The following is a 72,089-nucleotide window of genomic DNA, read 5'->3' as shown; positions in this document are numbered from 1 at the left end:
CTTTCTTTTCCGCTGCGAACGCATATTGCTTGAATATTCATGATGAGTGAAATGTGTTATTTTGAATGACCAGGTGTATTGTTGGTTTTTGAAAGTTTTAAGTTTCGAAAACGTCGATGTGACGCCCTTTTCTTTATATGCGTGCTTATTTACTCTGATTATATGTTAAATAATTTGGGGTAGAAAAAGGGGTGTTACAAAAGTGGTATCAGAGCATGGTCGACCAGTTGGTCAATAGTAGTAGGTTTTCCGTGGTATTTGATTTGTGTATCTGACACGATCGATAGTGTTTGTTTGATGTTTCCGGTTGTTAGGACAATGGTTGCAGGCAGGAATGACGATGCCATTGCTGAGGCGCTGAGGATGCTGGCGGAATCCATGGGTCAGATCCATCAAGCGAATGCCCATCAAGCGAATGCAAATGCCGGTAACCAAAAGGGAGATGATGATGTGTTCCGTGCTTTGGGGAGATTCCAGCGGAACAATCCTCCTATCTTTGAGGGTGAGCATGCACCTGAGAAAGCTCAAGCTTGGCTGAAAGCAATTGAGAAGATCTTCAGAGTCATGAACTGTACTGATGCTCAGAAAGTGCAGTTTGGTACCCATATGCTTGAGAAGGAAGCTGAAGATTGGTGGAATAACACTCTTCAGAGATTCGAAGAAGACAACATTGAAGTTACTTGGACTCTTTTACGTGATACCTTCTTGGAGAACTATTTCCCAGAAGATTGTCGTGGGAAGAAAGAGGTGGAGTTCCTTGAATTGAAGCAAGGAAATGGTACCGTTGCTGATTATGCTGCTAGATTTCAGGAGCTTATCAAGTATTGTCCTCATTACAATACTGCTAATGCTGAGAGATCTAAATGTTTGAAGTTTGTGAATGGCTTGAGACATGATATCAAGAAGGCCATTGGTTACCAACAGATTACTCGTTTTACAGAATTGGTTAACAAGAGCCGGATTTATGACGAGGATAGTAGGGAGAGTGCTTCTGTCTACAAGAGTCTGAAGAGGAAAAACCAAGATCGGGTGAAACCATATGATGACAAGAGGAGACAATCTAGTGTTGGCAAGAAGCCAAGTGGGGGAGTATCTTCTATTCCACTTAAGTGCTTCAAATATGGTGTGGAAGGCCATCGTGCTACGGAGTGTAGCAGAGATTCTGGGAAATGTTTCAATTGTGGCAGGATGGGTCACAGAGCAAACCAGTGTAGGGCGAACGTAACTTGTTTCAACTGTGGGGAGAAAGGTCACATTAGTTCGCAATGTGATAAGCCGAAGAAGGAGCAAGTGAAGGGAAAGGTGTTTGCATTGTCTGGTGCGGAGACCACTACCGATGATAGACTAATCCAAGGTATATGCTTTATTAATGGTACACCTTTGATTGCCATTATTGATACCGGTGCAACACATTCTTTCATTTCTTTGGACTGTGCTAAGAGGCTGAATCTCATATTATTTGATATGCGTAGGAGTATGATTATTGATACACCTGCTATGGGTTTTGTTTCTACTTCCTATGTGTGTTTGAATTGTCCGTTGAGTATATTTGGTAGGGATTTTGGAATTGATTTATTTTGTCTTCCGTTAGAGCAACTCGACGTGATTTTGGGTATGAATTGGTTAAAAGTTAATCGGGTGTATATCAACTGTTTCGAGAAGACGGTTAATTCTCCAGAGGTTGATGCTAAGGAAGATTGGTGTGTGTCTGCTAAGCAAGTTGATGAATCGGTGCAAGATGGTGCCGAGTTGTTTATGTTGTTGGCAACTTTGGATATTCGGGAGAAAAGGACGATTGAAGAACTGCCAATAGTTTGTGAATTTGCGGAGGTATTTCCGGAAAATATAAGTGATTTACCGCCGGAACGAGAGGTCGAGTTTTCGATTGATTTAGTTCCTGGAACTAGTCCTGTATCAATGGCTCCCTATCGGATGTCCGCTTCTGAGTTGAAAGAGTTGAAGAGTCAACTTGAAGACTTACTCGAGAAGAAGTTTATTCGTCCTAGTGTGTCGCCGTGGGGTGCACCTGTGCTATTGGTCAAGAAGAAAGAAGGTTCTATGAGATTATGTGTTGATTATAGACAACTGAATAAAGTGACGATTAAGAACAAGTATCCACTTCCGAGGATTGACGATCTGATGGATCAGCTGGTTGGAGCTTGTGTGTTAGCAAAATTGATTTGAGGTCTGGGTATCATCAGATTCGTGTAAAGGCTGAGGATATTCAGAAGACTGCTTTTAGGACAAGGTACGGTAACTACGAGTACTCCGTGATGCCTTTTGGGGTGACGAATGCACCTGGTGTATTTATGGAGTATATGAATAGAATCTTTCATGATTATCTGGATAAGTTTGTAGTTGTGTTCATTGATGATATATTGATTTATTCCAAGGGCGAAGAGGATCATGTAGAGCATTTGAAGGTTGTGTTATCGGTGTTGAAAGAGAGGAAGTTGTTTGCTAAACTCTCTAAATGTGAATTTTGGTTGAGTGAAGTAAGTTTTCTTGGACATGTGATTCCGAGCGGTGGGATTTCTGTGGATCCTACGAAGATCGAAGCTGTATCTCAGTGGGAAGCTCCTAAGTCTGTTGCTGAGATTCGAAGTTTCCTTGGTTTGGCTGGTTATTATAGGAAGTTCATTGAGGGATTTTCTAAGTTGTCGTTACCGTTGACGCAGTTGACTAGGAAGGGTCAAGCTTTCATTTGGACTTCGCAGTGTGAAGCGAATTTTCAAGAACTTAAGAGAAGATTGACTACGGCTCCTATTTTGATTTTACCGGATCCGTTAGAAACCTTAGTTGTGTATTGTGATGCTTCTTTGTTGGGTCTGGGAGGTGTTCTGATGCAAAAAGGGCAAGTGGTAGCTTATGCTTCAAGGCAACTCAAAGTTCATGAGAAGAATTATCCGACGCATGATTTAGAGTTGGCCGCCGTTGTGTCTGTGTTGAAGCTTTGGAGACATTACTTGTTTGGATCGAGGTTCGATGTGTTTAGTGATCACAAGAGTTTGAAGTACTTGTTCGATCAGAAAGAATTGAATATGAGACAAAGGAGATGGTTGGAATTCTTGAAGGATTATGATTTTGGTTTGAATTATCATCCTGGGAAAGCGAATGTTGTAGCCGACGCATTGAGTAGGAAGTCATTGCATATGTCTATGTTGATGATGCGAGAGTTTGAATTGTTGGAGCAATTTAGGGATTTGAGTTTGGTTTGTGAACCGACGTCTTCGTGTGTTAAGCTTGGGATGTTGAAGCTTACGTGTGACATTCTTGACGAGATTAGAGAAGGTCAGAGGTCAGATTTGAAGTTAGTCGATGTTATGACATTGATTAACCAAGGTAAAGGTGGTGACTTTCGGATTGATGAGAATGGTATCATCAGGTGTCGTGATCGAGTGTGTGTTCCGGATGGTATGGATTTGAGAAAGAAGATTCTTGAGGAAGGGAATAGAAGTGGTCTGAGTATTCATCCTGGTGCTACTAAGATGTATCAAGACTTGAGGAAGATGTTTTGGTGGCAAGGTATGAAGAAGGATGTAGCGGAATTTGTGTATTCATGTTTGACTTGTCAAAAGTCAAAGATTGAACATCAAAAGCCGTCTGGTTTGATGCAATCGTTATCTATTCCCGAGTGGAAGTGGGATAGTATCTCTATGGATTTTGTTTCGGGCTTACCAAGAACATCGAGTAATTGTGAGGCGATTTGGGTCGTTGTGGACAGACTGACGAAGTGTGCTCATTTTATTCCGATGAGGATGGATTATTCGATGGAGAGACTTGCTAAGTTGTACGTCGAGAGAATTGTGTGTTTGCATGGTATACCGTCGAGTATTGTTTCGGATAGAGATCCGAGGTTCACTTCGAGATTTTGGGAAGGTTTGCAAAGTGCTTTGGGTACGAAGTTGCGTTTGAGTTCAGCATATCATCCGCAAACTGATGGTCAAACGGAGAGGACTATTCAGTCACTTGAAGATCTTTTGAGGTCCTGTGTTTTGGAACAAGGAGGAAATTGGGATAGTTTCTTGCCTTTAATCGAGTTTACATATAATAACAGTTTCCATTCAAGTATTGGAATGGCACCGTTTGAGGCCCTTTATGGCAGAAGGTGTAGAACTCCTTTATGTTGGTACGAATCGGGAGAGAGTGTTGTGGTTGGACCCGAGTTGATTCAAGAGACTACAGATAAGATTAAGATGATTCAAGGGAAGATGAAGGCTTCTCAGAGTCGTCAAAAGAGTTATCATGATAAGAGGAGGAAAGCTCTTGAGTTTGAGAAGGACGAGCATGTGTTTCTTCGAGTTACACCAATAACGGGTGTTGGTAGAGCTTTGAAGTCGCGTAAGTTGACGCCGCGTTTCATTGGTCCTTATCAGATTTCCGAGAGGATAGGTGAAGTGGCATATCGGATTGCATTATCACCATCACTTTCTAATCTTCATGATGTATTCCATGTGTCTCAATTGAGGAAGTACATTGCGGATCCATCGCATGTTGTTCCATTAGATGATGTGCAAGTACGGGATAATTTGACGGTTGATACATCACCTGTGCGGATTGAAGATCGAGAAGTGAAGAAGCTTCGTGGTAAGGAGATTGCTTTGGTAAAAGTGATATGGGGCGGAGTCGCCAATGGAAATATTACGTGGGAACTCGAGGATAAGATGAGGGAATCATATCCGGAGTTGTTCGTTTGAGGTAAATTTTCGAGGACGAAAATCTTTTAAGTGGGGGAGAGTTGTAACAACCCATTTTTTTAGTATTGAATTATTATACTATTATTATTATAATTTTAATTTAATTATTTGGAGTGTTAAGTAATTAAGTGGTTATGAGGTAGTATAATAATTGATTATATTAATTGAATTAGTATGTTAATTAATTAATTAGTTGATATGAGATATAATAATTATATTAATTAACTTGGTTGCATAGTGAGTGGTTAATTATTTAAATTTAAATAGAGGTATTTAAATATTAGGTATTATTGGGCCTAGTGATTAAATTAGATGATTTAAGCCCAACTAGAATACTATTATAAATAGTAAGAGTGAAGGAAGTGAGAATTAGAATTCACTTGAGCACTGAAGGCAATAGAGAAAGAGGAGAGGAAAAGCGAGAGGAGTCAAGGTTTCCATCAAATTGACAAGGTAAGGGGGGAAATTCTTATTATTATGGGATAGTGTGATTGGGTCAATGGGTAGGAACATGTTTTAGGTTGAAATCCTTAATTGGCATGGTTTGGAATTATTAGGTCTTGATAAATACTCTTGAATTGTGATAATTAAATTATGCTAAAACTGTGAATGAATATATATTTGGATGAGTCATAATTTTCTGAACGTGTAGCTTTTTACGGAATCGAAATCGGAGGTCCGGAAGTCCTCCAACGATGAAAAATGCGGGGAAATCTGCATTCTGTTTCGTGTTAGCGCAAGAACAACTTTCTGTTTTGCGTTAACCGGTTAACCCAGAGAGTTAACCGGTTAACACTGTTATAATATTTAAAAAATTGCATTCTGTCTTGCGTTAACTGGTTAACCCAGGGCGTTAACCGGTTAACACTGTTATAAATTGCCAAGAAGCGCATTCTGTTTTGCGTTAACCGATTAACCCAGGGCGTTAACCGGTTAACACTGTTGCGATATTGAAAAATTGATATTTAAATGTTGTGTGCGTTTTGGAATGAAATTTATGTGTACATGTTTGATGATTGGCCTATATTGGTGAATAAAATATTGTATGAATGTGTATGTATACCATTATTGGATTGTAAATGAATTTTGGTTATGGATGTGTATATGTAATCATAGATGATATGTGGTGATGAATGTGTATACGTACCAATTGTGAGTCTTGGTGGTATGTGGTATGTTAAGATGATATAGATCTTAATTGCATATGTGTTGGTATGTGTGCATTCATTCATAGCATGGTTGACTTCATTGTGGAAGTGGTGAAACTGTGGGTTCACATGAGCAGACGTTGATTCTTAGTTGGAATCAGGCGTAGTATTAAGCGGTGATCCTTCATTGGAAACAGACGTAGCAGACGTTAATCCTTAATGGGGATTAGGCGTAGTTTTAAGCGGTGATCCTTCATTGGAAACAGACGTAGGGCTTTGGTCTTGTCCGGATCGGAAGCGTGGCTTGGATTCTAGATATTGAATCGGAAAGCGGTGAAAGTTTGAGTTCACATTGAGGTACCACATGCATGGAGTCACATTGTCTTGCATGGAGTCATCTATAATTATGTGATCATTGAATGCATGTATTGATGTGAATGTGATGTACGGTTGAAATATGTGAGATGATTGTTGGTTAATATGATTGACGTGATTATACCAAGTGTGATGAATTCTTAAATTGTTGTTTAATTCATTGTGCCTTATTATGCTATTTCATAATGATTGGAATTCTCACCCTTTCTGTTTGAATGTTACCTTTACATGGGTATCGTGCAAACACTACAGAGTAGTATTGCTGGAGTAGGTGGACGGTAGCTCGCTCAAGAATAGCTGGAGAGTTTCCGTATTTAGTTTGAATTAGGTAATGAGTCAATGCTCTGGTCGTGTAACACTGGGTAAATTAGTGGTATTGAACTCATATCTTATTTTGATATGCTTTATGTCATTAATTGTTTGACTTTATTTGAAGTGATTATTGAGAGATGATCATGGTATGGGACATGAATCATTTTATGAAATACATGAGTATTCTTTATTTTCCGCTGCGAACGCATATTGCTTGAATATTCATGATGAGTGAAATGTGTTATTTTGAATGACCAGGTGTATTGTTGGTTTTTGAAAGTTTTAAGTTTCGGAAACGTCGATGTGACGCCCTTTTCTTTATATGCGTGCTTATTTACTCTGATTATATGTTAAATAATTTGGGGTAGAAAAAGGGGTGTTACAACCTACGCTGGTCTTATTCTACTTGAGCAGGTTGCTCTTCCACAACTACTTATGTTTCCTGCTCTAATTCCTCCACAGGTGTATCAATGCTTTGTGATTCTTGAATTTCTTCAAGCTCTACTTTACTCCCACTGATTCCTTTGGAAATAAAATCCTTTTCTAGGAAAACTCCAATTCGAGCGACAAACACTTTTCCCTCAGAAGGATTGTAGAAGTAATACCCTCTTGTTTCTTTAGGACACCCCACAAATAAGCATTTGTTAGGTTTGGGCTCAAGCTTAATTGAAAATTTTCGTTTCACATAAACTTCGCAACCCCAAATCTTCATGTAAGACATATGTGGTTTCTTACCACTCCATATCTCATATGGTGTCTTCTCAACCTTTTTGGATGGAACACAGTTAAGTGTGTAAGCTGTTGTCAATAGTGCATGTCCCCAAAAGGAGTTTGGAAGATCGGCGTGACTCATCATGGATCGGACCATGTCTAAAAAGGTTTGATTTCTTCTATCAGATACACCGTTCCATTGGGATGTTCCAAGAGGAGTAAGTTGGGATAGGATCCCACACTCTTCCAGATGGTCATCAAACTCTAGGCTTAAATACTCACCACCTCGATCTGATCGAAGAGTTTTAATATTCTTACCTAGTTGGTTTTGTACTTCACTCTTGAATTCTTTGAACTTTTCAAAGGACTCTGATTTGTGTTTCATTAAATACACATAATCATATCTACTGAGATCATCAGTAAATGTGATGAAGTACTGAAAACCTCCTATGGCTGGTATGTTCAGTGGTCCACATACATCAGTATGTATGAGGGCCAAAAGATCATTAGCTCTTTCACCTTTTCCTGTGAATGGAGACTTTGTCATCTTTCCAACTAAACAAGATTTGCATGTCTCATATGATTCATAATCAAAAGAGTCCAAGAGTCCATCTTTATGGAGTTTAGAAACACGTTTCTCATTTATGTGGCCTAATCGACAATGCCAAAGGTAAGTTGGATTTAACTCATTAGGTTTCATCCTTTTAGTATTAATGTTATAAATATGCATTTCAAGATCAAGGACATATAGTCCATTGTTCATTTGTGCAGTAGCATAGAATATATCATTCAAATAAATTAAGCAACAATTGTTCTTTATTATAAATGAAAAACCAAACTTGTCCAAACAAGAAACGAAAATAATATTCCTGCTAATTTCAGGTACATAATAACAGTTCTCTAACTCAATTATTAAACCACTAGGTAAATTCAATACATAAGTTTCTATGGCTAAAGCAGCAACCTTTGCTCCATTCTTCTTATCTTCCAGGTACTTTGGTTAGTTTCTCTTCCAGTGTCTGATCTTACCGCAATGGAAGCAGGTGCCTTCCTTTGCTATGCCTCCACTAGGCTTCAAAGCAGGAGTAGCGGGTCTGGGTTTGGAAACTTCCTTGCCTTTCCCTTTATCAGCCTGCTTGGTGGGTCTTTTGTTCTGTCTCTTTCCATTTCCGATCATCAGAATGGACTTCCCTTTTAACTTCAGATTCTGCTCAGCAGTTCTTAACATGGCTAGCAGTTCAGGAAGAGATTTGTCCATATCATTCATATTGAAAATAAGGATAAATTGACTGAATCTATCTGGAAACGATTGCAAGATCAAATCAATCTCAAGTTCCTTTCCGAGGGGAAAACCCAACCTCTCAAGGTTCTCCACATACCCAATCATCTTGAGCAGATGGGGACCTACAGGGGCTCCCTCAGCTAACTTGCCTTGAAAAAGGGCTTTTGAAAATTCAAACCTTTCATGCCTTTCCTGCTATTGATAGAGCATCTTCAGGTGTTCGATCATATCGAACGCTGCCATGTTCTCATGTTGCTTTTGCAACTCTAAGTTCATAGTAGCTAGCATGAGGCAAGCAGTTTCATTGGCATCATCTACATGCTTCTTATAAGCATCTCTTTCTGCCTTAGGTGCAGAACTAGGAGGTTCCTCTTCAGGAACAGGTTTTTCCAAGACATACAACTTTCTATCATGTTTGAGGATAATCCTCAGATTTCGGTGTCAATCCAGAAAAATTGTCCCAGACAATTTTTCCTTATTAAAGATTGATCGCAAAATATTGTTAGAGGTGTTTGTTGTCATGGTAGTCTACATAATATCAATAACATATTTAATTAGGCCTTGAATTAAATATGCTCCCACTATTTTACTCAAAACAAATGACCCTCACCATTTCATTCGGAAAATCCCGTTGGAAGATTTTCTAGTGGGCCGAGATCCACATTTCACTTTGTTTTAAGTTTGCGTAGGAGGATTACACAAAACTAGGTTATTTAGGTAGGAACTCCTTCCAATTGTATCTAATACAACTCTCAAATATTTTAGTTTGGTGAATAACTCCTTATTCCAATCCATCATATGGATCATTTCCAACTATTGCTTCTAAACATATATAATCTTATTATAATTTGTATAGTTAAGTTTGACCCATTGTTTTAGCAATTGGATATTACAATTATCCAATCGCACCTTACTAATATAGAACATGCACCTCGCGTAGGCGAAACCTACATTATTCGATACTAGTCTTGATGAGTGCTAAAACTTGGAAAGCATAAACTTAATATTTAATTTGAGGGAATTTGCAATTATTCTGATCTTACCGGCTTATTTATCATATAAATCGTCCCTCACATGCATCAACATACATTCACATGCATTAACATACATAATGAAACAGTTATGGCCCCTAGCGCAATTGTTCTCCCAAGCCAATGAGAGAACCTAAGCTAACCTAATAACGATCTAAGCTTCTCCAAGCAAGTTCTTCAAGGTTGTCCTCCTTTGATATTGTATTCTTCTCTTTCTTCATAACATTACATTACATAAAAGAAACTTGTTTTACATACGAGGGAGTGAGATGAGAAAAGAAGTTACATTAAGAGATTAAAAGAGAGGCACGATACGCGGGTCGTATTTTAAAATCTCAAAACAAAATAAAGGAAAACTAAGGCCATAATCGATCACCACAAGACAATAATAATAAACACATTATTATTATTAATTTAAATTCTGTTAATTTATTAAAACCAAATTAAATTTCGGCGACCGATCACACTACGCAGAGTTAGCCGGGGGTTCCGACGTCGTTTTTCGCATCAACACTTGATACTTTAAAGCACAACTCTTGCGCAGTCACAACCCTAATCGCATAACTCTTTGACAGCACAACCCTTACACCGTCATGAACCCCAATGCACCAATTTTAGACCGTCAAACACACCTCAATTGTTAATTCAGTATGATTGATCAACACGTCATTGCTTCACCATACTAATGTCGGATCAAGAAGCAAATGACCATTGATCGCTATCGCAACCTGAAAAATACAGTGCGCGAAAAAAAACAACCGGCGAAAGAAAAAGACAGAAGAGTCGCCACCGTGCGTTATTTATCCCAAAGGAGGGAAAGGAAACGCTCGAAGTAAACCTGAAAAAGGAAAGGACAAGACGGGGTCTCGCAACCAAATCTTGGGTTCGGGAGTCGGTTATGCGAAGGGAAGGTATTAGCACCCCTACGCATCCGTAGTACTCTACGGGATCCATCTTTGTAGTTTTCGTCTAAAGGGTGTGGGTTTATCTTGTGCTGTTTGCCAAAAAAAAGGGTTAAATGAAAATGACTCGCGCGGATGTCGCATCCACTGCATACGTATCTCATATGAATATGAGAATCAGAGTCTTCGTAGCTCGGCTAACCTATGGGTTGGGGGGATGTGTGCTCGCTAAGACATCGCGTCTTATGCCTACGTATCTCATCTGGCCTGAGAATCAGAGCAAAACGTAGTTCAGCTAACTACGGGGTTATGCATTGGGTTTTGGACGAACGACGTCACTACGCAATCTACCGGATGCTCGACCTTTGGAGACTTACTCGCCTGTAGTAGAAGGAGTTAACGTGTTGCTTTGGGTTTTAGGGTTTGGGATGCTCGAGGGAAAAAAGGCAGTCCTTGATGAAGGAACCGCGCTACCTGCAGGGATACGAACACAAAACACAAAACATGTATCTTGAGGTAAACACAAAACATTGCCTCCTATCGAGGTCTTCCAGCTAGGAAAGCAGTAAAATGCGGGAAAAATGTAAAAGTACCACGCGGATAAAGATCCGAAGTAACAACAATTAGAGGAATGGGAAACCCTGAGATCCTTCCAAGCTAATGCCATCAAAGAAAAGTGAGTCAGTACGGGTAATCGGAATGAACCTCCAGGGGTTATCCCACAAATAAAGTGGGAAACCACGCAAGTTATCCCTGCAAAAGTCATGTGAGCCCTCACAAAAACTCAACAAAAGGGTTAGTGAAACACCATAAGCATTTTTTTCATGAATAACAGTATGGTTTCAGAAACCTCAAACCCTGTGGCATACACTCAAAAATTAAACGGTTAAACATTCAAGGCATTGTTTATATATTCATATACATATTAAACCCATGGGCAAAGGTAATGGGAATAATGGCAAACCTGATTGGAGAGCTTGATTGAAATTGAGTTGCACCCGTGAGGTTTACAAAACAATCTTCAGGGTTTATGTGAGGCAGAGGTGATTCTGTGTAGTTAAGTTCCCTTCGGGGTTTGGAGGCTGCTCTGAACTCCGTTAGGTCTTCTCTCACTATCTTTTTCCTCAGGGTTTTGTTCCAAGGAAACCTCAGAGTATTTTGCTTCTCTTCAAAATCCCCCTTTTGTTCTATGTTCTCTCAAGTGAAGCATTGGTATTTATAGACTGAATTTCATGGTTTTGTGGGCTCAAATGAGAGAGACCCAAGTCCAAAAATTTTTATTATATTTTATTTATTTAATTATTTAATTAATTAATTAATTAATTTTTTTTTTTTTGTAAAAAATTATTATTATTATTTATTTTTTTTTCATTTTTTTTTTTTTTTTGCAATATGAAATGCTAAATGAATGCATGAATGAGGAGGGCAAATTTTTGGGTGTTACAGCTGCCCCTATTCAATCATCAGTTAAACCGAGTAGGATGAAAGCGAACAGCTTATCAGACAAACGGGGTGAGCTGTGATTGAATACCAAAGATAGACCGAAAATTTGCGCTTCGAGAACACCACAAAAACGCGGAAATACACCGCGCTGTTTATTTTTCTTCCGATCCTCTGGCTTAATCTGGAGTTTCGATCCTCTGGCTGAACCTATACTCAATTTAGTCCTCTGGTCGGATATTAATTTTGATCCTCGGGCTGGATACGATTTTGATCTTCTGGCTAGATCTTCTTCGATCTTCTGGCTAGATCTCCTCCATTTCGATTCTCTGGCTGAATCTATTTCCTTTGATTCTCTGGCTGAATCTACTTCGATCTTCTGGCTAGATCTGAATTGTTTCGATTCTCTGGCTGAATCTATTTCCGGTCTTCGGGCTAGACCTGACTTCGATCTTCTGGCTAGATCTTCTTCGATCTTCTGGCTAGATCTGAATTGTTTCGATTCTCTGACTGAATCTATTTCGATCTTCTGGCTAGATCTGGATTGTTTTGATGATAAATTCCCGTCATTATGATCCCGCATCTGAGGCATGCGCTGGTTGACCCTCTTTTGAAATCTACACCCAACCTTCATATTAGATATGCAGCTTCGAGCATATTTCACTTTTGGGCTTCGTACATATTCTTCGGGCTAGAACATGTTGTAACGACTCCTCAATTAGACTTGCTGGGGAAATAAAGCTTGTAGGCGACTTCACTGGGGAATCTTCAAATTGAGCCTCAGGCTGACTCTTGGGGAAACGATTCTCAGGCTGAATCTTCAAAAATGACCCTCATGCTGGATCACGGGAAAACGATTCTCAGGCTGAATCTTCAAAAAGTGACCCTCATGCTGGATCACGGGAAAACGATTCTCAGGCTGAATCTTCAAAATGACCCTCAGGCTGGATCACTCATGCTTGATCCTCTGGCTGGATCTCATGACCTTGGTTGTAAAGTAATTCTTCAGTCTGCTTGGAAGAACCTGTTTATCAGCTTATGTGTATGCTTGATATGACATGCATGCAAATGCAAATGTTATGCATGGTGTAAAAAGAAATCTGCTTGGGGAAGCAAACTCCGGTAGGGAACAGATCGCTGTATCAATCCTTGAATGCTCTGTGGGGAATGATCCGTCTGCCGGGACCAATGAGCCACCAAAAATAAATTGGCTGCTTGAAAAGTTGACCTTGCGGGGGGAGTATCAGCTATGGAAACTTGGTTCGGCGAGGCTCTGTGAGGAGAGTCTGTGGGGAAAACACTTCCTGAGGAAATGTCGTAGGAAACGACCTTTGCTGGGGATATGAACTTGCTAATCGTCCTCAAGCTGGGGATTAGAACAAATCTGTTAGAAATAATGTTGGGGATGAGATGAACACTGGGAACACCACCCTCTCGTCCGTTGGGTATGCAACCACTCCGTTGTTGCTAGGAAGATACAGTCTGACACTGTCAACTCCGTTGGGAATATATAGTCTGGATACTGTCAACTCTACTGGGGATAGACAGTCTGGATACTGTCAACTCTGTTGGGGAACATGCTCTGCTGAGGAGAGACTTTGTCAACTGCTTGGGGATGAGGATTCATGACTTGGCATCCGGTTCCTGTGACCTGCAACCAAAAATACACGTATGCCTCGGGGGACTTACTCGGTTTGAATTCACCGTTCGGGATTAAGCACATTCAAAGCAATTTTAAATGTTTTCCTGTGCAAATCATCTGCAAAAGTCACCATTATGTTCATATGCAATATGTTTTATCAAAAATTCGGACATTTTTGCAAACAAACTGATAAATGAAAAATAAAGAGGCTCTTTAACTGAATTATTCGACTCTTACTGGGGAGAAAATTTGTGCCAGGAATAGGCGAGGGTATCAGGAAGCTGATCCCTGAAAAGAGGTGATCGCTATAAAAAGAGAACTATCCTAATGGCAAATGTGGAAACGGGGTCCCACTGAGTTTCGACTCTGCTATGGCTCGTATGTCCTCAAGACGCTCTGCTCATCTTGCTTTCTGAAGTGGATGATTAGTCGATCTTTAACCTTCGAAGATTGCCGGATTAAATGAAACGGTGATATAACACTGATGAACTCAGATCACAGTCATTCGCTTATTCCCTAACTTTTGCCTGGATCGCCCCCTTTTTCGGGTTTTCAATCCACCGGGATACCCATTTTTGCCTGAGCCGCCCTTTTGGGTTTTCGACTCACCGGGTGTACTCTTTTTTTATATCCCTAATTTTTGCCCGAACCTCTTTATTCTTTTTTTTGGTTCGTCGGGATGCCCCTTTTTTGCCTGGACTATTCTTTTTACTGTCCAGCGGGTCTATTTTATGCGAAGTATTTTTTTTAACCGCGTCTGAGTTAATAGGGGACGGGAATCCTTCGCCCTCCATGGTTGTTAGCGTCAAAGCTCCGCCATAGAAAATCCTTTTAACCACGTGCGGACCCTCCTAGTTCGGTGTCCATTTGCCCCTGTGATCTGTGTTGGGAGGAAGAAATATTTTGAGTACCAATTCACCGACTCGATACTCCCGAGGGCGCACTTTCTGACCAAATGCTTTCTTCATTCGTCTCTGACCGAGATACGTCAATTCTGGGTACGTAGTTCCAGCATAGCACCATTTCCCGTTGGTTTGATTGATGACCAAAGTTGAGTCCCCGTATACATCCAGGGATTTAATCTGTATTTTGACGGCTTCCTCAAGTCTTAGGATACAAGCTTCGTATTCGGCTTCATTGTTGGTGCAGGGAAAAGTTATTCTGGCACCAAATGGCATACGAACCCCCTTCCGGTGTGATCAACACTACACCAACTCCGCGACCATTGACGTGGACTGCCCCATCAAACATCATAACCCAATTGGATTCAGGGTCAGGCCCCTCCTCCGGGAGTGGTTCCTCGCAATCTTTCGATTTGAGAAACATGATGTCCTCATCAGGAAAGTCAAACCTCATAGGTTGGTAATCATCAATCGGTTGCTCTGCAAGATAGTCTGACAAGACACTTCCCTTGATGGCTTTTTGTGAAGTGTATTGGACGTCGTACTCTGTCGGTATCATTTGTCGCCTAGTAACCTTTCCGGTAAGTGCTGGCTTTTCAAAAATATACTTGACTGGATCCATTTTTGATATCAATAGAGTCGTGTGAGTCAACATATACTGTCTTAGTCGGCGAGCAGCCCATGCCAAAGCGCGACAAGTTTTCTCGAGCAATGAGTATCTTTGTTCACAGTCGGTAAACTTCTGCTAAGGTAGTATATTGCATGCTCTTTTCGACCTGACTCGTCATGCTGACCGAGCACACAACCTATTGACCTTTCTAACACAGTCAAGTACATGATCAACGGTCTTTCCTCTCGGCCTGTAGACTGGCCCCGATCTTGATCTCTTTCTTGTCGTCTTCGGTACCGATGTTGACGGTCTCAATCACCTCCTGATAAGGTGTAATAGCTCGGTCCTCCTGTTTCAATAATCTGGCTAACCCTTCAGGCAATTCACAAACTTCCTCAGCCCCTTCTTCGGCTTGATAGATAGGATTGTCGAAGTCATACTTGGCCATAGCAGTGTCGTTAGCAGTGAGATCCGAGTGGTCGGCTCTGCATGATGGAGGATCATGCTTTACCTTAGAATGAGAGAGATGTTTTTTGAAAGATAGGAAAAACGAAAAAAGAAACATTGCCATTTTTTTTGTAAAAAGTAAAAAAAACTGAAAGAAAGAGAACACAAAATTGTTTGCAAAAGCCGTCTTTTATTGATGATAAAAATAATTGCGAAATGTAACTAAATGGATGGCCCTACAGATGAGTCATTACACCTTGGGCAAAGTGTAAGACTTTATTATGCATGTAATAAAAGGAAAACAATAAAAATCACTCTTTCAGCAGAGTAACCCGAACGGTTTTTCAGACGACCAATTGTCGAGCTTTTCTTCCGGGACACACGGGCGAATCCAGCTATCTAAGTCACAGTCGATGTCAGCCTTGTCTTCATCTGCAACATTGACGATGTGGGGAGAAAGCAAATCCCCGCTGGAGAGAGTACCGGTTTCATTCTTCTGAGATCCCGGAGCATACCCCAATCCAAACTTGTCTTCTTTGATGACTGGCTCCACAAATTTGCCCCAGCCTTGGGCATTACCAGCTTCAACCACTTCGACAACATTAATCCCCTGCCCGCCGTGAGCCGACATCGGGTTCTGGATAACATTAGGCACCGGAGCAAAATTGATAGCCTGGGCATCTCTCAAATCTTGTACCTTTAACTGGAGAGCCTTGCAATTATCTGTAGTATGGCCAGGTGCGTTGGAGTGAAAAGCACATCTGGAGTTGACATCATAACCTCTAGGCAAATTATTGGGATCGATTGGTGGGGCCAGAGTTCTCAATGTAACCAGATTCATGTCAATCAGCTTGGGAAGTAATACTGAATAAGGCATTGGGATTGGCTCGATGACCCGGTCCGTCTGCCTTGGACGTTGTTGATAGTGTCTCTGCTGACCCGGATTACCTCCTTGTTGTTGATTGTTGTACCTGGGTTGTTGTTGCGGATGATATTGCGGTTGAGGAACAGATGTTGGAATGGTGACTGCGGCCACTTGATCTTGATAATAATTAGGGCGTCCTCTACCCCTGCCTCTGCCGGCATACACATCGCTTGTCTCACCTTCTTTTCTTCGCTGACCGTTACCAGCAAACGGTCTCTTGGGACCTGATGAGTTGGAAGCACTATTGTCTTGAATTCGGCCCATCTTCAACAGACTCTCGATTCTTTCTCCAGCAATTACTATCTCTGCAAAGCTGATTGACGGGCAAGCAGCCAATCTCTCAATATAATTGCCTTGAAGAGTGTTCATGAACATGTCCGCCATCTCCCTTTCAGACATAGGGGGTTGGACGGACGCAGAAATCTGTCTCCAACGCTGAGCATACTCTCCCTTGGCAGTCTGAGACATACCTTGCAACAAGGTCCGATTTGGAGCCATGTCCAAGTTGTATTGATATTGCTTGACAAAAGCCTCTGCCAAGTCTTTCCAGCTCTTGATGGTAGTACGAGACAAATGAGAATACCATTCACGAGAAACTCCAGTTAGACTGTCTTCAAAATAGTACATCCACAGCTTTTCATCTTCCGTGTGAGCTCCCAAACTTCCCAGATAAGATTGGAGATGAGTGCGTGGGCAAGAAGCCCCGTTGTATTTCTCAAAAGTAGGGGGTTTGAACTTGTGAGGAATCCTTACTCCCTGAACCAGACCAAGATTTGTGACATCAAAACCTAAGGAATTTTGAGACTCCAAAGATTTGAGCTTCTCAGCAAGCTCATCCATACGGCGAGTGGTCTCGAGGGCTTCGTCGTGCAAAGGAAATTGATCATATTGATAATCTTCAGTAACGGGGTGCCCGTTAATCCGAATTCCTTGATTCACATTGTACCTTCCGCCAATACCATTTCCAACATTCCCTGTGTTGCCAACATTACCCGGGTTTCCATCAGCATTTGCGTTACCCGCGTTACCAGTGTTCACAAGGTTATCAGCGTTCCCAGGGTTACCAGGGTTTCCCTCAACATTTGGTATCTCCAAATCTGGATTGGGTCTCGGTTGCTCAACCAATTCCCTCAGCTTCGCTTGGCCTTCTGCCATACCAGTCATCAATGTCATGAACTGATCCATCCTTTCACGCATATTAGCCAGCTCTTTCTGTACTTGGTCCATCGCTAGTCGTGGACGGTTTTCCTTTGTCGGGTATCTGTGAACTTGCTTGGGACCAATAACTGCCTGATACAGGGAACAAACATTAGACACTGCGGTAACACCTGCAAAACAGACAAGGGTTAATATGCATGGTATGCGATGCACTGCTTGTTCAGTTTTAAGGCACCCCCGTTTTGAAAGGGAATACCCTGCAAATGAATAAGCATGAGATGTTGGATGCAAATATGCAAATGATGTTATGCAATGCAAAGGCATGTCAATCAGAATTGATGGATCCGCTTAAACATCTGTCAGGTTGCACTGTCTCGAGAGAAATTAAGAGCACACCAAACAAAGGTCATGGGATGGATCATGTTATCCTTAATATCAACCACCCATTTTGGTGGATTATGGTTTACACCTTATCAACACCCGAGTTTCATTGATATTAAGGATACCTGATCGGATTAACCATGAATCAAGGGTTTGTTGCAAGTCACGAGCATGGAGTTTAGGTTAAGAACCACCCAAAAGGAGTGTACTAAGGTTTAAACCTGCCAAACATGTTCTACAAAAGGTTCCCATAGTCATAATCCCATCTTTCGGATATTATCAGAGGAACGACTACTCGTATTCCAACAATATTCTCAAGAGAGACTCTTATGAGTGTAGTATCGCGTAACAATCGTATCAAATCTCACACTTGAACGACTTTCGCACTACGTCCTACGAATAAGCCAAGATGGGTTTGGTAAACTAAGGTCCTTGGCTTCTTAGGTCTATATTGGAACAAGTAATGTCTAACCACAACTTACTTATGTGACATTATTGATCTCAACATGACCTCCACCAAGTGAATGGGCTTGCAAGTCAACTCGCTAAGGAATACTCCACACAAGTTGACAGGATTATGCCATTCTCCTATCTTAAGTGCACTCGAGTTCGGGTATAGAACTCATCTCACAAAGATCACCAAGCAGCCATAGCCAACCAACAGATACAACAATGATATGTACACAATGTAATAAGGTAAAGCAGGTAAATAAATAACTGTACAAAAGCATGAACACCCAATAAACAAACAAACTACAAAAGCTAGGAGGGACTCGCTTAGGGAAGATGGACCAGCAAGAGGTCAACTTCTATATGTCCCCAGCAGAGTCGCCAGCTGTCGCAACCTGAAAAATACAGTGCGCGAAAAAAAACAACCGGCGAAAGAAAAAGACAGAAGAGTCGCCACTGTGCGTTATTTATCCCAAAGGAGGGAAAGGAAATGCTCGAAGTAAACCTGAAAAAGGAAAGGACAAGACGGGGTCTCGCAACCAAATCTTGGGTTCGAGAGTCGGTTATGCGAAGGGAAGGTATTAGCACCCCTACGCATCCGTAGTACTCTACGGGATCCACCTTTGTAGTTTTCGTCTAAAGGGTGTGGGTTTATCTTGTGTTGTTTGCCAAAAAAAAGGGTTAAATGAAAATGACTCGCGCGGATGTCGCATCCACTGCATACGTATCTCATCTGAATATGAGAATCAGAGTCTTCGTAGCTCGGCTGACCTATGGGTTGGGGGGATGTGTGCTCGCTAAGACATCGCGTCTTATGCCTACGTATCTCATCTGGCCTGAGAATCAGAGCAAAACGTAGTTCGGCTAACTACGGGGTTATGGATTGGGTTTTGGACGAACGACGTCACTACGCAATCTACCGGATGCTCGACCTTTGGAGACTTACTCGCCTGTAGTAGAAGGAGTTAACGTGTTGCTTTGGGTTTTAGGGTTTGGGATGCTCGAGGGAAAAAAGGCAGTCCTTGATGAAGGAACCGCGCTACCTGCAGGGATACGAACACAAAACACAAAACATGTATCTTGAGGTAAACACAAAACATTGCCTCCTATCGAGGTCTTCCAGCTAGGAAAGCAGTAAAATGCGGGAAAAATGTAAAAGTACCACGCGGATAAAGATCCGAAGTAACAACAATTAGAGGAATGGGAAACCCTGAGATCCTTCCAAGCTAATGCCATCAAAGAAAAGTGAGTCAGTACGGGTAATCGGAATGAACCTCCAGGGGTTATCCCACAAATAAAGTGGGAAACCACGCAAGTTATCCCTGCAAAAGTCATGTGAGCCCTCACAAAAACTCAACAAAAGGGTTAGTGAAACACCATAAGCATTTTTTTCATGAATAACAGTATGGTTTCAGAAACCTCAAACCCTGTGGCATACACTCAAAAATTAAACGGTTAAACATTCAAGGCATTGTTTATATATTCATATACATATTAAACCCATGGGCAAAGGTAATGGGAATAATGGCAAACCTGATTGGAGAGCTTGATTGAAATTGAGTTGCACCCGTGAGGTTTACAAAACAATCTTCAGGGTTTATGTGAGGCAGAGGTGATTCTGTGTAGTTAAGTTCCCTTCGGGGTTTGGAGGCTGCTCTGAACTCCGTTAGGTCTTCTCTCACTATCTTTTTCCTCAGGGTTTTGTTCCAAGGAAACCTCAGAGTATTTTGCTTCTCTTCAAAATCCCCCTTTTGTTTTATGTTCTCTCAAGTGAAGCCTTGGTATTTATAGACTGAATTTCATGGTTTTGTGGGCTCAAATGAGAGAGACCCAAGTCCAAAATTTTTTATTATATTTTATTTATTTAATTATTTAATTAATTAATTAATTAATTAAAAAAAATTATTTTTTTGTAAAAAATTATTTATTTATTTATTTTCATTTTTTTTTTTTTTTTGCAATATGAAATGCTAAATGAATGCATGAATGAGGAGGGCAAATTTTGGGGTGTTACAATCGCTCAAAGGAAAACAACCATGAAGTGTTTGAATGACCGAAACAGAAACAGTATATCATATATACCGTATTTTGCATCAGGATTACTTATATCATATATATAACTTGATCGATCTCAAGTGTGTAACCTATGGGCGATCGATGTATCGCTGCTTCACCATACTAACGTCGGATTATGAAGCATAGTCAACATCAATCATCCAAATCGTACACACATGATGCCAAATTTAATTACTCGTTTATTCTTTGATTCATTATGTCTTTTAATCGTATTGATACAAAAAATACAGAAAATAAACAGCTATCAGATGCATGGTTTCGTAAGTGGCTCTGATACCACTGAAGGAGAAGAGCGATCCAAACGCAGCGGAATTTAGAAATTTCTCCTCTAGCGATCCTTACGAATGGGCATGATCAGTGATAGAATCGTTACCTCTTGTGGAGATTGAAACCTTTGATGTAGATCTACAGAGCGATCACGAACGTTGAATGGTGACAACGCCTCTACTCAGTCCACACAAACGGATTCCTTCAATCTCAGTGCTAGCTGCTACGAATGAAGACTTTGAGTGAGAGAGAGAGAGAGAGAAACAAAATTACAATTGCACCAATGCTTCTGCACAAGGGTTCTATTTATAGAACCACTTGTGTGGGCTGCAAGCTGAAAAGCCCACTTAAGTGTATGTGGCCCATATCTTATGATATGCCAAAATCACTTAAGCGTGTGGTACCTTACCATATTTCGTATTCTACTTAAGTACACTGTACCTTACGATGTTCTACAATTCACTTAAGTGCACCGTAACTTACGGTGTTCCTTAGTTACTCTATCTCTCATCAATCCGTCATTTTGTGTGTGATCCTGTAGATTTTCGCGACATTAGCAATTATATTAAATCACGTATTTAACATAATAAACAGTGAACGATATCTAGCAACACATCACTGCTACCCAAGACACGAAAATGTCATGTGATCTGACAAATCCTTTTGTGATAATACTTATGTGTATAATTACCCTTTTGCCCATATGTCTATATTGAACACAAGGCATAGAAAGTGTCATCCTTGTCCAGTTCAATATTGGGCCCGTAGACATTTATCCTGTTACGCAAGATGGGCAAATTCTATCTAGGTCACTCATGTCCCTCAACATGCTTCGTGGAGTACCCATCAACTGTCTTTATGGTCATCCAGTTACGAATAATGTTTGATCAGCAATAAGGCACTCAACTCTATATCTAGGATACATAGTGGTTTCAGGTCAAAGGGTGGTATACACCATTATCACCATGAGAATAACTTATAACACTTAGCATAACATTCTATATAGTATTCTCATAGCGGGTCAATCCAGTATAAATATTACTCTCAATATTCATACTTATGTCTAAGACTTGATAACTCCTTATCCATGATCCATGAGATGTGATCATCAGTCTATATACATAATAGTCTTAATGCTTTAATGTTATCCCACTTCACAATAAAGCTCGACTACGAATAGTTTAAGAATAGTGTCCTTATGTTTAATGGGATCTCATGATTAAGTCACACTTGATACATTAAACGGACTAGATATTCTAGGGACTTTATTAAACAAACATAATAAAGAAAAAGTCTTTTATTATTAATAAATAATTCGATACAAGTACCAAAAGTATTGGCCTCTATGGCTTACACCAACAACTCACTCATACTTCTTCTTACATACACACCATGCTCTGTTGTGCACTTCTCAAACTTTTTCCGGCTTAGGAAGTTATCAATTATTATTATTTGCTTTTATTAAGCTTAGTATTTCCTGAGGTCAATAAAAAGATATCCTAAGCTCTTACAAAAAATAATTAATCTAAATAAATTATAAAAATGATTTCTAAAGGAAAATATAAATCTCACAAAAATGTCATTTTGTATAATCAACATATTAATTTAAAAAGTGTTTTAGTTATATTTTTTTTATTTGAATTAAAATAATAAACGTTTAGATAATGTATCTAAGTAATATTTTATAGAAAAAAAAAAATTCAAAACTATCAAAATTTGATGAGAAAAATAAATCTAATTTTTAGTTTTTTGAAAAGATCAATGGAATTGATGTGGTGGTATTAATAGAAGGTGAAGTACCGGTATCGGATACGCATCTGTATTAGATACATACCGTACTCATACAACTTTTCTTTTATTATTCTACTTCAAGTAAAGTTTGTGATTTTCTCGACTATCAATGTAGTATATTTATGTATTTTAGTTTCTTCGTTATTGTATCTTACCATTATTTCTTATTTTTTAAATTTTTATAATGATGTTTTATTGTAAAACTAATTATTTACTTTTATTTCAATTTTTTCTTAAATGCCATACTGATACCATAGCTCTACTTATGCATCACAGTTTATGCACCAAGCAAGATGAATAGGTGAAACATGTGAGAGTCCGAAACATGGTGAATGTAGGAGATGAGGAGGGGTGGGATAACATGTTATCCCTACAATAATTTTTTAGAAATGATTTTAGGCAAGGCGAAGGTCAGTTATAGGACATGTAGTTTCAGGACATGATATGGAAGTGGATCCCTAGAAAATTAAATGTGTCCTAGATTGACCAAAGACCTTAGACAGGGAAGAGAGTTAGGGGATTCCTAGGACTTGGCTATTATCGGAAGTTTGTTAACAATTATGGAAAAGTGACAAAATCTTTAAACGCAGTTAAGGGAAAAAAAGTGGCATCACCGGATCAATAATGTTGGATAGGGATTGTAATTGATCAACAGGGTCGGTAAAGAGATGTAGTTGTGGGGCGTGACTAATGTGATCAAAAACTTTCATTTTCTAGCGGAAATTGTTTTATTTTTTTAATTTAAATTTTGTCTTAGGCCCCCAAATTTGTTGGGCTGGCCCGGACACTAGTCACGCAACCTATCCTAAAGAAAGAAGTTTTAGTGGAAACTCTGTGTAGCCACCCAAGTATCAAAGGAACCGACCTAATCAAAAGTGATTTTCTACTGAAAATTGTTTCTAGCGTTAATATCATTTTCGCTCATGCCATATTGCAACCCCGGTAAAAAAATTGTAATTTTGATTTTGTTATTTGAAAATTATGTTCATTTAAATTTTTTAGTGAGAAGATTCGGCCAAAGTTCTTATGTAACATGTAAGGTGGCAATTTTTTTTTAAATTATTTTTAATGACACCTATAACCACTAATGCCACATCAGAAATTAATATGTATTTAAATTTAAAAAGATATATTTGGAAGCTCCATTTTTGTTCTCTATATTTTGTCTTAATAGACACTACGCCAAAAATGACTTTTAACAGCGCATCTTAGACAGCGTTTTTAAAAGAAAGCGCTGTCTAAGGTTAAAATTAAAATAAAACACGGAAAATGTTCCAAAAAAATAATGAAAGCGCTGTCTAAGGGGGGGTCTTAGACAGCGCTTTCTAAAAGCGTTGTCTAAGACCCCCCCTTAGACAGCGCTTTTAGAAAGCGCTTTTAAATATAGACCTTAGTCAGCGCTTTTGATAAAGCGCTGTCTAAAGTCTTTAAATTAAAAAAAAAATTAAAACCAAAAGCGCTGTCTAAGGGGGGGTTTAGAAAGCGCTTTTGGAAAGCGCTGTCTAAGGCATATCTTAGAAAGCGCTGTCTAAGGCATATCTTAGAAAGCGCTTTCCACAAAAGCGCTGTCTAAGGTCTAATTAAAATTAAATTTCAGACTTCTATTTTCGTTCTCAGTCTAAGGCATGGAATTGGTAGGGTTTGTCACGATGGCGGAAGAACCACAATACGCCCTAAAACGCAAATACGAAGACCAACCCACCGCCACTGACATTCAACTCGAAGTCGCAAACGCTAAACAGAAAGCTCAAGAAGCCGCCGCTCGGCTCCTCAGTGTCACCGACGGCGCTCCTCCACTTTCCTTCGATCCTAAACGTTCCAAGTCCGATAATGGTGCTCCTCAATCTGGCTTCGATTCTTACGATTTGAAGCCGCAATATTCAGCTGGTTCTTATGGTGGTTCTAGTAAGAAGATTGAGATACCTAATGGTAGGGTTGGGGTTCTTATTGGGAAAGGAGGTGAGACTATTAAGTATCTTCAGTTGCAGTCTGGGGCTAAGATTCAGGTTACTCGTGATATGGATGCGGATCCTAATTCTACTACGAGGATGGTTGAGCTTATGGGTACTTCTGATGCTGTTGCTTCTGCTGAGAAACTTATCAATGAAGTCCTTGCTGAGGTTTGTTTTAAATTTTCTCTAATTATGTTGTGGAATCACTGTAACTTTGGCCTGTTAGTGAAATATCACTGGTTAGAGTTGTTTTCAACTGATTTTGTAAATGCAATGTGAAATGTTTAATGATAAATTTGCTTAAATTATATTGGAATTAGTGCGCTCTGTATCCTGCCAGGGAAAATTCACTGACAAGAGTGGTTTTGAATTGACTTTCTATTTGTAATATGGTGTGTTTTCTGGTTAATTTGCTCTAGTGAGGTTTGAATGACTGCAACTGTAACCTGCTAGTGAAATATTGCTGACAGTATTTGTTTTGAACTGATTTTGTAACTTTAGTATGATTGTTTTGTGCTGAATTTGTTAAAATGATCTTCAAAGTCGAATGGCCTTAACTGTAACCTGTTAGTGAAGCGTCATTGACGATGGTTGTTTTCTACTGATTTTTAACTGTAATAATCTGGGGGAAATGTAACCATTAACATCACTGATAAGAGTTGCTTCTTTACTAGGCTGAAGCCGGGGCTTCTGCCGGTGGTGGTACTAGACGGATGGCTGCACAATCTGGGGGTGATGAATTTTCGATGCAAATCCCAAACAATAAGGTGTGCAAAGTTGCCCGAAATATGTACACCCATGTACTTTCTACAATGTTTTGTTTATAGTTGATTTGGTTTCTTAGGTCGGCCTTATAATTGGTAAAGGAGGAGAAACAATTAAGAGTATGCAAGCTTCTACTGGAGCACGGATTCAGGTTATCTCTTGTTCTTTGTTTTCTCTGCTTCTTTTGTTATATATTTTCAAAATCATAATTATGTTTGAAGTTGGATGGTGTTAAGGTTAACAGCTGACTGCCCAAACTCTCATGTCTCAAGACTTGGATTTTCCATTGTTAGTAACTTTTGACAACTAATGCCTTATAATTGAACAGATTACTTTTAATGTTAAACACCAATTGCGAATGGAAGATCGAATTTGGATCCAACTCCAATCCGGCTCAGAATTCCGGTGCGGTGGATTTTCAGAGAATCGCAGGTATTAGCTTCTCTTCCTCTTGTTGTGTCACTCGTTATTTATCTTATTCTTCTCAACTGTGATTGCGATTCTTCTTCTTCTTCAACTCTTCTGAACTGTGTTATGGAATTGCAGAGTCATCACTGTGGTGGTTACGTGGCGAAGTGGTCACGCGAGAGGGAAGTGAAGTGAGCTTCTCAGAGATGAACTGTGAAGAATGAGCTCTAATCTTTGAGCAAAAAGCAACCGATTCTGAATATGAGGGTAGAGAGCTTGAGAGTGAAGAGTGAAGATTGAAGGTGAGGAATGAAAAAACTAGAAAAGCTTCTGATTGCACTGTTATATACATGGTATTCTCAACCAAATCGGGCAACGGATCGGGCAGGTTAGTTATGTTAGGGCAGGTTGTTAGAATTTTTGTTAAAACTCTGTTAGTTGCAAGTTAATTTTATATGTGAATTGATTTTCTATTAATTATTTCCATCAGTTAAAATAGTTGTATTACTTGCAGGGATAAGTCAAAATTGGACCTTAGCTTGCAGTTCAGCTGGATTTGCACGTTACTTCTATGAAGGTTTGTTGTGGTTGGAAGTTCTGCTGTTAAAATGTTAGTTTGTTTTGTTAGTTACAAGTCTGTCAAATCAATTTAAAATTAGTTAGGTTAAGTTAGAGAACTAGTTAGTCATGGTTATTATGAAATTAGAAAAAAAAACTTAACTGTTAGTCAAAGTCCTGCTGTTAGTTATTTCCCATTTTTTGACTCTGTTAGTTTTATTTATAATCGATTGCTTTGAAATTATGTTACTACAAAAGGTTAGATTGATGTTAGTAAATCTGTTAGCAAGTTGATGGTGAGATCTGTCATGGCCTATTAGTATCAGAAACATTATTAGTGAAGGCCAAGACCATGACCAAACACTTGCCTGATTATTTGATGTAGAACTTACTTGCTGAAACTTTCCGCTATGCTAATGATTGTCTTGGTGCATGACTTGTCATTGGGCATGAGCGCCGGGAGCTGTTACCGCAGCAAGTTGTATCAGTTAAGTTGTTATGACTAATTTTGGGAATCTGCTAACGACTCGTTTTAGACAGCACTAGCTAGTGTGTTTTGAGTTGCTCACTTGCCAACAACTTAATAATTGTAATGGATTTGAAGTTAATTGAGAATTTTGCCACCGATACTTAGTAAAACTCGATTAAAATGTCGTTTACGATGGTTATAACATACTGCTATGTTGTTAAAAAGCTGTTTGAATGGTTTGAATTGTGAGTTGTTTAGAAAACCATGTTAATAACTTGAAGTAGGGTTAGTGACGGTATTACATGATTATGTTAGATTCAGTTATATTGGTTAATGTTAACTTACAACATTCGTTCTGTTGTGATAATTATGCAGGATGTACTACCTTGGTTTCGAACTGATTTCAGAATTTGCATCTGTACCGAATTGGGGTGGGCTGCCACGGTTAATTCTTGCACTTTTGGTAATTTTTTATTAGCGAGTTTCAATGATGTCTATGTGTAATTATTAGGATTTAATTAAGGGTATACTTATTTTCCTGTGGAATGCTAACTGTGGCGTTGTTATGTATGTTCTAAAACTTTTGATTTGTGCCGTTTCTGACTTGTGGAAAATTCATGGATGAATATATGACAATTCTGCTTCATGAATGAATGAAGAATTTCTTCTGTGAAACTGGAATTTTGTGAATGAGTGAATCTTTAAAAATTGGAATGGATGAAGAAAATTGCTTTTGTGAAATTGGAATTTCGTTTATATATCCTTCAAAATCTGTTACAATGCTCATGAAATTAATGCTAAACTTATATGAAATGCAATGGTTAGTTACAAATCAAAATGTTAGTTTCAATTTGGACTTGAGTGGATGTGTAACTTAATTTGGCTTTGTTTTGTTATATTGGTTAGTTTTGTGAATTATGAATATAATGTTATCGTGGACTTGTATAATGGTATGTTGTTATGACAATTGGTCTAAAGCGCTGTCTAAGGCTAAAAAAAGCTTCAAAAATTTTCGTATACCTTAGACAGCGCTTTTGTAAAAAGCGCTGTCTAAGGGGGGGGCTTAGACAGCGCTTTTTGAAAAGCGCTGTCTAAGGTATACCTAAAAAAATTAAAATAGGAGGGTCTTAGAAAGCGCTTTTGGCCAAAGCGCTGTCTAAGGGGGTGGGGCTTAGACAGCGCTTTTCAAGAGCGCTGTCTAAGGTATACCTAAAAAATTTAAAATAAAAGGGTCTTATAAAGCGCTTTTGGCCAAAGCGCTGTCTAAGGGGGGGGGGGGCTTAGACAGCGCTTTTAAGATTTAAAAAAGCGCTGTCTAAACCTTTAGCAGCGGAGGTTTAGACAGCGTTTTAAAGCGCTGTCTAAGGCTAAAAAAAGCGTTGTCTAAGGTCTTGTTTGTTGTAGTGAGAGAAAATCTAAGAAACTTCGTTGAAGACAAACCTTGGTGTTAGAGAAGACTGCGAGTTTTGAAAACAGTAAAGGAAGCTATCTACATTGGTCTCATAACTCCATTAATCAAAAATAACGATCGAAGGGAAGTTCATTATGTCGCATTTTTTTCATTTTTGCTTCATTCATCCAACTTTGATGCATATTTTTTGAAATAGAGTATTAGTAAGTTCAATGATGTATTCCGTCACGGGAGGAATTTGTTAGAGACACGACATTGTTTTATACATGTGGGGTTCGAAATACTATATACAAGCAAAATATCAAAAAATGGGGTGTCTCTAAGGTGTTGTAGTTGGTTTTTGACTGGGGTTATGAAAGAAACAAGTTTATGATATGGGGCAAACTTAAAGGTATATATGATTCATTTTTCGAAATTAACAAGAATGATTGTGTTGAGGATGTTGCGAGTTATGTGGTTGGAAACAATATTGAAGGGAATTTATATGTTGAGCATGATGTGAAGGACAAAAACATCAAAATTGTTGAGCCTCAATGCATTGATCTGATTTAAGGGAATGATGGAGAAGCTGAAACAGATGAAAGTGATGATGATGCAAGGAAGGTTATGTTTGATGATAGTGAGGATGAGAGAACTAATGCATTGAATGATAGATTTGAAGTCATTAAAGTTGAGAAGCCCAAAGATGGTATAAACTGAGTTGAAATAAATGGTAAGTCATATAAGATTAAGATGTGTGCCAATAAGTCACCTATGAAGAAATCAACCCCAAAGAAGAAGAAATTGAATATGATTGCACCTGCCAGGATAGTCAAAGATCACAAAATCAAGGATTCTCAAAGAATGGATGGTGAAGAAGACCAATATGAGAGTGATGAATTGGGTAGCTCAGACCCAGGTGCTTCTGAAGATGAAAAACTTCCAAAGTATGCAAAATTTAGGAAGTAGCTGTTAGGTAAGGACTATGAGTTTAAATTGGATATGGAATTTAAATCCTTAAGGGATTTCTAGGATGCAATAATAGATTGGTCAATATTAAATAGAAGAGAAATTACATTTTTCGAGAATAAAAATAATAAGGTAGGGATAGAATGCAAGAACAAATGTGGATTTTGCCTTTATGCTCTAAAGTAGGTGGCATACTCACTTTTCAGATAAAAACTGGGGTGGGCACCCAAACTTGTGTTAGGGTTTTGGAAAAAGAAATGCGAAGTCTAAGTGGGTTGCAATGGTTATAGTTAATAAGATACAAACATGTGAAAAAGTTAGAAATTCTGACATCATTCAAGACATGAGGAAGAACTACTCAGTTGGGGTTACACCAAGTAGGGCATGGGAGGCCAAGAAAATATCAAAAGAAATTATTAAAGGAGATGCAGCTAGACAATATGCATTTATTTGGAGGTATGCAGCTGAGTTAAAAAGGGTATGTGTTGGTAATACTCTGAAGATTAACGTAGACAGGCCTAATCCTTCAATTCAACAAAGATTTGGGTTCTTCTACTTTTTCTTTTATGGATGCAAAAGAGGTTTCACCAAAGGATATAGATCATTTGTAGGAGTTGATGATTATCATTTGAAGACAAGTTATGCTGGACAATTGTTAATAGTTGTGGGAATGGAGCCAAATGACCAATATTTTTCATTGACATTTGGAGTAGTTGAAACAAAAACCAAAGAAAGTTGGAGATGGTTTTTACAATTGTTAATGGAGGATATAAAGCAAGATAGAAGATCTGTATTCATATCAGATCAAATGAAGGTATGCCATTATGTCTTATGATTTGTATGGTGTTTATATATATATAACTTACTCCAAGAATAAGTTTTTTTAACTTACTCCAAATCACGGCCTTTGAATTGAATCTAATCTAATGTTTAATTAAGTAAAAAGGATAATTTAACCATTAAATTAGTTTTAATTTAAAGTAAGTTAAAAAAAATTACTCTTTGAGTAAGTTGATCCCCAATATATATATATATATATATATATATATATATATATATATATATATATATATATATATATATATATATATATATATATATATATATATATATATATATATATATATATATATATATATATATATATATATATATATTTTGTGGATTACGGTTACTCAAGGAAAATGTATGCAACATGTTACAGTTTTGCAATAAGTTCCATAAATGGAATAAACATGTGGCCTGAATTTGTTGCAGATAAATTACACCTTCCTTTGTATAAGAAAGGACATTGAAGACCAAAGAAACTTAGGTTTGGGGAATTAGGTGAAGGTGGCTCAAGATTGAAGATGCACCAAATGTGATAAGATGGGCCAGAACTCAAGAAAGTGCAAGGAAACAATTCAAAATCTAGATGCTTTGAAAAGAAAGGTAAATTTTCATTTTGTACACATATAATTCATTTATTTTTTAGTTAAGTCTTATGAATAGATTTATTCTAAAAATGCATTTTCAAAATCTATTGAACTAAATAAAAATGCAAAAACTTATATTATAGTCATCTCTGCAATTGTAATTTTTTTATAAAAATTAAAATTAAAGATACTTTGTATTTTGAGATAAAACATATTTCACTTTCATGTTGAATAAAAAAATATCTAATATCTTTTCATAATTATTGTATAGAATTTGAACTTAATTTATTTAAAATAGGGAGAAATCCATAAATTCAAACGTAAGTTAATCCCAATTTAATTGTCTGCTATTAGAAGTATATGTGAATTGTAGCAAATTCAATCGTGTAATATAACTTAGAAAAAAATGTCTAGTTATAAACCATCATTTTCACTGCGCATTACGCTAAGAAATCAATAAAGTGATTGAAATTACACTTCTTATTTTGCTCTAAGACAAGCACTAAAAGCGTAGAGGAGAAAATCAATTATAAGGTGGGTCTAGAGATACATTTATGAACTAAAATTTGGAGTGAGACTTAGTTTGAGCATGTTTTTATGTGATCAGAGTGCGTCCAAAAATGTTTTTCTATATTCTGCCTAAGATGAATCCGAATATGCATCTCTGAATCAATTTATCTCAAAATGAGTGTCACCATTAAGAATACGTGGGTTGTGCGTAATGTGAATTTGGAGATGCATTTCCAGACTAAATCTTGAAAAAGAAAAGGGTGACATTCACATTGAGCGTGTTTTGGTCTTTAAAAAATCAGGTAAAAATCAAAAAATATGGTAGTGTATATAAAAAACTCAGTATACCGGGTATTTCAAAAATCTGGTATGTTATAGCGCATAACGGTTTTTTTTAAAAGTACATATATTTATCAGATTTTTTTACTAAAGATGAAAAATATGGTGACTTTTTTCTAGAATAACCATATTTTTCAAATTTAATATTGAAATAATCATTTTTCGATAGTGATAATTAAAGGGTTTAGATTTTACCGACAATTTTGTACGACTGTGATTGCATCGACCATTTTGTGTGATCCATAATGAATCCAAGGTTATATAAATAGGGGTCATGTGTTGTTAAGAAAAATATCTTACAATACCTCTGTTTTTTTTATCAATGCATAGGTGTACTTCAACGAGGTGAAACCTCCTGTAGAGTTTTGGCTCCTAGAGGGTACCACATGGCTCGCCCTTTTGAGATCCAAGTTGAATAATATGTTGCCCGACATTGAGAATAGAAAGGTGAGTAAGATCGAGTTTGGTGCAGACTGGATTGATACTGATTAAAATGTGAAATACGACCTTACTGAAGACCGATGAAGATTTGAAAGTTATGTGGAGAACATATCATCGTAGGCTAACTAAGGGACCGATCGAGTTTATTGCGATAATTTCTAGATCTACCGACGACATAATAAGGTCGAAATAGGTCCCCAAACAGGTTGTGTCTGTTGCATGTGATGCCAAAGTATAAACCTCGTCATTTGAGTTCACCAAACCCATGAAGTTATCTATAATGATTGTTATCATCTACAAACGATGAGCGTCATCCACACCATGTGGAGGCAGCGGCATGTCATAAGAAGGTCCCCCAACATCAATAGGTCTAGCATGAGAAGGTTCGACATCATCTATATGTTGCCTAGGTGGGATGAAGTGACGATGTGATACAGCAAGGTACCATTCCAAGTACTCATCCACACACTCTATTGGGAATTAGACATCTACTACATGATCTCTAATGGTACAGACAGACCCCAAAACATCACCAACAAACTAACTATCAATGTCATCAGATGGAATACCAAGGACTAGTCGTGGAATGTCCTAAACATATTCAAATTGGCGTAGACACATCTCAAGTAAGTGGCTAGCCACTGAGGTCTCTCATCGTAGATAACCAGAAAACAATAAAGTGTCATCGAACTCATGATGCACTTGATGGTCCGCATAGAGTGTCCAGATGACATCGTCTACAGTAAATGTGTCAATCCTCCTCGTTTACTTCGTAACACATGTCATATGAGAATGATGTGGCACATACATGTCATGCTCAACTGTTGTCTGGACATCCTCAGCAACAGGCTCATCATCAGCATCTTTGGTCCATCTAAAAGCAACTTTAAATCCTCTACGCTGAGTACTTGGGGTGCACGAAATTGATCGATCGTCAACCGCTTCCTATGAGAACCGGTCGGGACTACTTTCCCCGCACGGAGATGCGACTCCTTTACGTCACATCGCCTCGCTCGAGCCGTAGTTACAACAACTTCAACTTTATCACACTTCCGAGAAGAAATTGTGTCATTTTTTCCTCTGGTCCTCGCTGGATAAAAAATTCAAAAATAGTTAATCTACTAGAACTTTAAAAAAAATAAAAATAAAAATCATTATATTATCGGATTTTAAAAAGAAACTGATAAACATCATACTTATTTCTGCATTTTTTGAAATAATTGATAATATGTATGAATTTTTATCGATTTTTTTAAAAAAGTCCGGTAAAATATATACATTTTCACCATTTTTTTCATAAAATTCAATAAACATATATGCATTTTTATTGGCTTTTTCATAAAGTGTGGCACGATGAATGCATTTTTACCTGATATTCAAAATACATACAACACATGATTTTTTTTATCGGTTTTTTTAAAATACGCGATAAAAATGCACGCTTTCATTCTAAAATTACTATTTATTGATCATCAAACTTGAAAAATAAGGTAGAAGCTTTGAAAAATCAAATAATCTTCAAAGCTTTTCAAAAATTTGATAGATACTTTTGAATTTTTATACGGTGTTTTCTTTGAATTTTTATACGGTGTTTTCCCCTCTTAGGATGGGATTATCAATTCCCTAAAATTTCCCATTTTTACTAAAACAAACCTCTTATGATGGAATTATCAATTCCCTAAAATTTCCCATTTTTACTAAAACAAAAAGATAATATAACAGGCGTTTATATCTCACTCAAACCTTTTATTCCCCCAAATGTTTATACTCAGACAGAGCAGTTTGATAGTATGACCTGAGCAATTTCTTGGCCATGAAGTTCCAAATATCATAATTGTTCACATCAAGTCAAGAATTTTATTGCAACCCGTTTCTAATTTAGGTTAGAAAATATTACAAAATATGTAAAATGTGTATCTTTCTAAAGAAAAATAAGCTTCAAATCAATGCTTTTTTAGCATAATTTGCAGGCACCTACTCTTAAAAGTTAGATTTTATCTATGTGCATCATTCTACTAATACTTTTTCTGTAAAATTTTAAAGAGTCACCGAACTCACTAAATCCTGATAAATAGAAAATTGCAATTTGGAACTCGTCCCAAGGTATCAATTGCTCTAACCTTTGACCATCTAAACTTATTTACAATGCTAATTTCTTATATTCCACCAAACAACCAACATATACTTCACCCATGCATCCTATGGAATAATCACTTTCTTTGCTATCTACTGCTAATATTAAAGGGACAAATACATAATACAATAATCTAATTAAGATACATGTCAAAGAAAACTTCTACGTCTGCATTACATTTCTACAAGCTTACACAAGAAGAAAATTTCCTCATCTGTAATACATCTTGTGCACTGCAACCTAAACCAACAAGCAAGGAGAGATGATGCTTGCTGCGATCTGTCTTCTCTAAGCAGATGACCTGATGAAGCCCAGAGAACAAAATTGTAAGTTATCTCTTAAAACAGTTGAGAGAATCTCAAAAATAGTGGAACATTATATAACCCAATTTAACCAGTTAACCACATACTGTTACAATCTAGGCTTACTCAATCCGTTATTATAACAATCCAAAGTCATCAAAATATCATTAAACAGGATCTAACTCATTCGCAATTGGCATATTAGTGTCAACTGTGTTACGCGTGTAGTTATTGAGTAAGGTAGCAAATAGCAATACAAACTGGACGGCATTAGTGTCTCAAGATAACTATTAAACTACTTTAATGGTTACCTGATATTCTGGTTCCTCATTATTTCCCTAGTTGATGAAATGCCTTCAAATCTGCTGGAACTGTTACTTTGTGCACTCCCAGCATCTTGAACAAAGTTTTTAGAGAATTTATACGATAGTTGCCCTGAATGACCCTTCAAATCGCTTTGAACTTCTGGCAATGGGTTCACAAGATATCCACCCTCATCCCTTCGAAGCTGAAATCTTTTGCTATTTGTACTTAATATTTCTTTGCTTCCATTTCTATCAGTTGCATTATGCACATTATTCATTGGTGCTGAGCTTCCAAAAGAGAACCTTGACGTCGAGTACCGACCTTCTGTCTTCTTCCAGAATTTAGAACTCAGAAAGTCAGAACCAGGTAGCTTGCAACACATGTCTTCTATGGCATCAGTGTTGGGAATCCTGCCACTTGATACTGCTAAATCATATGATATTTCATCCAATGCCATTTCTAGACCATGTACACGTGACTCCAGAGAATTCATCCCAGTTTGGGAGGTTCCAATAAACCTCTATATTCAAATAAAGATGAGGACACAAGTCAGAAATATATATGGCACCGCCATAAAACGAGATTGACAGGAATAGAACTAGTCTAAACAAGACAGACTCAACAAAGTAAAAGGTATATCAGGACACAACATACCTGGAGGAGGTCTAACAGATTTGATTGCTGGTTTTCTATTTGTAAAAGTTGTTCCCGTATCAAAGACAAATCCTCAACATCTTGTGGGCTCTCACAAACTTCATTAACATTGTTGACAGTAACATCTGTGTCGAGATCGTCATCATCATCACATGGAACTACACGAGAGTTTGAACCACCAAGCTTCCGCATTTTCTCATCTGACATCTTGTTAAGGAAAACTCGACTTACATCAACCCTCGAATTTGTCGCATTCTGATATGTGGGTGACTTAGAAGATTCAAAATCACACCTTTTAATATCATCTTCCTTGGTCATGTTTGAATGGGAGGACTTCAATACTGGAGTTTGAAGTTTTTCATCAGATAATTTCTCATGATCTTGCTGGCGCAACATCCCCATTCTTGAATACTTGTCATTACTCTTTATAGGAATTTCTCTTTTGCCCGAGGATTTAAATGAAACTGTAGATGGAGGTGACCTTTTTGAAGAGACCATTTTATTTAGTTGAGACAATTTAGAGCCAACTAAGGGTGAACTTTTGGTTGCACACAGACCTTTACCATCTTCTGTTCCTATGGAAAACAAAAATAAAAACATAAAGAACAATTAGTGATAACACCAACATCTACTAAAGCCTCATTCTTTCAATTGGTTATAAATTCAAAGCAATTACATAAAAAAATAAGTAAAAAGATATCCCCAACTTCAAAATCTAAATGGAAATATCTTCATCAAATTGGTATTAAAACAGGGATAAAAACATGGAAAAATTTGATGCAATTTATTTTACAAAGCCCAGGATTTCTTACCACCAACTTCTAGGAGATTCCAAACCTATGAACACTAACAAAGACACAACAACACTAATACGCCACGGAGATAATGATTTAAGAAAATCGTATCATTGCATCCAACCATGTGTTAGAGTGTCGTGTTGCCTAACACATGTCAGGATAATTCTCTTAACAGCTTGAATAACTATCATCACAAGCGCATTCTTAACTTCAATTAAACTAAACTGGAACATAACACACATGAAAATTCATTTCAGTTCATAAAGAGCAATAGCTTACTAGACCAAATCTTAAATGCAGCAATACTGATAAACAACTAAGATCACTACTTGGAAATCAAATTAACATTTACCAAAACAATTAAGCAAAAAAAACTTACCAACTGAAACACATGCAGACTTAACCGGACTAGGAGCATTTTCAGACACATCTTTTACTTTCTTCCACATATCCAATGCCAGATTCATAGTATCTCGAACAACTTTGACCTGCAATAACAGTATCACCGTCATCACATCAATGTTCAACAACACTATCCTTTTCAAAAGGGTATTGTAGGTTTGATTTCGCCTTTGAGGCACTCGAATTGATTCTAAATATATAAAATCAATTCTGACATCATTGGTTGCTTTCAAGTAGAATTGATTATGCTTTTCAGAATAGATTATAATTGAAGATAGAATTTGTAACTTTTGAGTCTAGTCTAAGTGTGATTTTTAAATTGAAATTTATTGTTAATCTTTTTTTCAGAAATTTATAAAACATAAATCAATTTATTTATCTTCAAGTCATAATCAATTTTTTTAGAATCAACTCAAAATCAATTTTCTTTACCGCATAACCAAACTTGCCGGAAATTACCTTATCAAACCGTTTATTTTGCAACGAATCCAGACACAGAACTTTATGCTGCGACCCCAAATCTTTCTCCACTGAAGCTACTTTCCCCAATGTCTCCGCAGAGGCTTTTCTCACAGTCCAATCCTCACTACCAAGAAACTCGACAAGGCATGGAGCCAACCAATTCATTGCCCCGCGACTCGAAGCACCGCCGACAGATACAACGCTTCCGATCAGCACCAACAACGGCGCCTTCGCCTTACACGAGTCCGTCTTCAGAAGCTTCCCTAGCCTTGGAAGCGTAGTCCTCCGGAGCGACTCAACGTCCGGCTCCGGCGCTGCATCAATAGCCGCGGCGAGGCAAAGTGAGGCGCCGATCTGCACATTCACGTCCTGCTCCAACGCTAATGCGTCCATGAACGGCCTCAGGAAAGCAACGGAGAACGAAGGTCGAGTGATGCGCGACGACATCTCCGCAACAGCGTCGACGCAAGCGGATCTTACGACGGAGTCGGGATCTCTCAGACGACGGAGGACAGTAGCAATCATCTTCGAAAGAAAAGGAGATAGAGCGTCACCATGGAAACGCGAGAGAAGGCTCAAAAGGTTAACACATTGTTTACGAACCGGAGATTTAGAAGACGAATCAGTGTTATGAATGCAAGAGAGAAAAGATGAGAAAGAGTCATGACTTAGGGTTCTAGCAATGGATTCAAGCTCTACAGTAGCTCCGGCGAGAGTGTCGCGGTCGGAGAGTTTGTTGAGACAGGTAATGACTCGTTGCCGGAGCTCGTGAGTCGAAGCGGTACCACTGAGTTGGGGAGGACCACTCAGCGAGTGGCGTCTCGAGGACATTGTGGTCTTTTTGTAGGGTTATAAGAAGTGAGTCAGTGACTCGGCATTCGAGAAGAGAACCGCCGATGGAGAAAGAAAGTGAAGCAGTAGTTAGTGATTGCTTAAAGCCTTAAACGGTGCGTTGAGAGGGATTTTGGCGGCAGAGTTGGAGGAGTTTGTTTGGTTGTTGTAAGCGAGTATCGTAATCGATACTGTTTTTATACCAGTGCAGTAATAGAAGCTCTCTGTCGTGTATGATTAATTGATTTTAATTATTTAGACGGTTGAATATCTAATCTAATTAATGTGTAATCATTTAATGTTATTTACATTAAATTCTTTACATAATTTTTCTATAAGATATTGGTATTAATTCAAACTTACTAAAAACAAACTTTAAGGTTAAATAAGTTTTTAGTATATAAATATTCTAAATTCCGTGTATAGTTCTTAAAAAATTTTTAAACAATAATTTTTATAAATTTTTTCGTTCATAAATTTGATCTCTCCTATTAGTTTTCAGGATCAGTGGTTCACGTGAAATTGTTTTCTTTTAAGAACGTGGATTAATTTTGTTTCTATTTTTCAACATGGATTCTCATATAACATTAAATAAAACATGAAAGTCCAAATTTTTAAACCATTCCATCATTTTACGAAATTCAAACCAAAACCCTAGAACTTGTTTTCTTCTCTTCCACCTCTGCGTGCGTGCTCATGGTCCCATCTTATGGTATGTTCCCGTTGAAATCTTGTTGGAGCGGTGCTCTATTCCAGTTGAAAGCAATATTTGTGGTCCCATTTTTGTCGAATCTTCCAACGTGTGGTCCCTTCCAGGTTTGTCACTTTGTTTATTCAATAATGGTCGAGTATTTTACCCATCATTTTACTTGTATTGTTACTGAATGTCGTATGTTTTGGGTTGCACTACATATGTATATAGGTTCAAGTTTTACTACATACCATATTTGTATTGTATTTTACCTAATTTGATTTTTTTTTAACGTAAGTTAAATTATTGTACATGTCGTGGATAAATTTAAGGTTGTGTTTTACACAAAGGGTTGTTTTGTAAAAGACCTTGTCTTAAGATATGAGAGTGGGGAAGTTTATGCATATAGTTGTTTTGTAAATCACATGCTTAATCTTTTTTAAGCATGTGATTTAATCAAAGAGATTGATATTGAGTTTGATGTTGGGGCTGTTAAAATGTGGTGGAAACGTGATAGTGGTAGCTTTGAAGAAGATTTAAAAACTTTTATGAATGATGGAGAAGCTTGTGAGTTATCTATGCTTTCATTTTGTAAGACAATACGCAATGATCTAGAGGGGGTGAATAGATCCCAAGTAAAAAACTTAACAAAATTGTTTTCAAAAATTTAACGGCTAGCGAAAGTAACCCGGATCGAATCGTCTAAACATAACCGCTATCGAAAAGCTCAGATATGCGTATGTATAACCAAGTTATGATAATGAGAAAATTTGATCAAAATACTATTAATCATAATCACTTGAATGCTACACTAATAATAAAGTCTATTTTCAATGACAAAATAGACAAAAATGCAATTGAGATAAATTATCAAACACCTTATGTGCAATCACTTTTGTTTAGAATTTTATATGATTTTGTTGATTTGCAAATCCAGCCACAATCTAATAGATTGTGGTCAACTCAACAAAATATTTTTCAAAAGATTATCAAAAAGTTTCACCAAACGTATTGATCGCACAATCGACGAATTCAACAATTTGCGAATGAAAAGTAAAAGATATATATATATATATATATATATATATATATATATATATATATATATATATATATATATATATATATATATATATATATATATATATATATATATATATTATATATATATATATATATATATATATATATATATATATATATATATATATTATAGAGAGAGAGAGAGAGAGAGAGAGAGAGAGAGAGAGTACATAAGGATTTGTTTAGGCAGTTCCCCAGTCGGCTTTGCTATGGGTATGTCTGCCCTTAATTCGGGCTCGAATTGAGATAGTGAAAATTAACCTTACTTTGCAAAAGTTATTTACAAGAGAAATGTAGCAATGCAACCCTACAAATCATATGTTTGATATTGATTCTAACACTTTCTCTTCCCTTGATCTGAGCTTGATCAAGTCACCCAACAATACCAATTTGATTCACCATCTCACGCTACTCATTTGCAAGAAACCCCTGTTCTTCAAAGCTTTCACTCAATCGAATCCAAATTGCGAATTGTTGTAATCCAAGATTTACCAAGATGATCCACCATATCACGCTACTCATTTGTAAGAAACCCTTGTTCTTCAAAACTTTCACTGGATCGAATCCAACTTGCGTAATCTTGTCTAAAACCTTCAAATCCCCAATTGACCTTGAAGGAAAACCCAACTTGGTTTTCTAATTTGAAACCCCAAAGATCCTCAACTCAATTTACCATTCAACAACCTAAATTGAACGTTATCAACACTGATTCTAGATGGCACCCAAACAAAAAATGATTATGTGTAGTTTGTTTTTTTGTGTGTATGCATAGAACATAGGTTGAAGATGAAGAGAACTCTTTGATATTCCTTGTTTCGTTTATGGTTTTCTCTAAACCACTATATGAAATGATGCATGTATGAAGTATATATATGTGTGCAAATTGGATGCAAAAAGGAATGCAAGAGGCTTAGAAAAAAATGCAAAATTTTTAAGATTTTTAATGCATGTACCGACCTATGTAAGTAATGTGTCACCACATTTGATGCATGTGTTGGCACATACATGCGACACATCAAACAGAAGCTACAGGATTCAAAATTACTTATATGTGATGGCACAAACTCATATATGTTGGTCCATAACTCGTATGTGCTGGCACATAACTCGTATGTGTCGACGCATAGACTACATGCTTTAAAAATGATCCACATGTGTCAGCGCATAACTCGTGTGTGTCGATGCATAAACCTGTTTTTCACATAAAAACCTTTTTTTTAATGTATGAAACCTTTTCTAAATATTTTCTAAACCATTCCCAAAGAATCTGGTAGTAAAAGAAGTTGACACAAGTATATTCAACATCTCCATGGATAAAATTGAAGATCATAAGCGCATTTTGAGAGTGTTCAAGAATTCTTGGTTAATTCTTCAAGAATGGGACGAAAAAACATCTATGGGCAATATGGAATTTTCAAAAGCCCCCGTGTGGGTTCAAATATGAGGGTTCCCCATCAATGGTAAAATTTCCAGATAGGTCTCAAACTGGGAGCAAAACTCAGAGGTGTTTTGGAAGCAGATATTTTTTATATGCCAGACATAACCACAATTGTTAAGGTTAGAGTTAATTTGAGCATAAATTTTCCTATTATTCTTAGGATGTACATAATAAGTAAGAATAATGGTGTGAGTTGGATAGATTCTCGCTATGAAAAATTGCCCTTGTTCTATTTTATTGTGGGTATATGGGGCATAGTGAGGAGCATTGCTCAAAACTTGTATCTCATAGCCATATTATAACATAGATAAACCCTTTGGGCCCATGGATGAAATCAAATCAATCAGACATACACCATATTCCTCAGGCAGAAAGGAGATTACAATAACCCCTCAATAAGCCTAATGTTAGTCTACATAGTCATATACCTAAGGTTATGCTAGAACAAATGGCTCTTCTATCCATGGTCGAAGGAAAGGAAGCAAATGAAAGTAAGTTTAAGGCACCCATCAACCAAAATAAGAAAAGAAGAATCCTCGAAATATAAGACAACCCTGAAAACCAATCAAGTTCTACAACAATGAAGATGGTCAGCCTTATGGATAAGGCTACAATTTAAAGATGAAATTGCTTTCTTGGAATCACATGTGATTAGGAAACCCCCAAACCCTTAAATACATTAAGTAAATGATAAGCTCTTACTTACCTAATATTTTGTTTTTATCTAAAATGAAAAAAGTGTAATGCTGATAAGATGTTCAAATCTTTAATGAGTATTGGCTTCTTAACTAATATTCATAGTGTTAGTTATGGTAATAATGGTCTAGGAAAATCTGATGGTCTTACTTTTTTATGGAGCAAAGATGTAAATCTTTATATTCTTGATTCAATAAGAATATGATTGGTTTTTATATTATGTCTTGTAATTCTAGTATGAATAATATAATTTGGAGAGCCATGTGCATCTATGGTTACCCTAAAAGCAACCATAAAACCCTCACATGTAACTTGATTAATAATTTAGCTCAACGGCGTAACTACACCAATTGACTCTTTTTTGGTGATAGTAATATAATTTCTTATGATAGTGAGAAAATTAGGGGAAATCTTTTAGATCATAATCTAACTCGCATTATTAATACTACTTTTACTAATTGTTAATTGGTTGATCTAAGGTATACAGGAAACATGAAGACCTGATGCAACAACCAAAAAGGAAGCAAATAGATTTATGGCTACCAAGGGTTGGATGAAGTTATTCTACTACTACAATAATACTCATCTCCCCAAGACCAGATTTGACCATAGTCCCATTATTCTTGAGTTCAACTTAGTCCTTTATCAACAAATTAAAATAAATCATAAAGACGAGCCTAAAAGATTTAAAATACTCAAGCTGGAGAGTTCTGAAATTGAAGATATTATCATTCAAAGCTGGAAAACTAGTTATAATAGGGATCTTAAAAACAATCTTTACTCCACTCTAGAAGCTTCGTGGGATTTGGGCTAGGTCAAGTTTGGAAATCTCTTTAGAGAGATTAACATACTTAATAGAATCCTCAAAAACTTTTAGGGTTATAATCACCAAAACAAGTATTACAAACATATCTCTGAGACTAAAAAAAAGTTTGCCAAACTCCTTCATTAGGAAGAAATTTGATGGATTCAAAGAGCTAAAATTCATAAGCTTAGAGATGGAGATAAGAATAATAAATATTTCCATCAAAAACGAACCAAAGGAGAAACCAATAAAAGATTAAATTTATCACTAAAAATAATGGAGAAATCACTAAAATTTATATTCAATTTATAGAAAGACCAATTCAGATATGATAATTTAACCTATCATGTTGAGTGTTTCAAAATCCATAATAATAATGAGAATGCCATATGATAAGAGTAAAAGAGGTATTTAACTCGGTATAATTTTATTTTATACCAATAAACCAATAAAAACTCATCACTTTACCATTTCATGCAAATAATTTCAAAAGTCACTTTACAATGTGTAATAACATGAGAGAATTGTGAGAATCTATTAGCTTATATGTCTTTGTAAAAAAAATTATATGAGGAGTGCACATGCATGAAACGCCACGTATACAAAGTAGAACATGTAGAATAGTTTATGTGTTTCATCTTAATTTTGATTGATAGCTAGTTTCTTATAACATTATGGATTGGCCATATATACCTTATCATGTGGAGTATTCTAGTATATCATGTGCTAACAATGATAAGTTTCAATGTTCAGAGAATAGCTGCACATGCTAAAACCACATGTCTTGCAAGTCATTGCAAATGGCACATGTTTCTTCATGTGGGACTTGGTTTTAAAACTATATTTTAAAGACATCATGAGAACTTTAATAAATATTTGTAATCAAGATCAATAAAAAGGAAATAAAACAGTCACTTTCTTAATAGTAGTAATTTTTATTTGTATTAATTTATATAATAAATAAAGTCTCTGACAAATATAAGGTCAAAATATGTGGAGCATCTGAAAGAGGCAAGGATGAAATTATATGCTATTATAATATAATAGTATTGTCAAAACATCACAAACTTACAAAAGATTCACTTGTAAAGTAGTAGTCACGTGACACCTTGAATATGAATATTCATGCATTGTATTGTATTTGTACCCATTTTAGAAGCAAAACATTTCGATTGGTTTTGAGAAAGATATTCTTTTCTTTCCAATAAATTACTCCACAATTGGATACAATATTTTTTTCTGTGTCAAAGTAAAATTCATGAGTGTAATATTCAAGCGAGAGGAATGAGAAAGAAAGAAACAGAGAGTCAAAATAAAAAAGAGAAAAATAGCATTATCATTCTAACTAAAATACTAGCTACTTCTAGAGGAAAAAGAATATTAATTAAAGATGTTATCTACCAATCCGTGATTTAAGATAAAATGCAATGCAATAATGATTAAAGCATGCAATAGATAATTGAATTGGTATCTTCAAGAACCAACAAAACAGTTCCACATCCTATTCATATACCCAAAATTCATGGAATAAGAAAATGACATAGTAGAATACTTGATGAATTCATGTGACTATTTTTGTTTTTTCATTTTCGTGACAATTGACAAAGACTAGACAATGTTTTTGCCTTCTGTTGTAGTTATCGCATCATCATGGTAACAATGTTTTGGATAATTAAACGAGTTTATATATATATATATATATATATATATATATATATATATATATATATATATATATATATATATATTATCTATCTTAATAATTTAATGTTGCAACTATTTATGCTCTATCAAGTGATGTAAATTAAATTGAATTGAATGCAATTTGAAAAACAATACTCCAAATTTTTAAAGTGGTTTTAAGCATATAGGTAAAAGGATGGGGCATCTAATGCATAGTTATTTACGAGAAGGAAAAAATTCATCACATAAATAGAAATAGTTTGGACCATAATTTTTATATCAATGTCTCTCTATACGTTAAAAAGAAAGACACTTCTCTTTCAACCTTAATTTGTTTTTTCTTTTCGATTCTTTGAGCAATGTACTAATTAAAAACCTTGAATTCATTGCATTTCCTTTTTATTCTTTGGAGATTTTTTTTGAAAATAAGTTCTGACTTATAAAAAATTTATAAAAAGATACTTTTAATTTTAGTTTTACCAAACCAACCAATCCACTCCGTTGGATTGTAATCTCGTCTATTTAGCATGTTAGGCATAACATCTTAATTAATAGTTAATTTGTTCGACCTAAAATAGTGAACTAAATGGACCATTTCAATGGATTCAATCCATTTTATCATACCTAGTTTTTCTATTAAATTATTTACAAAAATAGACAAATAGAGATAGATAAAACAAACAAGACTTCGTATTGTTAGTGCATGAGGCACTTCTGTGAGAGAAGAGCTTGTGTCGAAAAAGAGAGAGAAGAATAGAAAAGATAGAATTGTTATTATTGAATGAATATAATAGTGTACAATTGAATCACAAGCTATGTCTTTTTATATACACGCCCAACCCTAACTAACTTTTGGGTTTGGGCCCAATCAAGTAACTAACTTGGATTATATTCACAACATACCTCCTTATAATTCATATTGTTGAACGCACAAGCTTGTCGAACACACAAACTAGTCTATCTGAATTATTCCTAATTTCTTTCTCAACGTTATGAATTTGTCGATCTTTAAGCCTTTTGTGAAAATGTCGGCCAACTGTGCTTCCCTAGAGCAATGTCTCACTTCAAGTTCACCTCGATTCACCTTCTCCCTTAAGAAGTGAAATCTAGCTTCGATGTACTTGCTTCTCCCATGCAGAACTAGATTATTTACAAGATTTATGGCTGACTTGTTGTCGATCTATAGCACCAGGGGTTTCTTCACTTTGACCTTTATTTCTTCTAACACATATCTGATCCAAATTGCTTGACAAGTTGCATAGGGTTCAACTATATATTCAGCCTCACATGATGACAATGCCACCATAAGTTGTTTTCTCGAGCACCATGAGATTGATGCACCAAATACTTGAAAGAAATATTCAGTCGTGCTTCTTCGATCTTCCTTATCTCCACATCAATTAGCATTTGAATAACAATTAACAATAACTTTTTTGCTTTCAGAATCTCGTGGAAACAAAATTCCACAATTTATTGATCCTTTCAGGTATCTCAGGATTCTTCTTGCAACCTTCATGTGAGACACTTTTGGTTTACTCATGTATTTGCTCACTAATCCGACTGAGAAACCTATATCAGGTCGACTGTTACATACATACCTCAGATATCTGACTATTTGTTTGAACAAAGTTGTTCCGACTCTGTCTTCTTTTCCATGTTTTTCCAATTTCATGTTTGTTTCAACAGGCGAGGATGCAGGATTCGACTCATCCATCCTGAATCTTTTGAGTATTTCTTTGGCATACTTTCTTTGATGCAACATCATCCCTTGCTTGGTATTTTGAAATTCCATGCCTAGGAAATATGACAAATTTCCCAGATCCGACATTTCAAATTCCCTCTTCATCAACTCATTGAACTTCGACAAGTTCTCCATGCTATTTCCTGTTACCAGCCAGTCATCGACATACAAACAAATATTGGTTATATTTTGTGCCTCGACCTATACGTAGACACCATACTTCGACCCGCATTTAACAAATCCCAATTCAACTAAGTAAGAGTCGATCTTCTTGTTCCATGCCCTAGGTGCATGTTTAAGACCATATAGCGTTTTGTACAACCTGTATACTTTCCTTGCTTCCTCCTGAATCACAAACCCAGGAGGTTGTGTGACATATACAACTTTGTCTAAAGGACCATTCAAAAATGTTGATTTCACACCTAAGTGAAATGTCGACCAACCTTGCTTGCATGCCAAGGGTACCACCAATCTGATAGTTTCCAATCTTGCTACTGGGGAATATACTTCAGAATAGTCGAGTCCTTCTCTCTGAAGAAATCCTCGAGCTACCGATCTTAATTTATGTCTTGCTATCAACCCATCAACATTGTGCTTCAACTTGAACACCCACTTCACCTCGATAATTTTTGTATGTGCTGGCAATTCGACTAACTTCCATGTGTTATTCTTTAAGGCTTAATTATAGTTGATTGGTTCAGCAACTGCAAGTAAAGAAAAATGAACTAATTCTCCATCTGTTATGACTTCATCATCCCTAGAAACTTCATAGTCTTTAAGCCTTGCTGGAAGAACTCTAGTTCTTTATGGTCTTTGGCTTGTACCATCCACACCCTCTCAACTCTTTTATTCAATGTCGACTATATCTGGAATTTTAGCAACGTATTCAACTTCGACCTTATTAGTTTCTTCGTCGATGCCATAACCCATCAGTGGCTTGTTAGTTGCTTCACCAGAATTCTAATCCCAGGCAGAATTTTCATCAATCACAATATCTCGACTCATTACGATCTTCTCATTTATTAGATTAAATAGCTTGTATGCTCTAGTCTTATGATATCCTACCATAACCATAGGTTCACTCTTGTCATCAAGCTTCCTTCTTCTAGCATTAAGAACATGCTTGTAACACATAGAGCCAAACACCTTCAGATGACTCACTGATGGTCGTTTGACACTCCACACTACTTTAGAGACCTTGTTCTTCAGCTTCTTGGTAGGGCATCTGTTTAGTATATAAGCAACAATCGAAGCAACTTCACCCTATAAGGATTTTGGCAAATTCTTCTGGTTCAACATGCATCTCGCCATGTCAAATATGATTCTATTTCTTCTTTATGCTATTCCATTATGTTGAGGAGTATAAGGAGCAGTTACCTCATGATCAACACCATGTTCTGCACATAATGCTTCAAACGTCTTGGATGTGTATTCACCACCTTCATCTGAACGCAAGACCTTGGTCTTCTTTTCACTCTGGTTTTCGACAAGCTTCTTAAATCTCTTAAAGATTTCAAATACTTCGTCCTTTTGCTTGATCACATAGATCCACAACTTTCGACTATACTCATCAATAAATGAAATAAAATATTTGTTTCCACCAATGGTATGATCCTCGAATGGGCCACATACATCTGAATGTACTACTTCTAGTATGCAAGAGGATCTCATTGGTACAGTCGAAGCAAAAGAGTTTCTGGATTACTTCCCTACTAAGCAACCTTCACAGAGCTTGTCGGGCATCACAAGACATGGTATGCCATTTACCATCTCTTGAGTAATCAGTTGATTGAGTGACCTAAAATTCAAATGGTCAAACCTCAAATTCCACAACCAATTATCCTTGTTGTCGACAACTGTCTTCAAGCATTGTATCTCTGTCGAGCAGATCTTGATCTTAAATGTCATGTTCTTCGAAAACGGATACTTTAAGACCAGATTATTCTTTGTGTCGAACAGTTCTAATGCTCTAATTTTCATCACGACTGAGAAACCTTTTTCGACCATTTTTTCAACACTAAGAAAATTGCACTTCATTATGGGTACGTAAAGTACATCTTTGATCATAGTTTTTCCACCATTGCTCCTCTGAATAACTATGTCGCATGTACCTTCTGCTTGCAATGAGCTATTATCTGCAAGTTTTATCTTGCTCTTCTTTGATTCCTCGAAGTCTTCTAACCACTCTCTTCGACTAGTCATGTGGTTCGAACAACCTGTGTTGAGGAACCCGATCTTGAAGTCGACATGTTCATTTGTAACTGCATCCATAAACACCAAATCTTCATAATAATCTAAATATTGACGTGCAAGGTTTGCTCCTTTGTCCCTGCCTTTTGCCGCTCCCTTATGTTTTCTGGACCAACAATGCTTGGCTAAGTGACCCCATTTTCACAACTGTAACAATACACACCTTTCTTTTCTTCTTTATTAGTCGAAGTTCCTTCTCTATTTTTGGAGGATTCAGAATTAACCTTATGCTTCTGAGGGTTCGACCAAAACTTTTTACTTTGAGTCTTACCTCCGAACTTGTTATAACCATCATGCTTCTTCCATGTTTGAGCCTGTAGTGTCTGTATCGAATCATGAACACCTTTTCTTTCAACAATTCTCAACTGATGCGCCTCCAACGAACCAGTCAAATCTTTGAACTTCAGTGTTTTAAGATTGTTGGATTCTTGAATGACAACGATAACGTGATCAAACTGAGAGGTTAACGTACACATTACCTTCTCAACTACCATCTTATCAGTTATAGTTTCACCACAACCTTTCATGAGATGAACAAGATTCTGCACCTTAGCAACATAACCTGCAATGTTTTTGTCTTCTCCCATCTGCAGTAATTCGTACTGCCGTCAAAGCGCATGCATCTTGACGCCTTTAACCTTCTCACCGCCTTCGTAATACTTCACCAGAACATCCCATTCCTCCTTAGCTGATTCAACATGAGAAATTCGATCAAAATTCACCGAGTCTACCGCCGATTGGATGCAGAACAGAGCCTTGCAATCTTTCTTCTTGGCATCCGGCATCCTTGTGGTTGACTCTCTGAGCATCAATTGCATTCGCAGCAAGCACATGAACGTCATTAGTAACCACTTCAAGGGTTTCATGGAAGCCAAACAACGATTGCATTTGTTTATTCCACTAAATCCAATTCTTGTCATCAAGAACCGAAAGAGAGTTTGGAATACCACAATTGTTGTTGTTCATCTTTGCAGCGATCAATTAACAACCCACAATCCCGGAAACACGATCACCAACGTGTGATTCTTGAAAATACGATTGAGAAAACTAGAGCTTTGATGCCAATTTGTTAGTGCATGAGGCACTTGTGTGAGAGAAGGGTTTGTGTCGAAAAAGAGAGAGAGAACAATAGAGAAAATATAATTGTTATTATTGAATGAATAGAACAGTGTACAATTGAATTACAAACTATATATTTTTATATACATACCCAACCCTAACTAACTTTTGGGTTTGGTCTTAACCAAGTAATTAATTTGGATTATATTCACAACACATATCACCTTTATGGTAACTTTAAATTTAACAAAAAAATCAATAAAAATCAAAGTGTTTCTTAAAAATTTCATTCCTCTTATCCTCTTAGCAATAGGTTGGAAAAAAATACTTAGTTGATTCAGTAGTAATTGACACTGAATTTGATAGAAAAGATCATTATTCAATCTTCCGCAACTGTAATCGAGAGGAGGCTAAAATTATTTGATGTTAGAACTGACTTTCAAAACGAATTAGTTAGTTTAATAGATCGGATACTGATTATAAAATAATTGAGTACTCCTAATCGATTCAATGGTGACAAAAATCTCTTAACCAATTCAATCAAATAATGTGCTTTAACATTTCAAAAAAGAATATTAAAATAAGCCACTCACTTTGAGATAGAGATTTTTTTTTGCCCGGCATTAAAATACTCATTCATTCTTAGATGTAATTTTTTGATGTCTCTCTCATTTTTCCTATGTCCTTTCAATTCAAAGTTTGGAAGCACTTCTAACAAAGGTAAGGTGTATGGCCAATACAAAAGGCCTCTTTCGACGGAACATGACAAAGATATGGGCAACAAGAAGTTAGATGAAAAGGAATAGTGATATAAATTATAGCGATTTAATGAAAGTGTCATTGTATAGGACCATGTCAATGTTGTTTGACTCAAAAGCAAGACCCCATCTATTTAACACTTGTCTTTGAATCACAAATGAGTATGCCAAGAGTTCACATGGGGTAAGTTGCAATTGTAGACCAAAAGTATAGAATATATTGCATATTACTTCGTGTAATTAGTGTTGTTTTCCTACTAAGGAGACACCTTCACATGGTTGGAGGAAGAAGAAGATTTAAAACTAGTATGGGGTGATGGTCCTTTGTTTGATTATTAATTGGGGTGATAAGTTTGGTGCATGAAGGGAGCATCTTCCTCAAAACATTCTTTTGTTTTCATATTGGCCTTTGGTCACGTGACACTTGGCATGTGATAGGTACATTGTTCTTTGTTTCAAGACACATACAATCCATCACTATTTAAGATCACCATATGTTATTAGTATATTTTTGAGGTCATTTTTGTCATTATCGTTTAATATTTTTTTCTTTAAATTCAATCTTTTATATTTAAATTAAATATATAACCCTGCAGTTATGAGTGATTTCAGAGAATCTACGTCAATAGATGAAGACTAAATAATTTAAAAATTAATTTATTTTATTTGAAATTGATTTTAGAAAAAAAAAACTCCTGATTAGGTTGAATGTAGTGAGAAATACCAGAAAAAACGAAAAGATTTAAATTGAATTTTTAAAATATGTTTCTAAATCAAGGTTTTGTTTACTTTATAAAATATTTTTATTTTTATTTTTAAAATTTTGTGTTAATTTTGTTTCCTAACAAGGAGATAATAGACTCTTGGAGTAAACAGTTGTGTGCATTTTTTTAAAACAATAAAAATGTCAAAAAAATTGTTTTCTTTTTATTTTCATAAACTGTTTTATTATTTTTACAAAAAAATGTTTTAGTAAGCATTTCATCTTCTATCCTTCATAATGGCTCATTTTAAGAGTCTCATATTTTCTTATTAACAAGTTAAAACAAATCCTTATTTTAGTAAAACAAAATAATTAATAGTCTCATGTATATCTTCTTATAAGAGAACTCTTTTACTCTAGTATTTATTTCATGAGTAAAAAACTACATATGTTATGTGATTATTTTGACTCAATGCATATGACCAAAGAATAAAAGTAAGATCACTTGAGTACAACATAAATTTGATGGTTTGTAGCTCATCAATGATCACTTGAGTTTCGCTAAAGATGTCTAAGAAATTAAAACGATGAGACTTGAGAACACCAACGATAGGTTTGTGATTTACAGCGTAATTGTACCTCCTCAATAAGGTGACTTTTGACCTATTTTATCTTGTGATGTATGATATGTGCAAGCTTTGGGACGATCTTATTGCTACAAAAGAAAATTTTGAATCTTGTTTGCGATGCTCTTATCAATATGGAGAAGTGAGTTTTGAAGGTTAAATATAACCTGAAGACGAAGTTATTTGTCAATTCTAAGTTGGAAGATCAAAGGAAGAAGATAATCAAGGATTTGGAGAATGATTAAATTTTCTTAAAAATAATGTATGACGAATGATAAAGAATTGGTGAAATCAAAAAACAATGGGGGATGAAGAATGTCAAGATAGAGGATAAGAGAGTTTTCACTAGTCTAACTTATTCAAAAAAAAACTTTAATAATGCATTAGAGCAAGTTCAACTACTTTTTCCAAGCTAAGATTTATTTGATAGGAAGCTTATTTGAGAGTATTTTTATTTGTGTGATTTTATTCTTTTAGTTTTTAGGGATGGGGCCTTTAATTTTATGTAACGTAAGCCTATAAAGTTTGAACTTGCACTTGACTAAAAATTTTCAAAACAAAATTAATTTCAAAACACCTCAAGTATATTTGAAAGAATTAAAGATGTTAGAAATAATAAAGTGATATAGGTTCAAACAACTAAAACATAAAAGTAAAGAGTAAAAATTGAGACATCCTCGTACAAAAGTAATTCAGTTCATTGTGTATCTTTAGAACTTCCTTAAATATTGCACCTTTAAATTTATTAGCCACAATGGACTACACACCTTGTATTCTCTTAGACTTAGCACAATTAAAATATTAAAATATGTACTCTCCTAGCCTCATGTCGTGAGTATGTAGTTAGAAAGTGCACTACTATCATATCCATAAAGATTCGTTGTGTTTAAAGTCATATTCAATAGTTTTTATGATTCTAAGTAAGAGTTTAAAATTCTTTTGTTGAAAAAAAAGTAAATGACAAAAAATAAATGGAGATTTTGCTGTTAACAATTAGAAAATTTGTCATGGGCAGATTTTGTCATCATTATACTCAAACAATATCATTGATCAGTAATATGCTCTTGTAGTCAGCTGTTAATATTATCACATGTTGCTCTCATCGTATCTCATTTCTAACTTAACGACGTGAGATCAGTTGCGTTACCTAATAAGTGATGACTCACACTATTAAATACAACAACATTAAATTCCAACAGTGATGTAAAAATATTGTATACCAATTATTACTATTCTTAAGATATTAAACTTAACCATATGTATAGGCATTAGCATCCAATAGATAGAGACTTGGATCTAGTAACAACCATCACCTTTCGTATGTCAAGTCGTACCATGAAAACATATTTTAGATAGCTAACAAAAAATAAACATTAAGAAAGAAGAATTAGCTATATTAAAGCTTAAGTATAATCACTTAAAACACCATGACTGAAAAGAAACATGAATATTTAATGACTACATCTACCCTAACAAAGAGATTTTTAGCCACACTTACTCATTGTAGTTGTACATGTAATACCGAGAAGACAAATTCTGAGAGCCATCTGCAAGTGTCATTATAAGCAGTGCTTCCACTTTTAATCCCCCTATCTTATTCTCCTATTGAGACCAAGGTGAACATGAACATTTTATGTACTCCTTTGAATCCATAAAAAACTCCCTGAGAAATGAAGTTGAACCTTTTATTTATAGGCTAGGGAAATGAAGGATCGCTAGGCGCACCTCTTCCATATGATACTGATTTTTCTCTCACCCACAATGTCCTCGAGACTATTTCATCATTATTTGTGGGTTTTGAATTATAATATAATTCTCTTATTATGTCTACACTGATTTTATTTGGGGGATTTGCTAACAGATACCACCCTCTATTGTTAATTTCCTGCAGAAAACTCGAGAATTCTCCTATATCTTCCATATGTACTCCTTTTTTAGTGATCAATTTCTATTTATTAGCTGATGGTAGACATCTTCATGATTAGGGGCTTTAAACCAGTTACGTTCATACGATGTTCTTGAAGATTCTATCCCTAATTGCCTTTTTCTTCCAATGGTAAAATTTTTTGGAGCCATCTTTAAAAGCTATTGAACAACATATATTTTAACAATTTTTGTTAGGCAGTTCAATGATATACATGAAATTTAGCAAATTCTCCCAATTGTAGCATGTTGAATTTCCTGGTTTGACAATCTTTGATAGGCGAGGCTTCAAGCTCACTTAGTGTAAAAGTTTAACCCAAAACAAGTTCTTTGATGAGTTGAGCAAGCAACAATGGTGTAGTCATACCTACATGTTGTATTTTTCAGCTTAATGGGAAATTTACCAACATGCATTGAGGATTTTTACTAGAAACATGTAAATGGTGAGATTATACATTTGGTACATTCACTTACATGTAAGAAGAAAGAGTAAATTGATATACCTGGATTTTTTGTTGGAATAGTGTATGAGAGAATGCACTTGTTGTATTAAGTGTGTGCAAGATAATTTGTTCAATTTCCTTCTTTCTACCAATGTGGTTGGTTCTTCTTTTAGCTTCAACCTTTCAAAGTTTGACCAAGCAAACAATGCAAAATTATGTTTTAAAGAGTATGTCAGATGACATAATCCATAATGGTATTGTTCATATTTCGAATTATCACTAGGTGGGCCTTAGCTGACAGGGAAAGAATTTGCACACTTTCTTGCACTAGGCACGCTGGGTGAAACACGACACAAGTCAAACACGCTTAGCAAACCCTTTTTTTTTAACAGCAACACATGATGATAGTCAGTGGCAAATAATACCTATTACCTTAAAACATGACTCGTGATCTTTAATCTTGAACTTCACTTAACATTTATCCATCTCAACCATCATCCTTGAGGTCTTCATGAATGGTTATCCCAAGATGAGAGGTTTTTTGGGTTATCCTCAATGTCTAACACCATGAAATATATAGGAAATGGAAACTTGTCAGCAATGCTTAATACATCTTTAATAGTTTCCACTGGCTTCCTGCAAGTCTTGTGTATCATTTGTAGTGTTGCTTCAGTTGGCTTTATATTGAGGTCCCCAATTCTTTTCACCGCTGATAACAATATTATGTTTACACTTGCACCCATGGTAACAAATGCATTTAAAACTTCCATATTACCTATAAATACAAGTAATATGACTACTCTAAGGTATAACATTTTATGGGGTAGAGTTTGTTGAAGGATTTCACAGTTTTCCTCCTACGATTCATCTTCCTCTTGTCCTTTTTCTCCTTCTCCTTCCATGACTCCAAAAATAATGTTCTGATTATTCCTAACTACACTAGAACGCTCCTTTGTACTTTTCTAGATATTATCATTGAATATAAGAATCGGAATATCAAATAACTATTTCGTTAATTTACCAACTTGTGCCTCAAGGGGTTTTATGGAGGCTTTAGTATTTTTCTAGCTAGCCATAGACACCTTAATAAACTGATTAAGTAAATCCTCCAACTTTGTTAATTTATCTTATTGTGAAAGTGCTTATGTGTAATGCTGGAAATGTTGTCTATTGGCTGGAACAATTTCAAATCTTCATTCTTGATTGAAGTTGTTTATTGGACTCGAAATATCAACTAACATTTCGATAATTGACCAAGTTGTGTCTCAAAGGGTTTTATGGAGACTTCAGTATTTTTCTGGCTGGCCATAGACACCTTCATAAACTGATTAACCAAATCCTCTAACTTTATTGATTTATCTTGTTGTGGAGGTGCTCACGTTTAATGCTAGAAATGTTGTTTATTGGATGTTGAAAATGTTGTAAGAACTAAAGTAAGAATCATTATGAAAGTTTACAATTAATAAAGGCATAGATTTTAATAAGACCTATTGCATTTTAGCTAAATTATAGGCCATAAGTACGCTCTTAATTTTCTGGGGCACTTTGAAATTCAAAACTATTCCAAATATATGTAAATAACATGTTCTTGAACGACAATTGCATCCAAGAGGAAGTGTATGTTGATCAACCTTTAGGTTATATAAATCCTTCTTTCCCTAATCGTGTATTCAAATTGAAAAAGGCTCTTTACAATGTGAAAAAGGCTCTTTACAATGTGAAAAAGGCTCATAACACCTCACCAAATGAAAAAAATCATGAATGATCCAATGGAACACATTTGAACAAGTACTAATCCATATGATATAATGAAAATATCTAGCCAAATAGCCAAAACCATATCCTACATGAGAAAAAGAAACCACCAATGCAACAAAATATAATCCCAATTCCTAAATTGAACACAAACCCCATAAATTTGGTAAAAAAAACACGACTCCTCACAAAGATCAAGCAAACATACATTAAAAAAGCAAGTGGTAATTGACTAAACCCAACCTGCAAATAGAAAAAAAAACATATTCAATACACAAAAAGAACCTGGATTCTTTGTCTATGAAGAATAAGATCTCCAAGAAATTCAAGAAAACCCCATGCAATACATTCTAGGTAAAATCATCTCGGGAAAACCTATTCATAAGGGCTTTATCCAATCAGCTTTGTGAAACATCTGATGTAACCCTAAAAACCTAAGTGTATCTGAACTTGAACCAATAGTTTTCAAGATATCCATTAAAAACAAAGAATACCACAATCTGAAGGGCATTGAATGGATATTTTGGAAGACTTGGTTCATTTCACAAAAATGAGATATAATTACTTCTTTAGGAACTATGTAGTTCTCTAAAGCTCCCTTTTGGATAGAAATATGAGGATTACCTATAAAATGCAAAACTCCTCAAATGGGTTTGAAGCTTGGGGAAAAACTTGGTGAAGTTTGCAAAGCATCTATGTTTGATATACTAGATAAAATAATAGTGATAAAAGTCAAGGTCAAGATCAATGTGCTCACACCTATTAAAACATGTATCTACATTGGAACTACAACAAATGGAGTAATATGAGAAGTTTTTAGATCTGAAAAATTACCCATGTTTTGCTTCCTATGTGGTATCATTGGCCACATCAAATATCACTATCGAAACATAAACAATCATGGCCTTGGAATCAATGAAGTCAATCCTTTGGGACCTTGGTTAATACATAATAAAATAGGGAAAATACATTACCAATAAAAGGAAAAAAAACTTAGCAGGAAACCTATGGAAAAAAACTTAGGATAATCCACTACACCCTAATACCAAAAGCTATGATAGAATTACTAGTAAAACTATATATGAAAGATAACTATGGCAAAGCAAATACTGAACAAACGTAAATAATAGAAATAAATGAGTAAAAGTATGATAAAACACAAAATAAAATAAGAAATTTACAAGAGCTTGATGATGTGGAAGAATACCTATCAAACAAGACAATGACAAATTAAGTGGCAAAACTTTCAGACGAGGCTGCCAATGAAGCATGAAGATCCTATCTAGGAACTTTTAGGGGTTGGGAAACCCTTAGACAATTAGAGTCTTGTACTTGCTAAAAAATTACAATGAGGCTATCTTTGTGTTTGTAAGATTGTCTGAGGTGTTTAGGGATGTCGATGGTGTTTAAATATAGCTTATAGAGAGTGATAAAAAGCTTCGTATATGTGGTTTCAGGTGAAATTATTCACTCATTTCAACCCTAAGGTTGAGGCATTTATAAAGACCTTTTGAGCATGAACCTTTAAACTCAGGGAATGGTTATTCCCTCTTTGCTCAAGAGCGCAAGACTTGAAAGACATTATTTCTCCTACTATCATGGAGAACATGGTTTCCCTCCTTGAATGATCTATCTATTCAGTTAGTATCAAGAACAGGTCACTCCCTGCATTTCATAAGCGGGTGAGAAACAAACCTACCAAAGCCTAATACGGGTGAGTTAATGTTAATGGTAGGCAACCAAAAGTGCAACTTTTGGCTGCCTATGACACTACCTATGTGCTTACCGGCCGCTAGTATGTATGACCTTATCTTATGCTTAATGAAATTATCCCAATACATAGTTCCTCAAGCATGAGGCCTTGAAGAGGGAAAAATGATTTAATCTAGGCAGAAGGTAATCTACTAGTGGGTAGGACTTAAATAGTAGAGTCCCTCAAGTGAGACCCTGTAAAGGTGAGCTTTTCCAGCTTTGGGACCTTTTTCTTAGTCGAGTCCCTCAAGCGTTTCTTTAAAGGGCGAGTCCCTCAAGTGTTGCAACATTCGATGCTTATGAGTAACTTTTCTATTATTCTTTTAATTCTATGCAAATTATTTTGCAATTACTGTTGTGATGTTCATTTTCAATCCACATAGACCTAGTGCTTTTCTTGTTAGGAAGAGTCACTCAGGTGTTACTTGATTTTCTATAAGAGTGGATATTCTAGTAAGGGTCTAGTAGTCACACTGTCTCTAAGGGAGTCAAGGATTCCTCTTTGACGATCCAAAACATATTACCTCCAAGGGCAACAAGGACTCCTCTTTTAGGATCCATCATCCATATTGCCTCTAACGGTGGCAAGGGTTCCTCTTTAAGAATCCAACATGCATAGTGCCGCTAAGGGTGACAAGGATTCCACTATAAGATTGCAACATTCACATTGCCTCTAAGAGTGACAAGGATTACTATTTAAGGACTCAACATTCATATTTCCTCTAAGGGAGACAAGTATTCCTCTTTGAGGATCCAACATAAGGGTGAAAATAATTCCTCTTTAAGAATAAATAATTCATATGTTTTCTAAGCGCGTCAAGGATTCCTCTGCAAGAATCCATCATTCATATTTCCTCTGAGGGAGACAAGGATTCATTTTTAAGAATCCATCACTCATATTACCTCTAATGGTGACAAGGATTCATCTTTAAGGATCCAACATTCAAGTTGCCTATGAGGGAGAAAACGATTCCTCTCATAGGATCCATCATTCACATTGCTTCCAAGGGTGGCAAGGACTCCTCTTTGAGAATCCAACATACATTGAATATTGGATCCTATTTAAAGATCCACCATTTAATCATTCATCAATTTAAAGATGGGCCTCCTTTTGAAAGTTCTCCACTTTATGGGAGGATGCTAACAAAGTTTTTTATAAGAAAGTTCATACATTGGCGGACCAAATGCCTCCCTCTTTATTGAATAGAAAATAGTAAACGACTAATTGTAATAGTATCTCAAGTTAATTTAGTTCCAAATTATAACAATGATTACTTTGTCCAGCTCTTCGAGTTTGTAAGCTCCATGAGGTAACTTTCGACATACATGGTATGGACCTTCCTAGTTAGGTTATCGTTTCCCAAGGCGAGCTGGTTAAATAAACTGTTTAAGTACAAGTTTGCCCTTATGCATTTACCTTGTGAGCAATTAGGAACTGTACTTTCTGGCGACCCTATATTTGGTGGAAAAGTATTTGATATGGGTGACATCACTGTTGGACAAGTGACTTTAAGCATACGATGAGGGGTGGGGGTGGATTGTGGTATTCAAAATTTGTGATTAATTTTATCTTTTCTCTATTAAGATCATGTTAGTAATTTTTAGGTGAGTAATCACAGTGGAAATAAAATATTAAGAAGTAAATTGCAGAAAATAAAAGGATAGAGTTAGAAAGATTGCACAAGAGATTTATACACGTATGACCAAACGTTGGTCTAGTCATGTCCCCAAAAGGTATTTTTGAGAGTTTCACCATAGACTTTGAGCTTTCAAAGTTTATGCCTATGAACCTTAATACAATGTGATCTTGAGATTTTAACAGGCTTATCCCCAATCAAATGATAACTTTGCTAAACTATCGAACTGTTTAGAGATTTATGCCTAATGTCAATAACCAAAACAAAGCTTTTTCCGACAAAACTTAATAAACCAAGAACATCGATTTTATAACAAGTTGATCTCAAGAATCAAACTCAATATCTTAAATATATCGCACCTTTAAGAATATAAACGACCAACACAACCACTTACAAAAATATCTTTCTCATAAGTAAAGCTTCACTTAGTAGTACTAATACAATATGAAATGAATAAGAATATTTTCTAAAGAGAGGGGGAGAGATAAATTCCAAAGAAATATGAAAATGTTGGAAAATGGAGTGGTTTTAAGTGAGGGAAAAGCACTCTTATATAGTGTTTTAAAGATCCAATAAAAGAAACAATCCATGGGCCAAATTAATTATCTAATCAATTGGAAAAATGCTCAAATCAATTAGATAACTCATATGTAATCGATTGGTAACCCCAAATAGGAAGGTTTTGATACAGAGTTATTGCAATTCATTAATGTGATATCCTATTGATTTTGTAATCGATTGACACCCCTATAATCGATTGTCACAATGCTCCAATAGATTGGATGGTTGGAAAAGTTTTGTCAATCGATTGACACTTCTTTCCAATCGATTAGATGATTAAAATACTTTGAAAAAGTTTTTGGACAACTTTTTAATTACTTAGTGTCGCAACGCAAAAAACAACCTGCGGAAAAAACATGGTTTACAGAGCCGCCACCGACGCTATTCATCCTATGACGGAAAGGGAGCGCATGACTAACCTAAGAAATGGGAAAGGAATGGTCTTACGACCAGAGATTGCAAGGTATGGGAGTCGGTTACGCAAGGGGAAGGTATTAGCACCCCTCACGTCCGTCGTACTCGATGGGATCCACGCTCAAAAGAATAGGAAAAGGTTGCTGAATAACTGCTCAAAGAATGCACACACACTGGAATAATAAACAGGTGAAAGAAGATGGAGGAAGGGGACTCGGCAAGACGTCGCATCCTAGGCCTACGTAGTTTGTTAGAAACAAACATCAGAGTCAACGTAGTTCGGGGAAATGGGAAACATGCTCGCTAGGATATCACATCCTATGCATACGTATCTTCTCTATCCAGAGCAAGAATCAGAACACTCGTAGTTCGGCTAACGCACGCCGAAACAAAACACCGAAAAGAGACGTTGAGACGTCAACAGAAAAACTCAACAAGGAAACAGAATGCCAATAGCTGGACTTATATCTAACTCCTCAAAGCAAACACAAACAAGGAAACGGAATGCCAATAGATGGACTTACATACGACTCCAAACACACACACAAGGAAACATAATGCCAAACCTGGACTTACATCCAACTCCAAACAAGCACACGCTAACCAGCGAACACCAAAGCAAAAGGGTATCAGATCAACAAGCTAATAGGGAGTCTGGAACTCGAGCCTAGTAGTTGTCACACAAAACACACACAGAAAAAGAAAAGGTTGCCCGGAGAGATCTCGCACGATCTCCTGCCTACGTATCTCATCTGGTATGAGAATCAGGGCGACGTAGTTCCCCTTAACAGGGGAGAAACTCTCTCCTAACTAGAGACCAGGGAAGCAAACACACTAATAGGGAGACTAAGACTCGAGCCTAAAAGTTGCCATGCAATCAGATCCCTAGGTTGAGGTCTCTAATCAGAACCTAACTCACACAGGAAGCAAGTCAGTTCAAACAGCAAATACACCAATCACAAGTATCACACTCTATATACAAACAAGAGGCTCAGACAAATGGTTGGGCTTTAGTCAAGATGGGTCATATCAACCTCGACAAACAAGCCAAAACTGTAGGGGTATGCTGAAGCTCTTAACCACTAACATTGAGAGTTAGGGTGAAGCTGATCAAATATGGTAATGAGGATTAGACCTCATGCTCTTAACCCTGGCCTGGGTGAGCTTAAATCAAAGAAAGTGTGGGGATCCAGAAAGAGGGACCCTATTCCACTTGACTGACTCTATACAGAAGATCTTGGGTATGTGTTCAAGAGCATCAGCACGTAGTGCGAGCATAATGAACGACTCACAGAATAACAGGGAATTGATTGTTAATCCCTTCTATCTGTCAATTTCCTCTTCACTTAGGAGGACTTAACAAGTAACATGCCTCACTTGGAGGTCTTTAGCACAAACATAAACAAACACAAACATTGCCTCTTAAGGAGGACTTCAGCCAAATGCATGCCAAAAAAGTGACAGGGCTTCCAGACTACATGGAGTGAGAAGGCTAAACAACCTCAGTGGTGTATCAACCACACTCCAAAGCAAAGCAAAAGCTAGCTAGCAAGCAACTAATGCACCTGTACAAAAGTCAAACAGTTAATATTGCATTCAGACAAATCAACAATCAACAACAGTGGAACTATCCAATATCTACACAATGCAAGTCATAAGTGCAAGCACTCAAGTGAATTCATCACACCAATGGACCTACAACACAACAAAGGTTAGTAATCAAAGCAACTTGCATCTCAAGTAATGAGACCAAACCAAACATTAGTGCTAAGTGCTCAATACCTGAAACACAAAACACAATTGGTGAGTACAAACCACTAGTACAAAGACTAGGGTCAAAGGCAAGTCAAATAGTCAAAACAGAAGTCAATATTTCACATGTAGCACATTCAATCAAGTAAGAAAAGGTCCTCAAAAGGACCAAAACCAAATCATAAGGAAAAGCCATCAAATGATCCATGTAACACAGAGGCAAGCAAGGTGCACACAATTGGACATCCAAATAAGAAAATCCAAATTAAAACAGAAAAGCATCCACTGATCATGAAATTTTTTATGTGAATTCAACATGTTATGAACATACATCACGCAAAAAATTAGACCCAGAAGAGCTCAAATGATAGGCAAATGAAAATGCACAAATGCAACATCAAATATGTGACACAAATTGTCACACCATATGTTCATGTGTCCAAAACAGTGATGGAAAATGATAAAAATCTCAAACCAAAGCCAAAAAATCACATCACATGTTAGGATTAGGCATGTTAAATTTCAAGGCAATTGGATAAACCATGAGCATTTCACAAAGCAATTAGCACAACATAGCAAATTGGCATCATGTGCAATCAACCAACATCAAATAAAAATCCAGATGCAAACAATTCATGAAATTAATGCTAAAAAATAATAGACATCAAAACAAGAATATGGAAAAAAGTTTGGATTAATTTGGACATGTATGCTATTTTTTATGATTTTTGGAATTGAAGAAAATAAAATGAATTAACATGAAATAATATGGAAATGATATTGAAAAATAGAAAATCATCAACATGCATTCAGCAGAAATCGAACCAAGGTAATCATGGTTAACAAAAGCTCTCAAGTGAAAACAATTGGAATAAATGGAAATATGCATGCACTAGGGAATCGAACTCAGGTTAGGCAAGGCACAACGCTCAAGTGAGAAAATGCAAAATGGAATTCACAAAGCACAAAGCCAGGATCGAACCAGCGCCACACATGTCCAAGGCGCGCTAACCAAACGATGCGTTTCAAATGGCAAGGGAAAAACAAGTGGAAATTAAAAACAGCATGGCAAGATGTCGAGCTGGCGTGCCTAAGGTTCATAGCGCGTTTGAAGTAAAACGCTGCGTTTGGTAGAAACCCTAGCACTATTTACAGGCGGTGGAGCGCGGTGGTTTCCACCGTCTTCTCCGACGGATCCACGGCGGAGCTCAAGAACAAAAATTCCAGAATTGGACAAACTATATACCGTTGGAACCGTCTCGCAACGTAGATCACGAATCTCATGTCATCTAATCCTAAATCCTCATGTATCTTACAAATCGAGCAAAAACATTTCCATGTGCAAAACTTTAAGTCCATATATCTTCTTCAATTCTTAACCAAAATTAATTCTACTTACATCGGAATCATCAGCATAACAGGCTCTATATAATCATGTATATGAAAAGGCAAATAATGAAGGTCGAAAATCCACCTACTTGGAATGGCAGTGCACTATTCACGCGTATTCAGGCTTCCAAATGATCCAGATCTGCTCCAGTACTTGTATCTTGAAGCTTTGTGTATAAAGAAGCACTTGAATCCACCTGAATCTTGTTGAATTTCAAACTTCCATTGACAGGTTCATGTGCTTGAACAACTTCAAAACCAACTCAATTGCCACGAATAATGGATGATTCCTGCTCCAAATTCCACCAGGATCAAGGATCTATGAAGAAATCTTGTGGTTGTGTGAAGAAAATTTGAAATTCAAGGAGAGAGAAAAAATGGAGGGAAGAATGAATTTGAGATCTAGAAAGTTAGTTATGGAAAATTCTGTTAGGATTTAGCTTATATATGATTCACTAATGACTTTGCTAATCCCACTTAAGCCTTGGCTAAACATAATTAGGGAAAATGGAAGTGAATGGCAAAATTGCAAAATGAGGGTGCATGGCTAATCCACACGTGAACAGTGCCATGTTAGGGCTTGAAACCACTTAAAATCATCTAATAAACACAATGGAAGTGGTATTTTGCACACATCTTGAACCAAATTCAAATTATGAATTTTCCCTCCAAAAAGCACATGTATGAACACATGATCATATGAACTCTTTTCATGCAATGCAATGGTTGATTTGGAAATTATTGGTCACAAGAAGCATTTTGCAAAAAGAGTGGCTCAATTTGGAGTTTTGGATCAAAAGTTATGGCACTTTGAACTTCCAAGCATACTTTGCAATCATTTGTTCATAACTTCCCAACCAATTGTCATATGATTATGATATAGGACTTTTTGAAAAGAGGAGAGAAAGATATTCAACTCTCATGTTGACCAAAAATCCATTTGAAGCTTCTTTGATGTTGAAAAGTCAAGTTGAATGTGGACCAAAAACTTGCCATTTTTGGAAACTTAAAATTACAGGCCATTTTCCATTTTGGGAAACTTTTGATATGACTTCAAAATCTTCAAGATAAAGGTTTTAAATGACAAATGAACCTCTTTTGAACATGATGGAGGTATTGAAACTCATTTCCCCACCTCATAGCCCTCAGTTATTGCACAGTTGACTTTCTGTGGTCCTCAGATGACCTTGACATGCCCTGATCAGCTTGAGCCTCAACCACTTGAGGAATTGGCTCAGAAATGAAACCCTAGCTCATTCAAGCTTAATATGATACTCATGTGATCCTCATCTCAATAGAATGCCTCATCTCTTTGAGAAACCCTGGCTAGAAGAAAGTCAATGATTAGGGTTGACTAGAGGTCAAAACCCTAATCTAAAGGAACCTGAGCATGAACAATGAAACCCTGGATGATGACAGAACCATGATGATGGTGATGTACCCTTGCACACAAGATAATACTCAACCTCCTTGAAGAACCAAGAAAACCCTAACTGAAGCACAAACCCTCAGATGGTTGATGATCAATTTAAAGAAACCCTCGGGCTTGAATCATGTAACTTCCAATCTTCTGAAAAGACTTTAGAGGATGATCTTCTTATTTTCACATTATATGCACTATGCCATGCCTAATTTCCTAAAACATGAAATGCAATGTATCAAACTAGTCCCAAGAGGGGGAGGGCAAATTTTGAGGTGTTACACTTAGTTTTCGCTTAGAAAATCATGTTCAGTGTATGTGTGATTTGCCTTAGTACTCTTATGCTACTACCTTAGTTTTACAATACTCGATTCACTCAGACAGACCGACAAACATGACCAACCAAGCTTTCACACCTTTCTCCTAAACAACTTCAATACTTTTTCGAGATAGTTTATGTTTTTACATATTGTTTTATCTTGAGTCCTTTTTTGAGGATTCATAAGATACTTTCTTTGATTATACTATTATCATTGAGGTTGAAAGTTATTTCCATGCTTTGTCGTTATCAAAACTTCAGATGTAGAGCTTCATCACCTGCAAAACATAGATCCATATTCTCCCCATTTTTGATGATGACAACTCATCTATTTGGGGAGGTGGTAACAAAAATAGATACAAGTATTTTGGAGTGATTAAACACCCCCTCAATTTAGCAGAGAGTATACTTTGCTTCCCCTGAGAGTATGCTTCTCCCCTTTTGTCACTATAAAAAAAGCATAGAATAATAAAAGCACATAGATCCCATGTAAAAAGAATAATTTACCTTATAGATATGGACATAGCACTCCAGAGTAAGGCATATCATCTAAAGTTTCTCCTTACTGAAGATAGCATTTAACTTTGAAATCAACAGACAGGTAAGCTTTGGAGAACTTCTTCCCCTTTATTCTTTCTTGAATAGAATTAAAAGTATTTGAAGCTTTGGAATTTGTTTTCTACTTCTTTCTTGCTAAGATTTATCCAAGATATAATTTTTCCCCTTATGAGTGTTTTGGAAAACCTATTTTTAGTCTCCTAGGCCTTAGACTAGTGTTGGGCTCTAGGTGCTTGACATAAATTTTCTCCACAAACACTTAAGGTCTCAAGGTAACTTGAGAAACCTCCCCTGACAATCCATCATCATTTTTTCTTTTCTATGAATCATTTGATACGAGATTTGTTCCAACCATATGACTGATAAATTCATTACATATTTATCACCTTAACCTCTCATGATCAACATCATCATTTTGATAAATCAACGTCTTGGTTGAATACATTAGGGTTGACAATCATTTCTTTTTGTACTCTTAAAAGATCTTTCCCATATTTTAATCTGCATCATATCAAAAACATACTTGCACAAGTATGCATTAGTAGCATCGAATTGACAAAACAATCATGCACAAGAAAAGTATGCTCGATTTGAAAAAAAATGTATCATCCTTCTTTGAAATAAGTAGAAAATATCTCAGACAAGTAAACCAATCTCTATGAGCTTGTTTTAGATCGGAGATACCCATTTTCATTTTGAAAACATGAGTAAGAAGAGTTTTAGGAAATCATGAGAATGATTAATATGCACTTCCTTATTGATGTAACAGATCCAAAATGCTTTCTTTACATTCATTTGAAGGATTTTACAAAAAGCGCATGAGAAGGCTAGAATCATCCTTATGGCTTCTAGTTGAGCATGATTTTTTTAGAACTATGCTTTGATTGTAATATTTCATAACGATTTTTGTTTAAAACAAATATTTCCATCAAGCTTGTTACGAAATATTCACTAAGGTTCCAATAACTCAACTAGCTTTGGGAACGAGTTCCCAACTGTTTTTTCTCTCAAATTGATTAAAACTTTCTTGCATAACAAGAGAACAATGTTATTTGATGATAGCTTCATCAATTTACTTTGGCTCAATTTGTTAAACAAAAGCCATATGGTTACATACCTTGCTATGGGAGTGTTGAGACACAATTACTTTAGAAATATCCCCCCCCCATTGACATTCTTAACAAAGCGGTCCTCAATGATCCTCAATTATTAAGAAAGACTTTCTATAGTTGACTTATTTAACTTGAGTTTATCTTTTTGGAATTTTTACTTCCTCTTGTCTTTGATATTTTTCTTTCCCTTTTATTTTCATATTTCGAGGATGTTCTTTAAGAGACACATGTAGAGTTAACAACCTCTACTTCTACCAAGAGTCAAAGATCCGATGATTTTGTATTTTTGTTATTAGGAAAATGAATTTATTACTTCGTAGGAGAGGAATAATAGAACATGTTTATTTTTTCACTTGAAGAGAAACTGTCGGGATCATCATCTACATCACAACATGACTTTTCTACCTTTGGTACCCATATCTTTTTGGATCATTTGATGTTAGCGGAATACATGTTATGAGGAAAGATATTTATATTTTTACCTTCATAATGTTCTTTTATATAAGTATGAAGGAGTATATCATTATTTACTCTCATGAACCTTTTTGATAAAACAGAACATGGTGATATGGTCGTCTTTATTACAGTAATTACATTTTAGGGTTTTGCATTTAGATGTTCGAATTTATTTAAATGATCAAATAATTAATTGATAAATAGGTAATTACTTTATTTCATAAATAAACTTTTCAAAATGCTAAAATACTTTTCCCAACACCAAGTGGACTTTTCTCAAAATCTTGGTCCAACGCCAAGTGTTTTTCTCTCAAATCATTCCCGCATTCCGCTTTGATGCAAATTAAAACCTCGATCAACATTGAGTGATTTTCTTCAAGTCAAATTAAAACATCTAATCATACTTAAACATTATTTCACTAAAGATGAAAAGGGAGATGGTCTCGAGCCTTTAATTCCTCACCTTAATTGTTTGAATACGAGTTCCTTTACTCGACCATTCAAGTAATTATCATCTGTTAAGTATTCTAATACGATTCACTTCAAATCTCTTTCATAACCAAAATATAATCAAACTCATTTTTGTAATAACTTGAATGAAAAAGGAAGTGGTCTATAGCCTTTTATTCCCTTCCCCGAATACTTGGATACGAATTGCCTTATTCGACCATTTGAGTATTTGTCATCCATCCAAAATATCTTAGCAATATCAGATCCTTTTACAATTAAGGATGAAAAGGGAAATGATCTAGAGCCTTCGATTCCTATCATTGATTATTTGGGTACGAGTTGTCTTACTCGACTATCTGAGTAATCGTCATCCAACAAAACATTCAACACATCGAACCTATCTTTTTATCGCCCCCGCGCAATCGAAACCGTTTTACAAAAGAACATTGTTTAGTCCATTCTATTGCAATACAAACAAGCACTTAAGCCTCCCATACGAGCATACAAGCCAAATGTTTATCTACTAGAATGCGATCTAAACATTCGTTCACTAAAATCAATCAACCAACACTCATTTGCTACTAAGAACTACGTAGCTTTGAGTTCTCCGTCGCACCTAGATATACGTAGAGGCGAGATTCAACGTCTTGTCAATAACTATAACAAAAACCTAAAAAATATATTTTGTCTTTCCCCGGACTACAAAGCTTTGAGTTCCTCATTGTACCTGAGGATACGTTGGAGCAAGACCTGCAATCTTGCCAAGCACCCTAATAAAAACATTTCTTTGTGACCCCTTTTATTTTCCTTTTGAATCTTTTATCAATTGAAGAAAACAATTAATGTAAGCTAATATTCAATCGCAAGTGTAACTAAAAGGTTCTCGTTGAGTACACAAACATGACGGGTGCTAATACCTTCCCCTTGCATAATCGAATCCCGAACCTGAATTTGGTGACGAAGACCATCTTCATCACGAATATAATGTTAAGTTGGATTGATGACTCTAGGGACCTTTTAGAACCTTGGAATTGATAGTTGTGTAGTATATTCATATGAGGTATTTTCCTCGTTAGGATGATACGAAGAGCTCACCTAGAAGAGATCGTTTCAGAGATACTATTGACCGACGAGCATTCTTCATGGCAATAAAGTTTTTGAGAAGGATCTATGAGTCTAGGAACCTACCAACCGTAGAGCCTATTGTAACATCTCGAAGAAATGCGCACACAAAATAGAGTCGCCACCAATGTTATTTATCCCAAGAGAGGACAAGACATACTGAGTAAACCTACAAAAGGATGAATCTAACGGTCTCACGACCAAGAGATGGGTAAGGGAGTCGATTACACAAGGAGAAGGTATTAGCACCCCTCACGTCTCTAGTACTCTACAGGATCAACTCTTGTTGTTATAATCAAAGGGGGTTGTTAAGTCTAAAGCCAGGTTGCGAAGGGAATGCATGAGAATGAATCATTAACAGAAAAAAGAAAAGATTTTTATTATTACGCTCACTTAGGTTTTGCACCCCAAGGCCTACATATCCCAAAAGAATCAGAGCACCGTAGTTATTCTCAAAAACTTAGGTTTATTGGTGTTTTTTATGGGTAACAACCCTTATTGAAAATTTTCATAAGAAAAGCCAACTAGCAAAAGGAGTATTAATTTGTGGAGTGTTTTTGTTGAAAGAATAAATCAGATGGTCCCTCAGAAGGTGGGGGTATCCGTGTATTTCTATCTTAATTATGAAAGAGTTTCAATAGTGTTATAGTATTTTTAAATTTTGATTAAGAAAAGGTTTTAGTTTTAGAATGGATGAAAAAGAGAAAAAGACTATCAAAATGGGAATCTTAATCCTACTTGTTGTCATGCAATGTGGATATAAAGTTTGGATCAAGGAAAACTTCTACTTAATGTTGTCCTACATGGATATCAATCCTAAGGTTTAGTTAGTTCAATCTTGACCAATAAAGAACTAAAGAATCCTATGGGGAGTCTGTAATCTCACAAGGAAAGGAGAAGAGGAAATGAAACAAGAAATCAAACACTTAAACAAGGTAATGAAAACAATCACACATCAAATTATGAGTAAACACTTACTCACACATAGGCTCTTAAACAAGATACCTAAAGCAATACTTACTTAAACAAGCAAGCATCAAAGATGAAAGAACATGCAATTAGGTGAACACCTAAGCAAGCAACAAACCAAAACCATAGATAACACAAAGAGAACTTAAACAAGTAACATTCATGTCATCAAATAAAAATAAGAGAAGATATGGAAATTAAACAATCACACCTCAAATAAGAAGGGAAGAGTCAAGGCATACAAGAAATGAACATCTCATAACCTAAGAACTATCCTGCTTGAACAAGTAAGGAAGCAAAGCATACAACCAAAGGTTTACCAACCAAATGACCATTTTATGAGAACATAATAAAACAACTTGAAGCTACTGATTCTAGCATGTTATCAACCTATTCCTACCTTAAACAAGGCAACGTAGGTCAAGAAGAAGAGAAAATCACCTAACTAGGCAAGTAGAGGAGCAAACAAGCAATTAGAAGTCACCACTTCAAATAATGCCCAAAACAAGCAATCTAATAAGAGACAAGAGGTAAACACCTAACTCTAAACATGCTTTAAGATATTTCAACTTAACACAAATATTTCATGTTACACATCAAAACTTAACTAGTCATGGTAATGGGAGACAAGGCTCAAGCAAATTGCAAACGAAACTAAAGCAAGGAGCATGGCACCAAACATTCATGGGGCACCAACTTATCATCAAAGTAAACATATAGACATGTCAAACCAAACCCTAAGGGTCATGCACAAGGGGTTTTGGTGTTAGAAGGCTCAAAATAAAGTAAGCACTTAAGCAAGCTAGCATACAAGGCTAAAAGTGTTGAGTGCCTAACTTAGCATGGCATAAGAAGGTGAATTAAAGTGAAGAAAATGATAGGACCTACAAGTAAGAAACTAAGGCATAATAAACTCATCATCATCAATCAATCATGCTTGGTAAAAAGATTTCACAAACTTGCACAAAGGTAAAGTCACAAACAACACTAATTGGAAACTAGTCCTCTAATTGTTTAACAAGCAAAGACAAAAGTGAAGGGACATGATGAACAAAAAGAGACAAACATGAACAATATAATCAACTTAAACATGTCTCTATGGAATACAAATATTTAAACAAGAATTGAGTTTAAAAGCATAAGCATAAAAGTAAACAATCAATCATCTAAGTTAACATGAAAAGTCAACTATTCCTAACAAGGAAGGATGGCACAAGGCATAAAATTAGGCAACCAACAAGATAGGTAAGTAGCTTAGACATGGTATAATCACACATGAAAGATCTATAATCATCACAAAGCTATCATATCAAAACATACTCAAAGATGAGAACAAGAGATGAACACAGTGAACCCTAAACATGCTTCTAAATGGTTGCACAAGTGCATCCTCTAAACAAACAAACAAAGCAAGCAAAAGCCAATAAATTAGGCATGCATTATACCACATAAGTGAAGTGTCATACCCCAAAAATTACCCATCATTTTTTCTAAAAAAAAAAAAAAAAAAAAAAAAAAAAACGAAAAAAAAACGAAAAAAAAAACGAAAAAAAAAAAAAAAAAAAAATTTAATTAATTAATTAATTAATTAATTAATTAATTAATTAATTAAATAATTAAAATAAATATATAAATAAAATATAACAAATTATTTTGGACTTGGGTCTCCCTCATTTCAAGCCCATTACCCACGAAATTAGTCTATAAATACTGAAGTTTCAGTAGGGGAGTTAGACTTGGAGTTTACACTGGGAGATTCACTGGAGAAAGAAGGAAGAGAAGCAAAACACTCTGAGGTTTCCTTGGAACAAAACCTTGAGGAAAAAGAAAGAGAGAGAACAGAGAAGGACGGATAGAAACTTTGGCATAGGAACCCTGCCTACCCGGAGAATTCAGAGTAAAGAAACCCTGAAGGCAGCCCATCTGCACCGAAGCCATCGCCGTCCAATTCCCGCTGCCTAACTTATTCCGATACTACAAGGGGTCAATCCCTTCAACCTTGAATTGGCAAACAGGTTTGCGTATCTCTATTGTTTATACTTTCAATTGGCCATATCTACATATATAATGCATCATGATTAAATGTTGATATATAATTTGCTTTCGTATGGGAATTTAAATATGCCTGAATACCCTGAATGTTTGACCATGTTATTCCTGTGATAAAATGCCATAAAATTCAAAGTTCCTAACGTGGGGCTGTTTTCAAATTCAAAATCCGTGGCCTATTCTGTTTTTTTTTTATGTTTTATCATAGCCATGCATTATTCATCCTATCCTATTTATTGTTGTGATATTTCTCCGGTGTAATCTTCGATTGCACCCTGATTTGGTGTTCTGACATGTTTCTTTTTTTTGAGTTTCGTAAAGGTTCACATATCTCAGGAAAAGGTTATTGGCTAGGTATTCCACTTTATTTGTGGGATACCCTTGTGGAGTTTCACCCTAAATTAATTTTTAATGTATTAATTTCTAATGTATTAATTTTTTAATATATTATTTTTAATAATTTTAATGTGGAATTTCATCCTAATTATATAATTAATTGTAAAACTTTGCCTTTGAATAAGTGATCTTGGACCTCTCTTTGTTGCCTTACGATTACGATATTACGGTCATGTCCCGCGAACGTGGGGATACCCTTAGCAAAGACCCTTCGGTTAAATCATCATAAAATAAATTATAGTCCCTCAGATGTTGCCTTCGAATATACAACTTTGTCCCTCGATGACCCTCCGATGTTGCCTACGGTTAAAAGATGATAGTCCCTTCGAATGCTAAGGTATCCTCGTAACTGTTGCCTTCAATGACCTATCGATGACCCTACGATGACCCTTAAACATCCAAAGGATAAAACTACTTATTTCTCAATA

General features: G+C 36.3%; 3 protein-coding genes across 3 annotated transcripts; 1 reads left to right on the top strand and 2 right to left on the bottom strand.

Annotated features, from left to right (window-relative positions):
* The first annotated feature begins 24,166 nt into the window (after positions 1 to 24,166).
* On the top strand, positions 24,167 to 25,703 carry LOC127123209 (uncharacterized). Its single transcript, XM_051053451.1, has 4 exons — positions 24,167 to 24,667; positions 25,174 to 25,266; positions 25,344 to 25,415; positions 25,593 to 25,703. The coding sequence occupies exons 1-4, from the start codon at positions 24,173 to 24,175 to the stop codon at positions 25,701 to 25,703; spliced, it is 771 nt and encodes a 256-aa protein (XP_050909408.1). The 5' UTR covers positions 24,167 to 24,172.
* An 8,114-nt stretch (positions 25,704 to 33,817) lies between these two features.
* Positions 33,818 to 37,835, bottom strand: LOC127119445 (TORTIFOLIA1-like protein 4). The gene is made up of 5 exons (XM_051049676.1): positions 36,818 to 37,835; positions 36,336 to 36,444; positions 35,160 to 35,734; positions 34,511 to 35,025; positions 33,818 to 34,198 (listed from the first exon to the last, which is right to left on the bottom strand). Exons 1-5 carry the CDS (start codon positions 37,649 to 37,651, stop codon positions 34,186 to 34,188), a joined length of 2,046 nt encoding a protein of 681 aa, XP_050905633.1. The 5' UTR covers positions 37,652 to 37,835; the 3' UTR covers positions 33,818 to 34,185.
* Positions 37,836 to 46,634: 8,799 nt separating this feature from the next.
* LOC127123207 (uncharacterized) lies at positions 46,635 to 48,823 on the bottom strand. Its single transcript, XM_051053450.1, has 6 exons — positions 48,677 to 48,823; positions 48,202 to 48,625; positions 47,608 to 48,049; positions 47,166 to 47,349; positions 46,854 to 47,051; positions 46,635 to 46,748 (listed from the first exon to the last, which is right to left on the bottom strand). Exons 1-6 carry the CDS (start codon positions 48,821 to 48,823, stop codon positions 46,635 to 46,637), a joined length of 1,509 nt encoding a protein of 502 aa, XP_050909407.1.
* Between the last annotated feature and the right edge of the window lie 23,266 nt (positions 48,824 to 72,089).

Source organism: Lathyrus oleraceus, chromosome 2 (assembly GCF_024323335.1).
Source record: "Lathyrus oleraceus cultivar Zhongwan6 chromosome 2, CAAS_Psat_ZW6_1.0, whole genome shotgun sequence".
NCBI lineage: Eukaryota > Viridiplantae > Streptophyta > Magnoliopsida > Fabales > Fabaceae > Lathyrus > Lathyrus oleraceus.
This window is presented reverse-complemented; position numbering and strand designations above follow the sequence as displayed.

Bases quoted from the DNA above. Each gene is read 5' to 3' on its own strand.
- LOC127123209 (XM_051053451.1), top strand. From the start codon at position 24,173: ATGGAATTGGTAGGGTTTGTCACGATGGCGGAAGAACCACAATACGCC. The intron at 25,267-25,343 runs GTGTGCAAAGTT...TTGGTTTCTTAG, and splicing joins TGCAAATCCCAAACAATAAG to GTCGGCCTTATAATTGGTAA. The intron at 25,416-25,592 runs GTTATCTCTTGT...ATAATTGAACAG, and splicing joins CTACTGGAGCACGGATTCAG to ATTACTTTTAATGTTAAACA.
- LOC127119445 (XM_051049676.1), bottom strand. From the start codon at position 37,651: ATGTCCTCGAGACGCCACTCGCTGAGTGGTCCTCCCCAACTCAGTGGT. The intron at 36,445-36,817 runs GTAATTTCCGGC...CTGTTATTGCAG, and splicing joins AAAATAAACGGTTTGATAAG to GTCAAAGTTGTTCGAGATAC. The intron at 35,735-36,335 runs GTAAGTTTTTTT...TGTTTTCCATAG, and splicing joins GTCTGCATGTGTTTCAGTTG to GAACAGAAGATGGTAAAGGT.
- LOC127123207 (XM_051053450.1), bottom strand. From the start codon at position 48,823: ATGCCGGATGCCAAGAAGAAAGATTGCAAGGCTCTGTTCTGCATCCAA. The intron at 47,052-47,165 runs GTAACTGCTCCT...AAATCCTTATAG, and splicing joins AACATGGTGTTGATCATGAG to GGTGAAGTTGCTTCGATTGT. The intron at 46,749-46,853 runs GTAGGATATCAT...GCCTGGGATTAG, and splicing joins AGAGTGAACCTATGGTTATG to AATTCTGGTGAAGCAACTAA.